We start from the raw sequence: 72089 nt of genomic DNA on the forward strand, positions 1-72089 counted from the left end.
CATCTGAAGTGTGAATGAGCTTGTACCATGTATTTGGAAAGGCAAGGACAATTAGAAATAATCAACATGGCTTTGTTCATGGGAAATCATGTCTCACAAATTTGATTGAGTTTTTTGAAGAAGTAACAAAGAGGATTGATGAGGGCAGAGTGGTAGATGTGATTTATGTGGACTTCAGTAAGGTGTTGGATAAAGTTCCCCATGGGAGACTGGTTAGCAAGGTTAGATCTCATGGAATACAGGACTGGATCAAAGGTAGAAGACAGAGGGTGGTGGTGGAGGGTTGTTTTTCAGACTGGAGGCCTGTGACCAGGGGAGTGCCACAAGGATCGGTGCTGGATCCTCTACTTTTTGTCATTTACATAAATGATTTGGATGTGAGCATAAGAGGTACAGTTAGTAAGTTTGCAGATGACACCAAAATTGGAGGTGTAGTGGGCAGCGAAGAGGATTACCTCAGATTACAACAGGATTTTGACCAGATGGGCCAATGGGCTGAGCAGTGGCAGATGGAGTTTAATTTAGATAAATGTGAGGTGCTGCATTTTGGGAAAGCAAATCTTAGCAGGACTTATACACTTAATTGTAATGTCCTTGGACATGTTGCTGAACAAAGAGACCTTGGAGTGCAGGTTCATAGCTCCTTGAAAGTGGAGTCTCAGTTAGACAGAATAGTGAAGAAGGCGTTTGGTATGCTTTCCTTTATTGGTCAGAGTATTGAGTATAGGAGTTGGGAGGTCATGTTGTAGCTATACAGGATGTTGGTTAGGCCACTTTAAGAATATCGTGTGCAAGATCAAAAAGATGTTGTGAAACTTGAAAGGGTTCAGAAAAGATTTCCAAGGATGTTGCCAGGGTTGGAGGATTTGAGCTTTAGGGAGTATTTGAATAAGTCGGCGCAGTTTCCCCTGGAGCATTGGAGGCTGAGGGGTGACCTTATAGAGGTTTATAAAGTTACGAGAGGCATGGATTTGATAAACAGACAAAGTCTTTTCCCTGGGGTGGGAGAGTCCAGAACTAGAGGGCATAGGTTTAGGGTGAGTGGGGAAAGATATAAAAGAGACCTAAGGGGCAACCTTTTCATACAGAGGGTGGTACAGGTATGGCATGAGCTGCCAGAGGAAGTGGTGGAGGCTGGTACAATTACAACATTTAAACAGCATCTGGATGGGTATATTAATAGGAAGGGTTTCGAAGGATATGGGCTGGGTGCTGGCAAAAAGCATGGATGAGTTGGACCAAAGGGTCTGTTTCCGTGCTTATACCTTTATGCTCAGACTTCAGTCAACATTTCAGGAATCTAAGGAGGAGCCCTGGTCAAACCTACAATGAGTTTGAAAGGATCAAACAAAGTAATTTTGAGAGGTGGATAAGGGCACATCTTAGAGAGACAATTACTTTGGGAGGAATTCAGAAAATCATTGGAATCCTAAAATCCCTACAGTGTGGAAACAGGCCCTTCAGCCCAACAAGTCCACACCGGCCCTTTGAATAGTAACCCACCCAGACCCAATCCCTGCTATTCTACATTTACCCCTTAATCATGCACCTAACTGAGACATCCCTGAACATTACGAACAATTTAGCATGGCCAAGTCACTGAACCTGCACATCTTCAGACTGTGGGAGGACACCAGAGTATCCAAAGGAAACCCACGCAGACACAGGGAGAACGTGCAAACTCCACACAGTCAGTCACTGGAGGCTGGAATGAACCAGGTCCCTGGCACTGTAAGGGAGCAGTGCTAACCACTGAGCCACCGTGCTGCCTGAAGTAGTGAGAACTCATGTGGAAGAACAGAGAGTTAAAACAGCAGGATTCGCAGCTGAAGGGGCCGATGATTATGAGCTGGTCCATGAAACACGGTTTGGCTTCCAGAATCAATTTCAATCTCTGAGGGATAGAAATTGGGGCAAAGAGAAATCCTCACGTGGAAAGGGAAAGGTAGATCTCAGTGAAGATCATAAGGGCAACTTACCACAGAGTAAAAAGGAACTACCTGAAGGGGAAAGAGAAGTTAAAAAACTCCAGTGTTTTCATTGCAATAAAGTGGCCACATAAAATCACAATGTTAGTGGCGAGGAGGAGCACTGGGAAGCCAGACGTGGGAAGGCAGGATAGGCCTGGGAGACCTGTTGGCATGGTAACAGAAAGCCCAGACAAGGCTAGAAAGCTGCACCAAAATGTCCAAGCTGGTTGGAGGTTGGTTAAGAAGGATATGCCAGATCTGCTTAAAACATACTCCCTGCAAAGGTAAAGTTTATTCACATGGGCTAGGAGTGGCAGGTAAAGAGGTTCCAATATTAAGGGACACATGATCCTCCCAATCTGTGATGCTGAAGGATGAGGAGATATGTCCTCCTGAAGGACTATTGCCAGAAGAGGTACTAGTGATGGGAATTCATGGTGAGAAAAAGTGTAAAGTGAGGTTAGAGTGTCCAGAGAAAAGTGGAGAATTTGTGGTAGGAGTATTGGACACACTCTCAGCTCCAGGATTACAATTTGTCCTTGCTCATGATATAACTGACTGACCTGAAGGAGTGCTGCCTACTGTGGTTGAAAAGCCAGTGGAAACTCAGGCAACGGAAATAACAGAGCACACATCCTGGAATTTGTCCTGACTGTGTAGTTACCAGTTGAAACAGGAGAGATCAAAAAGAACAGATAAGAAAGTTGAGGTGACATTAGCAGAGGCGGTGTTTGATCAGAATGTTGAGACAAACCAGGAGCAGGTCAGGTATGAAGCAGGCATCTTTAACCAAGATGAATTAATGGAGTTGCAGTAGAAAGATGAAAATTTAAAACAGTCATATCAAAAGGTATATAGAGTCAGAATCTAAACCTATCCCTGAGTATTATTAGCTTAAAAATGATGTCTTAATCAGGAACTGGAGGCCATCAAATATTCAGGCAGATGAGAAATGGACAGAAATTCATCAAATTGTTTTGCCAGTGGGTTATACAAAGGAAGTGTTGTGGGTGGCACAGAGGTACCACTTGGAGGTCATTTAGGAGTGAGAAAAACACAGGCTAAAATACAAAGGCATTTTCACTGGCCTGGACCGCACAATGATGTAGTTGAATTTTGCCAGGCGTGTCATACATGTCAGCTAATCGGACAACGACAGACAGTAATAAAACCTGCAGCTTTAATGCCTATTCCAGCATTTGAGGAACCTTTCACAACCTTTATACAGCAGAGAGTGGTGGGAGCTGGGCGGCAGTGAAGTCGGAGCGCAAAGCCGGTCGGGAAGGTAAGTGATTGTTATTTGAGTAGGTGTGGTCTAGGCCTCAGGTCCTACACAGTAGGGCCTCCTCTAACCTAAATTAAAAGTCCACAGACTTGCAACAAAACATGGGGGTCGAGGGAAGTGTCTGTTGAGAAAAGAGTGAGGATTTAGCTCAGGAGTCTTCGACAAGGAGGTTGAGAGAAGTGATTAGGCCACAGTTGAAGAGGGTGAAGACATGACTGCCATGCTGGTTCAGTGTGCTACGTGCTTGATGTGGGAGGTCAGGGACTCTGGTGTAGCTGGCTCGTATAACTGTGGAAAGTGTGTACACGTTCAGCTACTGACAGAGCATATTGCAGCACTGAAGAAAGAACTCTAGGCCTGGGAAATGAATGTTCAAGGCTATACGTGCTATCGTAAGGACAGACTGACGGGCAGAGGGGGTGGGGTGGCCATGTTGGTAAGGGATGATATTCAGTCCCTAACGTGGGGTGACCTAGAATCAGGGGATGTAGAGTCAGTGTGGATAGAGCTGAGGAATTCTAAGAGTAGAAAGACCCTCTTGGGAGTTATCTACAGGTCCCCAAACAGTAGTCTGGATGTCGGATGTAAGTTAAATCAGGAGCTGAAATTGGCCTGTCGCAAAGATGTTACTACAGTTGTTATGGGGGATTTCAACATGCAGGTAGACTGGGAGAACCAGGATGGTACTGGACCCCAAGAAAGGGAGTTTGTGGAGTGCCTCCGAGATGGATTCTTAGAACAGCTTGTGCTGGAGCTGACCAGGGAGAAGGGAATTCTGGATCTGGTGTTGCGTAACGAACTGGATTTGATCAGGGACGTCGAAGTAAAGGAGCCATTAGGAGGTAGTGACCATAATACAATAAGCTTTAATCTGGAGAGGGTAGAATCGGAAGTGACAATATTTCAGTTGAATAAAGGGAACTATGGAGCGATGAGGAAGGAGCTGGCCAAGTTCAACGGTGCAATAGCAGGGATGACAGTGGAGGAACAATGGCAGGTATTTCTGGATATAATGCAGAAGATGCAGGATCAGTTCATTCCAAAAAGAAAGAAAGATCCTAAGAGGAGGCAGGGGCAGCCGTGGCTGACGAGGGAAGTTAAGAAACATATAAAGTTAAAAGAGAAAAAGTATAAAATAGCAAAAGTAAGTGGGAAAATGGAGGACTGGGAAGCTTTTAAAGAACAACTGAGGATTACTAAGAAGGAAATACGCAGAGAAAAAATGAGGTACGAAGGTAAACTGGCCAAAAATATAAAGGAGGATAGTAAAAGCTTTTTTCGGTATGTGAAAGGGAAAAAAATGATTAAGACTAAAACTGGGCCCTTGAAGACAGAAACAGGGGACTATGTTACGGGGAACAAAGAAATGGCAGAAGAATTGAATTGGTACTTCAGATCTGTGTTCACTGGGGAAGACACAAGCAATCTCCCTGAGGTAACAATGGCTGAAGGACCTGAACTGAAGGGAATTTATATTTGCCAGGAATTGGTGTTGGAGAGACTGTTAGGTCTGAAGCTTGATAAGTCCCCGGGCCCTGATGGTCTACATCCCAGGGTACTGAAGGAGGTGGCTCGAGAAATCGTGGATGCATTGGTGATTATTTTCCAGGGTTTGATAGATTTGGGATCAGTTCCTGCGGATTGGAGGGTGGCTAATGTTGTACCACTTTTTAAGAAAGGTGGGAGAGAGAAAGCAGGAAATTATAGACCAGTTAGTCTGACCTCAGTGGTGGGAAAGATGCTGGAGTCTATTATAAAGGATGAAGTTAGGACACATCTGGATATAGTAACAGGATAGGTCAGAGTCAGCATGGATTTATGAAGGGGATATCATGCTTGACTAATCTTCTGGAATTTTTTGAGGATGTAACTCTGAAGATGGACGAGGGAGATCCAGTGGATGTAGTGTACTGGACTTTCAGAAAGCTTTTGATAAAGTCCCACATAGGAGGTTAGTGAGCAAAATTAGGGTGCATGGTATTGGGGGCAAAGTACTAACTTGGATTGAAAGTTGGTTGTCTGACAGGAAACAAAGAGTAGTGATAAACGGCTCCATTTCGGAATGGCAGGCAGGGACCAGTGGGGTACCGCAGAGATCAGTGCTGGGACCGCAGCTTTTTACAATATATGTTAATGATATAGAAGATGGTATTAGTAATAACATTAGCAAATTCGCTGATGATACTAAGCTGGGTGGCAGGGTGAAATGTGATGAGGATGTTAGGAGATTACAGGGTGACCTGGACAGATTAGGTGAGTGGACAGATGCATGGCAGATGCAGTTTAATGTGGATAAATGTATGGTTATCCACTTTGGTGGCAAGAACAGGAAGGCAGATTACTACCTAAATGGAATCAATTTAGGTAAAGGGGCAGTACAGAGAGATCTGGGTGTTCTTGTACACCAGTCAATGAAGGCAAGCATGCAGGTACAGCAGGTAGTGAAGAAGGCTAATAGCATGCTGGCCTTCATAACAAGAGGGATTGAGTATCGAAGCAAAGAGGTTCTTCTGCAGCTGTACAGGGCCCTGGTAAGACTGCACCTGGAGTATTGTGTGCAGTTCTGGTCTCCAAATTTGAGGAAAGACATTCTGGCTATTGAGAGAGTGCAGCGGAGGTTCACGAGGTCAATTCCTGGAATGGCGCCACTATCTTACGCTGAAAGATTGGAGCGATTGGGCTTGTATACCCTTGAGTTTAGAAGACTGAGAGGGGATCTGATTGAGACGTATAAGATTATGAAAGGATTGGACACTCTGGAGGCAGGAAACATGTTTCTGCTGATGGGTGAGTGCTGAACCAGAGGACACAGCTTAAAAATACGGGGTAGACCATTTAGGACAGAGATGAGGAGAAACTTCTTCACCCAGAGAGTGGTGGCTGTGTGGAATGCTCTGCCACAGAGGGCAGTGGAGGCCCAGTCTCTGGATTCATTTAAGAAACAGTTGGATAGAGTTCTCAAGGATAGTGGAATCAAGGGTTATGGAGATAAGGCAGGAACAGGATACTGATTAAGGATGATCAGCCATGATGATATTGAATGGTGGTGCTGGCTCGAAGGGCAGAATGGCCTACTCCTGCACATACAGTCTATTATCTACTATCTATTGAGTCTTAATTGATTGTGTAGGTCCCCTATCTCAACCAAAAGGTGAAGTACAGTATTTGTTCACAATCATGGCTGTGTCCAGTGTAATTCCAGAGGCCATTCCATTACACAGCATCACAGCTAAAAAGCTTGTTGAGGAATTATTCAGACTTTTCCCTCGATATGGACTACCAAGGGAGATACCGTTAGATCAAGGGTCAAACTATTTAAAGAAGTTATGGACAGCTAAGGAATAAAACAATTTAAATCAACTGCGTACCATCCAGAATCGGCGAGAGTATGAGAAAGGTGGCATCGAACATGATCCCCATGTTGAGGGCTTATAGTCAAGATTATCCAGCTGATCGGGAGAAGGGAATTCCGTTTGTACCTTTTGCGATCTGAGATGCACCAAATGAATTGACTAAATGCAGTCCATTTGAATCAGGTTTTGTTCATGAAATGAGAGGACTGTTAAAACTGATTCAGGAGAAATTAATAAGTCAGAACTCAGAGATTTGGACTGCATGTCAAATTTTAGAGAATGATTAAATAGAGCTGGAGAGTTGGATGGACAGCATTTAAAAGTATCACAGCATACAATGAAACAGGAAACAGACAAGAAATCAAAATTCACAACTTTGCAATTGGGGATAAGGTATTGGTGTTACTTCCAGTAACAGGTGAACCTTTACAAGCAAGGTTTAGTGGACCTTATCAAATCGAGAGGAATTGAGTGAGGGCAAACTACCTGATAAGGACTCCAGACAGGAAGAAATCTCAGAGTGTGTCATGTGAATATGCTCAAAAGGTATTTTGATAGGGAAGGAAAGCAAGAGGAGAAGGTGTTAATGATCACAGCACAGAAGGAAGAACCAAGCTCAGAGGATTCTAAATTGGACATTCCTCAAATCAGATTGGTTAATGAGGAAATCCATGATGTAGAGATAGGAGATGCTGTTCCAATTAAGCAACATCCTTATCAGCATAACCCTCTGAAGTTGGCACAGGTTCAGAAGGAGAGAGAGCGCATGCTCCAAGATGGTATAACCGAAGCGATGGAGCTCACCCATAGCCATGGTGCCAAAGCCAGATGGTACCCAATGGTTATGTGTGGACTATCAGAAAGTCAATGCCATTACAAAGACTGATGCATATTCGACTCGGTGTTTGGAAGACTGTGTTGAATAGGTGGGACAAGCAACTTCCACTTCTAAATTAACTTGCTCAGACAGTACCTCTGTCAGAGAGAGCAAAGGCAATTCCTGCTTTTATAACACCAAATGGACTATGTCAGTCCAAAGTCATGCCATTAGGGATGAAAAACACTCCAGCCACATTTCAGAGACAGACTAATAAGGTCATTGCTGGATTTCCCAACTGTGTGGTGTATATTGATGGCCTGGTGATTTTTAGTCACTCATGGGAGGAACATCTCTGTTTAGGCGTCCCAGTTCCCTGTTTAGGCATCCCAGTTCCTGCCTAATAGCATTGTAATTCCCCCTCCCCCAATTAAAAACTTTACCGTATCACCTGCTCCTACCCCTCTCCATGAGTATAGTAAAGGTCAGGGAGCTATTATCACTGTCACCAAAATGCTCTCCCACAGAGAGATCTGACACCTGACCTGGTTCGTTGCCAATCACCAAATCCAATATGGCCTCCCCTCTAGTTGGCCGATCTATATACTGAGTCAGGAACCCTTCCTGGACTCACCTGACAAAATCTACTCCATCCAAACTATTTGAACTAAGTAGGTTCCAATCAATATTTGGGAAGTTAAAGTCACCCATGACAACAACCCTGTTACCTCTTCACCCTTCCAAAACCTACCTCCCAATCTGCTCCTCTGTGTCTCTGTTGCTATTGGAGCATCTGTAGAAAACTCCCAATAAAGTAACTGCTCCTTTCCTGTTTCTGACTTCCACCCAACTGACTCTGTAGACAAACCCTCCTCAATAACCTTCCTTTCTGCAGCTGTGATACAATCCCTGATGAGAAATGCCACTCTTCCACCTCTTTTACCTTCTCCCCTATTCCTTTTGAGACATCTAAACCTTGGAATATCCAACAACCATTCCTGCTCCTGTGATATCCAAGTCTCCGTAATGGCCACAACATCATAGTTCCAAGTACTGATCCATGCTCTCAGTTCATCATCCTTATTCCTGACACTTCTTATCTTAAAGTAGACACACTTCAACCCATCACACTGACTGCACCTTTGCCCTATCAACTGTCTATCCCTCCTCACAGACTCACTGTATCTGGCTGTTCACTACCTACTACATCATCTGATCCATAGCTCAGATTCCCACCAACTCCGCCAAAGGGGCATTGAGTTAAAGGACAGGCAAATTATGCTGCAGCTTGAAAGAACTTTAGTTGGGCCACACTTGGAATATTGTGTACAGTTCTGGTCACCACACTCCCAGAAGGATGTGGATGCTGTGGGGAGGGTACAGAAAAGGTTTACCAAGCTATTGCCTGGTCCGGGGGATTTTAACTATGAAGGAAGTTTGGACAGACAGGGCTTGTTTTCATTGGAACACAGGAGGTTGAGGAGCAACCTGACAGAGGTTTATAAGATTGCGAATGGCATGGATACAGTGGGAAGTATGAGGTATTTTCCAAGGGTGGAGGGGTCAATTACGAGGGGACACAGGTTCAAGTTGCGAGGGGGAAAGTTTAAAAGAGATGTGTGAGGCATATCTTTCACACAAAGGCCAGTCAATGTTTGGAACACGGTGCTGGAGGAAGGGGAAGCAGACACAATAGCAGCATTCATGTGGACAAATACAGGAATAGGAAGGGAATAGAGGGATATGGATCCTGTAAGAGAAGTCCGTTTTAGTATGGAAGGGCAAAATTGGCTGTCACAGGTTTGGAGGGCCGAAGGGCCTGTTCCTGTGTTGTGTAGTTCTTTGTATTAGAAACTCATCTGGACTCACTATGTAAACACATTGGCTACAAGAGTAGGTCAAAGGCTAGGAATACTGCAGCGAGTAACTCACCTCCTGACTCCCGAAAGCCTGTCCATCATCGAAAAGACTCCTGATGAAATGCCTATGCCTGAAACATCCATTTTCCTGCTCTTCAGATGCTGCCTGACCTGCTGTGCTTTTCCAGCACCACATCTACAATCTCCACCATCATCTACAAGTCACAAGTCAGGAGGGTGATGGAATACTCCTCACTTGCCTGGATGGGTGCAGCTCCAACAACACTCAAGAAGCTTGACACCATCCAGGACTAAACAGCCCGATGATTGGCACTACCTCCACAATCACCCACTCCCTCCTCTGTTGATGCTCAGTAGCAGCATCAGTATCTTGTGCACTATCCACAAGATGCACTGCAGAAATTCAGCAAAGATCCTCCGAAAGCATCTTCCAAACCCATGACCACTTCCATGCAGAAGGACAGTGACAGCAGATACATGGGAACACCATCCCCTTTGTGTCTCCCTCCAAGCTGCTCACTGTCCTGACTTGGAATTACATCACTGTTGCTTCACTGTCACTGGGTCAAAATCCCGGAATTCCCTCCTGAAGGGCATTGTGGGTCAACCTACAGCAACTGACTGCAGCAGGCAGGTCACCACCAGCTTCTCAAGGGGCAACTAGGGATGGGTAATAAATACTGGCCCAGACCATATCCTCCAAGTGAGTAAAAAGAAATATGGGAGGTGTGGGTGATAGCACCATCAGAACAGACACAATAGGTACTGAGAAACTGGCAGAATTGACAACAGGAAGCAGGGTGTGAGGAGGTAGGTGAGGTGGTTCTGAATTGAATATTAATGCATACTATGGTGGAATGACCATGCTAAATTGCCACGTAGGTAATGTGGCAGGGATGTGTCAGTTAGTGCGATGAAATGTGGTAAATGCAGGGTTATGGGGATAGTGTGAGGGTCTGGGTCTGGGAGGGATGATCTTTGGAGGGTCGGTACAGGCTCAATGGGCCAAATGGTTTTTTTCCCACACCGTACAAATTCTATGATTCGATGACTCTGTCCCCACAACAAAGGCAGAGAAGTCTCGGGAAGAAGTGAAGAGAAATGGACCAGTGAGTTGGAGGAATGGGTGAAAATTAGGAACAAAGGTCCGTCCAATGTCCTCTGTGTTAATGAGAATAGGGCCAGTTTCTTCTTTAACTCCATTTGCTGGACAGGAACATCTGCTTTTGATAAATACCAATAGCATTGTGTTTGATAACATGTCATGCTGTAGTTGAGAAGGAGACTACCTCCTCACTGAAAATGTGGTGAAACCCCACAGCACTTCCCCACACGTTCCCAACTCATCACCAAAGAGCTGCCTCCAGGAACAGAGTTGAGGAAGAAACTTCATAACATCATGAGACCACATTGTGCAGCCAATGAATCCATCAGGACTGAAAAGTGAGAAGAGTTTCATACCCCTCTGAAGTTACATTTCCTTTCACACCGTTTTACACCAAACAGTATTGTCCTTACACATTTCCCATCCTTGCAGGCCTGGAAATGACAGAAAAGAAGGTTATTGTTGTCACCGTATCCATGGAAACCATTTGTCAATATCAGCAGTCAGGAGCAGAGGGGTTTGTGTCTAAATCTGTTAGGAATCGGTGGGTTTCAGAAGGAAGCAGAACCCTTCTAGATCTGATGCTCGTGTGAGAGCAGGAACACGGCAGAGGGCTGACAAATTGTTAATGGCACATCCTTTGGGTGGGCAGACATTCAAATGGGAGAATTAAAAAGGAATGTGGGACAAAGGGACAGGACAGTGCAGGCCTGGATACTCTTCCCTGCAGCTGGGAATGGGAATCCCCAAGGCTGGGCTGCTATAGCTCATAACTGCTTTTATTACCACACCATCCCTCATTCTTTACTTGCTGTCATTGAGAAATATGAAATCCCTCTGGATATACAATCCCTGTAGGTAATGAGGCATAACCAGGAAGAGAAGCTGGTCCTGGAGATTATTCAGCTCCAGTGAGAGAGATAAGAATGAGACAGGGTCCATGGGAGAAGAGCCATTCAGCATTTGTTGCTCCATTTCTGTTTGTCAGCAGCAGCAGTAATGCGAAGGGTAGGAGCTCAGACCAGGGGCCTGCGGGAGCGGTGAGACACTGATTTGAGCTTTTATATTTGAAGTCAGAGAGCAGAGGTTTCTGCGAAAGGAGGGACGTCTTATTTTAATTTCCATCCAGCTACATAAGTCAGTGTTTTCTCAACCTGAGACCCTCCCCTCCTCTAACCTTAAAGACCAGGGACATTTCAGGTAAGTGTCTCTTTTTTACTTTGTGACTAGGGGACTAGCAGGGATGGTAGTGCAGGCAGAGCAATGTTCCTCCTGCAGGATGTTTGAGGTGAGGGACACCATTAGTGTCCCATCCAAGTACATCTGCAGGAAGTGCACCCAACTCTCGCTCCTCCAAGACTGTGTTAGGGAGCTGGAGTGGGAGCTGGATGAACTTCGGATCATTCAGGAGGCAGAGGCTGTGATAGATAGGAGTTACAGGGAAGTAGTTACTCCGAGGCACGAAGAAAGCTGGGTGACTGTTCGAAAGGGGGAAAAAACATCAGTGGAGGGATCCCCTGTGGTCGCTCCCCTGAAAAACATGTATACCGTTTTGGATACTGTTGAGGGGGACGACTGACCAGGGGTATGCAGTGGGGCCCAGGTCTCTGGCACAGAATCAGGATTTCAGGGTCACAGGAGTGTGATGGTAGACAGCAAGCTGGTTTGAAGTGTGTCTACTTCAACGCCAGGTTTATCCGGAATAAGGTGGGTGAGCTTGCAGCATGGATAGGTACCTGGGACTTCGATGTTGTGGCCATTTCGGAGACATGGATAGAACAGGGTGAGGAATGGATGTTGCAGGTTCCAGGGTTTAGGTCTTTCACTAAGAATGAGGTAAGGCGACAAAAGAGGGGGAGGTGTGGTCTTGTTAGTCAAGGACAGTATAACGGTGGCTGACAGAACTTTTGACGAGGACTCGTCTACTGAGGTATTGTGGGCGGAGGTTAGAAACAGGAGGAGAGGTCACACTGCTTGGAGTTTTTATCAGCCTCCGCAGAGTTCCAGGGAGGTGGGAGCGAGGATTGGGATAGCGATTCTGGGTCGGAGTGAGAGGAACAGGGTGGTCATTATGGGGGACTTTATCTTCCCCAACACTGACTGGAAATGCTATAACTCCAGTATGTCAGATGGGTCAGTTTTTGTCCAATGTGTACAGGAGGGTTTCCTGACACAGGATGTCAAAGGGCCGACAAGGGGGGAGGCCACACTGGGTCTGGGGCTTGGGAATGACCCAGGCCAGGTGTTTGATTTAGTTGTAGGTGAGCACTTTGGAGAGAGTGACCATAATTCAGTTACATTTAGTTTAGCGATGGAAAGGGATAGGTACATGCCTCAGGTCAAGAGTTATCGATGGGACAAGGGCAATTATAATGCGATGAGGCAAGAATTAGGATGCATAGAATGGGGGAGCAAAATGCAGGGGATGGGGACAATGGAAATGTGGAGCTGGTTTCAGGAACAGATATTGCGTGTCCTTGATAGGTCTGTCCCTGTCAGGCAGGGAGGAGGTGATAAGGTAAGGGAACCGTGGGTTACTACAGAAATTGCATCTCTTGTTACGAAGAAGAAGGAGGCTTGTGTGTTGATGAGACAAGATGGTTCAGATGAGGCGATGGAGAGTTACAGATCAGCGAGGAAGGATTTAAAGAGAGAGTTAAGAAAAGCAAAGAGAGGACACGAGCAGCCTTTAGCAAATAGAATAAAGGAGAACCCTAAAGCTTTCTATAGGTATGTGAGGGATAAAAGGATGATTAGGGTAGGAATAGGGCCAGTCAAAGACAGGAGTGGGAAGCTGTGTGTGGACCCTGCAGTACTCTACCACGGGGATTAGTGTGGGCTTCCTGATTGTTTGTGATATTCATAAGTAAGGGAAATGAGAATGTGAAGGGAATGCTAAGTAAGTTTGTGGATGATGTGCAGATTGGCCAGGAAGTTGGCAGTGAGGAGGAAGGTGTAGGTTTCAGGAGGGTAGAAATGGATTGGTCAGACGGGCAGATCAGTGGCAGAAGGATTTAACCCTGATAACTCTGAGGTGATCCACTTTGGGAGAAGGAACAAGACAAGGGAAGACTCAATGAATGGCAGGATACCAGGAAACTCAGAGCGACAGAGTGACCTTGGGGAGCTTTTCCACACACCCCTGAAGGTGGTAGGACAGGTTAACAGGATCATTAAGAAGGCATGCGGAGTGCTTGCCTTTAAGGTATAGATGATAAGAGTAGGGAGGAGATGTTGGTGAGGCCACAGCTGGAGGACTGTCTGTGGTTCTGGTCCCCACACTATAGGAAGGATGGGATTGTACTGGAGGGGATGCAGAGGAGATTCACCAGGATGGGGCCTGGGATGGAGCATTTCAGTCATGAAGGGAGGCTGGCTAAGCTCGGGGTGATTCCTTTGAAACAGAGAAGGTTGGAGGGAGGGGCTCCTGATAGAGGTCGATAAGATTATGAGGGGCATGGACAGTGTGGATAGGAAGTAGCTGTTCCCTGTCAGGAACAAAGGGACATGATTTGAAAGTAAAAGGCAGGAGGTTTAGAGGGGATTTAAGGAAAGAGGTTTTCACCCAGAGGGTGGTAGAGATATGGAATGCAGTGTCTGCGAGGGTAATTGAGATGTGAAGTCTACCAGTCTGGAAGAAGAACTTGGTTGAACGCTTGAAATGACCAATTGCACGAAAGTGAGAATGATGTCAATTTAGAGTGGTTTCTGTCGATGGGCTGAAGAACCTCTTCAGTCCTGTTTCATTCTATTTGGGTGGCACGGTGGCTCAGTGGTTAGCACTAATGCCTCACAGCGCCATGGATCTGCCTTGGGCGACTGTCTGTGTGGAGGTTGCACATTCTTCCCGTGTCCATGTGAGTTTCCTCCGGGTGCTCCGGTTTCCTCCCACAATCCAAAGATGTGCAGGTCAGGTGAATTGGTCATGCTAAATTGCCCATAGTGTTCGGTGCATTAGATTAGATTCCCTACAGTGTGGAAACAGGCCCTTCAGCCCAACAAGTCCACACTGACCCTCCGAAGAGTGGCCCATTTCGCTCTGACTATTGCACCTGACACTATGGACAATTTAGCATGGCCAATTCACCCGCTCTACACATCTTTTGGATGTCAGGGTTAAGTGTAGGGTTGGGGAATGGGTCTGGGTGGGCTACTCTTCGGAGGTTCAGTGTGGACTTGTTGGGCTGAAGGGCCTGTTTCCATCCTGTAGGGAATCTAATCTACGTTTACCTTGCCTCTGGCACACTTGACTCCGACTCGAAGACGCTCCGAAATTCGGAAATCTGGCATGGAAACATGGGCTGCTTTGCAATGATAAGTTGTACCCATCACAGTAACTTCTACTGTTTTCACATGTGTATTATCCAGCAGAGGTGGAATATCTTCTCCACCCTTACACTGAATTTTCCCACATTTGACATCCCTGTAGGAGAGACACAAAGAATTATTTACTTCTTACATTCTGCCAGGTGTGGAAAGCTCAGTGCTGGTTATCTGGACACTGCCAGCTGAGGTGATTAAAACATACAAGATCCAGAAAGAAATTAGACAGCCAGAGGATACTGGAACTCGTTAAAGAGTCTGGAACATGAGGGCCTTATTCTCAGGAAAAGAGAATGATCCTTTCGAACAGGGATGAGGAGATACTTATAAACCTAAAGGGTTCGGAATCTCCTGTATTGTTGTTACTGCCCAGTACCAGCCTTTGGGATATCTGCAAAGGGCTGGAGAGGAACTTGCAATGGGAGGGGGAGGATCCAGCCATCATAGTCCCACATCCATCAAAGTTTCACCTCCACTTCCACACATGTCATTTATTGTATCCGTTGCTCCCGATACAGTCTCCTCGACGCTGGGGAGACCGGACACCTTCTCGGAACATCTCCGGGACAACCGCACCAACCAACCCCATCGCCCCGTGGCCCAACATTTCAACTCCCCCTCCCGCTCTGCCGAGGACATGGAGGTCCTGGGCCTCCTTCACCGCCGCTCCCTCACCACCCAACACCTGGAGGAAGAACGTCTCATCTTCAACCCCAGGGCATCAATGTGGACTTCACCAGTTTCCTCATTTCTCCTCCTCCCCATCTTACCCCAGTTCCAAACTTCCAGCTCAGCACTGTCCTCATGACCTGTGCTACCTGCCAATCTCCCTTCCCACCTATCCGCTCCATCCTCCTCTCCGACCTATCACCTTTACCCCCACCTATTGCACTCTTAGCTATGCTGTCACCATCCACAACCCTCCTCCTGCATTTATCTCTCCAGCCCCTGAGGTTCCCAGCCTCATTCCTGATGAAGGGCTCCAGCCTGAAACGTCGATTTTCCTGCTCTCTGGATGTGGCCTGACCTGCTGTGCTTTTCCAGCACCACTCTAATCTAGCCATCATAGCCCATCAGGGAGGTGATGGCTTCATGAGATTGTCACTGGACTGTTAAAGCAACATCAAGGTCATGTTCTGGGGACCTGGGTTTGAATCCCACCACAGCAGATGCTGGAATTTAAATTCAATTAAAAAGTAATCTGGCATTCAGAATTTAATGATGACCATTAATCCATTGTCATTTGTTGGAAAACTCCATCTGGTTCACTAACATCCTTCACAACAGGAAATCTGTCATCCTTACCTGGTTCAGACAACAAAACTGCAGATGCTGGATTCCAAAGTAGACAAGCAGGAGGCTGAACGAACACAGCAAGCCAGGCAGAAACCAGTGCTGAAGAAGGGTTCCACCTGAAACGTTAACTTCTCCACACCCTGATGCTACCTGGCCTGCTATGTTCTTCCCATCTCCTGCTTGTCGTCCTTACTTGGTCTGGCCAAATGTGATCCCAGACCCATAGCAATATGGTTGACTCTTGACTGCCCTCTGGGTAATTAGGGATGGGCAATATCTGCTGGCCTGGCCAGTGATGCCCATATCCTGTGAATAAATGAAAAAAAAAACTACTTCCTGCCTGTGGGTCAACCTACAGCACATGCACTGCAGTGGTTCAAAAAGAGACAGCTCACCTCCATCATCTTAAGGGGGATGAGGGATGGGCGATAAATGCTGGTATGGCCAGCGAGCCCATGTCCCATGGCTGAATAAGAAAATTGTGAGGACAAAGAAGGACATTTTGCACTGTCAGTTTTATGACTTAGTGTCAAATTAACCAGCAGAACTTCCAAGGTCATTATTGCTGTTTTATGATCGGGGCCATGTACAAACTAGTTGAAGGCAGGTCAGTTGAGAGAGATGCTGGTGTGCCTGTGGGAGCAGTGGGTTCTGGTTGTGTACTGGGGAAACAGTCCCAATAGGACAGTGTCAATGCTGAGCTCGAGTCTGAGTCATATCGAAACGTGGGAGCTTGGTGCAGCTCTGCAAACACGGGAACGTTACTGAAGAGCAAGCGCCCATTTCTGAAGTTTGGTCACTCAGAAGTTAGCTGAGTGGGGAAGAAGGGGCCTGTTTGTGTTTGATATTATCCTGCCACCAACTTGTTGTGTAAGAATGAGTGTTTGCTCCACCACAGGGAAAGGAGCAGTTCTCAAACAGAGAGTGACCAAACCCGTGTGCCATTACAGCCAAGAGACTGCGAGGGAGCTTCTGTCTATTTTCCATTCACACTCGTGATGTGTTGCTCCTGTACTATGTGACACACCATCGAAGCTCCAATTGTTCCTAGTGACAACATGTGCAGGAAGTGTGTACTGCTGCAGTGTTTGGGTAACTGCGTTTCAAAGCTGGACGTGCATCTGAATTCACAGTGGATGCTGAGCAAGTCACTGAGAGCACATTCAGACATTAGAAAGATCAACGTTAGCGAGATCGACATTAGCGAGACAGACATTAGCGAGATCGACATTAGAAAGATAGACATTAGCGAGATCGACATTAGCGAGATCGACGTTAGAGAGATTGACGTTAGCGAGATCGACATTAGCGAGATCGACATTAGTGAGATCGACATTAACGAGATCGACATTAGCGAGATCGACATTAGCGAGATCGACAATAGCAAGATCGACATTAACGAGATCGACATTGTCAAGATCGACATTAGCAAGATCGACATTAGCGAGATCGACATTAGTGAGATCGACATTAGCAAGATCGACATTAGCAAGATCGACATTAGCGAGATCGACATTGACAAGATCGACATTAGCGAGATCGACATTAGCGAGATCGACATTAGCGAGATCAACATTAACGAGATCGACATTAGCGAGATCGACATTAGCGAGATCGACAATAGCAAGATAGACATTAGCGAGATCGACATTAGCGAGATCGACATTGACAAGATCGACATTAGCGAGATCGACATTGACAAGATCGACATTAGCGAGATCGACATTAGCGAGATCGACATTGACAAGATCGACATTAGGGAGATCGACATTAGCAAGATAGACATTAGCGAGATCTACATTAACAAGATATACATTAACAAGATAGACATTAGCGAGATCGACATTAGCGAGATCGACATTAGCAAGATCGACATTAGCGAAATCGATGTTAGCGAGATCGACATTAGCGAGATCGACATTAGCAAGATCGACATTAGCGAGATCGGCATTGACAAGATCGAAATTAGCGAGATCGACATTAGTGAGATCGACATTAGCGAGATCGACATCAGCGAGATCGACATTAGCGAGATCGACATTAACAAGATAGACATTAGCGAGATCGACATTAGCGAGATCGACATTGACAAGATCGAAATTAGCGAGATCGTCATTAGTGAGATCGACATTAGCGAGATCGACATCAGCGAGATCGACATTAGCGAGATCGACATTAACAAGATAGACATTAGCGAGATCGACATTAGCGAGATCGACATTAACAAGATAGACATTAGCGAGATAGACATTAGCGAGATCGACATTAACAAGATCGACATTAGCAAGTTCAACATTAGCGAGATCGACATTAACAAGATAGACATTAGCGAGATAGACATTAACAAGATCGACATTAACGATATCGACATTAGCGAGATCGACATTAGCGAGATCGACATTAGCGAGATCGACATTAGCGAGATCGACATTAACAAGATCGACATTAGCGAGATCGACATTAACTAGATCGACATTAGCGAGATCGATGTTAGCGAGATCGACATTAACAAGTTCGACATTAGCGAGATCGACATCAGCGAGATCGACATTAGCAAGATCGACATTAACAAGATCGACATTAGCGAGATCGACATCAGCAAGATCAACATTAGCAAGATCGACATTAGGGAGATCGACATTACCGAGATCGACATTAGCGAGATCGACATTAACAAGATAGACATTAGCGAGATCGACATTAGTGAGATCGACATTAGCAAGATTGACATTAGCGAGATCGACATTAGCGAGATCGACATTAACAAGATTGACATTAACTAGATCGACATTAGCGAGATCGATGTTAGCGAGATCGACATTAACAAGTTCGACATTAGCGAGATCGACATTAGCGAGATCGACATTAGCAAGATCGACATTAACAAGATCGACATTAGCGAGATCGACATCAGCAAGATCGACATTAGCAAGATAGACATTAGCTAGATCGACATTACCGAGATCGACATTAGTGAGATCGACATTAACAAGATTGACATTAGCGAGATCGACATTAGCGAGATCCACATTAACAAGATCGACATTAGCGAGATCGACATTAGCGGGATCGACATTAGCGAGATCGACATTAACAAGATAGACATTAGCGGGATCGACATTAGCGAGATCGACATTCACAAGATCGACATTAGCGAGATCGACATTAGCGAGATCGACATTAACAAGATAGACATTAGCGAGATCGACATTAGCGAGATCGACATTAACGAGATCGACATTAGCGAGATCGACATTAACAAGATCGACATTAGCAAGATAGACATTAGTGAGATCGATATAAGCGAGTTCGACATTAGCGAGATCGACATTAACAAGATCGACATTAGCAAGATCGACATTAGCGAGATCGACATTAACAAGATCGACATTAGCGAGATCGACATTAGCGAGATCGACATTAACAAGATCGACATTAGCGAGTTCGACATTCGCGAGATCGACATTAGCGAGATCGACATTAGCGAGATCAACATTGACAAGATCGACATTAGCGAGATCGACATTAACAAGATCGACATTAGCAAGATCGACATTAGTGAGATCGACATTAACAAGATCGACATTAGCGAGAGCGACATGAGCGAGATCGACATTAACAAGATCGATGTTAGCGAGATCGATGTTAGCGAGATCGACATTAGCGAGATCGACATTAACAAGATAGACATTAGCGAGATCGACATTAGCGAGATCGACATTAGCGAGATCGACATTAGCGAGATTGACATTAGCGAGATCGACATTAGCGAGATCGACATTAGCGAGATCGACATTAACAAGATCGACATTAGCAAGTTCAACATTAGCGAGATCGACATTAGCGAGATCGACATTAGCGAGATCGACATTAGTGAGATCGACATTAGCGAGATCGATGTTAGCGAGATCGACATTAACAAGATAGACATTAGCGAGATCGACATTAGCGAGATCGACATTAGCGAGATCGACATTAACAAGATAGACATTAGCGAGATCGACATTAGCAAGTTCAACATTAGCGAGATTGAAATTAGCGAGATAGACATTAGCGAGGTCGACATTAACAAGATTGACATTAGCGAGATCGACATTAGCGAGATCGACATTAACAAGATAGACATTAGCGAGATCGACATTAACAAGATCGACATTAGCGAGATCGACATTAGCGAGATAGACATTAGCGAGATCGACATTAGCGAGATCGACATTAACAAGATCGACATTAACGAGATCGACATTAGCGAGATCGACATTAGCGAGATCGACATTAACAAGATAGACATTAGCGAGATCGACATTAACAAGATCGACATTAGCGAGATCGACATTAGCGAGATAGACATTAGCGAGATCGACATTAGCGAGATCGACATTAACAAGATCGACATTAACGATATCGACATTAGCGAGATCGACATTAACGAGATAGACATTAGCGAGATCGACATTAACAAGATCGACATTAGCGAGATCGACATTAGCGAGATCGACATTAGCGAGATCGACATTAACAAGATAGACATTAGCGAGATCGACATTAACAAGATCGACATTAGCGAGATCGACATTAGCGAGATAGACATTAGCGAGATCGACATTAGCGAGATCGACATTAACAAGATTGACATTAACTAGATCGACATTAGCGAGATCGATGTTTGCGAGATCGACATTAACAAGTTCGACATTAGCGAGATCGACATTAGCAAGATCGACATTAACAAGATCGACATTAGCGAGATCGACATCAGCAAGATCGACATTAGCAAGATAGACATTAGCGAGATCAACATTACCGAGATCGACATTAGCGAGATCGACATTAACAAGATAGACATTAGCGAGATCGACATTAGTGAGATCGACATGAGCAAGATTGACATTAGCGAGATCGACATTAGCGAGATCGACATTAACAAGATTGACATTAACTAGATCGACATTAGCGAGATCGATGTTAGCGAGATCGACATTAACAAGTTCGACATTAGCGAGATCGACATTAGCGAGATCGACATTAGCAAGATCGACATTAACAAGATCGACATTAGCGAGATCGACATCAGCAAGATCGACATTAGCAAGATAGACATTAGCGAGATCGACATTACCGAGATCGACATTAGTGAGATCGACATTAACAAGATAGACATTAGCGAGATCGACATTAGCGAGATCCACATTAACAAGATAGACATTAGCGAGATCGACATTAGCGAGATCGACATTAGCAGGATCGACATTAGCGAGATCGACATTAGCGAGATCGACATTAACAAGATAGACATTAGCGAGATCGACATTAGCGAGATCGACATTAGCGACATTGACATTAACAAGATCGACATTATCAAGTTCGACATTAGCGAGATCGAAGTTAGCGAGATCGACATTAGCGAGTTCGACATTAGCAAGATCGACATTAGCAAGATAGACATTAGTGAGATCGATATAAGCGAGTTCGACATTAGCGAGATCTACATTAACTAGATCGACATTAGCGAGATCGACATTAACAAGATCGACATTAGCGAGATCGACATCAGCAAGATCGACATTAGCAAGATAGACATTAGCGAGATCGACATTACCGAGATCGACATTAGTGAGATCGACATTAACAAGATTGACATTAGCGAGATCGACATTAGCGAGATCCACATTAACAAGATCGACATTAGCGAGATCGACATTAGCGAGATCGACATTAGCGGGATCGACATTTGCGAGATCGACATTAGCAAGATCGACATTGACAAGATCGACATTAGCGAGATCGACATTAGCGACATCGATGTTAGCGAGATCGACATTAACAAGATAGACATTAGCGAGATCGACATTAGCGAGATCGACATTAGCGACATTGACATTAACAAGATCGACATTATCAAGTTCGACATTAGCGAGATCGACATTAACAAGATCGACATTAACAAGATCGACATTAGCGAGATCGATGTTAGCGAGATCGACATGAGCGAGATTGACATTAACAAGATCGACATTAGCAAGATAGACATTAGCGAGATCGATATAAGCGAGTTCGACATTAGCGAGATCGACATTAGCGAGATCGACATTAGCGAGATAGACATTAGCGAGGTCGACATTAACAAGATAGACATTAGCGAGATCGACATTAGCGAGATCGACATTAACAAGATAGACATTAGCGAGATCGACATTAGCAAGTTCAACATTAGCGAGATTGAAATTAGCGAGATAGACATTAGCGAGGTCGACATGAACAAGATTGACATTAGCGAGATCGACATTAACAAGATAGACATTAGCGAGATCGACATTAACAAGATCGACATTAGCGAGATCGACATTAGCGAGATAGACATTAGCGAGATCGACATTAGCGAGATCGACATTAGCGAGATCGACATTAACGAGATAGACATTAGCGAGATCGACATTAACAAGATCGACATTAGCGAGATCGACATTAGCGAGATCGACATTAGCGAGATCGACATTAACAAGATAGACATTAGCGAGATCGACCATAACAAGATCGACATTAGCGAGATCGACATTAGCGAGATAGACATTAGCGAGATCGACATTAGCGAGATCGACATTAGCGAGATCGACATTAACAAGATTGACATTAACTAGATCGACATTAGCGAGATCGATGTTAGCGAGATCGACATTAACAAGTTCGACATTAGCGAGATCGACATTAGCGAGATCGACATTAGCAAGATCGACATTAACAAGATCGACATTAGCGAGATCGACATCAGCAAGATCGACATTAGCAAGATAGACATTAGCGAGATCGACATTACCGAGATCGACATTAGCGAGATCGACATTAACAAGATAAACATTAGCGAGATCGACATTAGTGAGATCGACATTCGCAAGATTGACATTAGCGTGATCGACATTAGCGAGATCGACATTAACAAGATTGACATTAACTAGATCGACATTAGCGAGATCGATGTTAGCAAGATCGACATTAACAAGTTCGACATTAGCGAGATCGACATTAGCGAGATCGACATTAGCAAGATCGACATTAACAAGATCGACAGTAGCGAGATCGACATCAGCAAGATCGACATTAGCAAGATAGACATTAGCGAGATCGACATTACCGAGAACGACATTAGTGAGATCGACATTAACAAGATTGACATTAGCGAGATCGACATTAGCGAGATCCACATTAACAAGATCGACATTAGCGAGATCGACATTAGCGAGATCGACATTAGCGGGATCGACATTAGCGAGATCGACATTAACAAGATAGACATTAGCGGGATCGACATTAGCGAGATCGACATTAACAAGATCGACATTAGCGAGATCGACATTAGCGAGATCGACATTAACAAGATAGACATTAGCGAGATCGACATTAGCGAGATCGACATTAGCGACATTGACATTAACAAGATCGACATTATCAAGTTCGACATTAGCGAGATCGATGTTAGCGAGATCGACATTAGCGAGTTCGACATTAGCAAGATCGACATTAGCAATATAGACATTAGTGAGATCGATATAAGCGAGTTCGACATTAGCGAGATCTACATTAACTAGATCGACATTAGCGAGATCGCTGTTAGCGAGATCGACATTAACAAGTTCGACATTAGCGAGATCGACATTAGCGAGATCGACATTAGCAAGATCGACATTAACAAGATCGACATTAGCGAGATCGACATCAGCAAGATCGACATTAGCAAGATAGACATTAGCGAGATCGACATTACCGAGATCGACATTAGTGAGATCGACATTAACAAGATTGACATTAGCGAGATCGACATTAGTGAGATCGACATTAACAAGATTGACATTAACAAGATTGACATTAGCGAGATCGACATTAGCGAGATCGACATTAGCGGGATCGACATTTGCGAGATCGACATTAACAAGATAGACATTAGCGAGATCGACATTAGCGAGATCGACATTAGCAACATTGACATTAACAAGATCGACATTATCAAGTTCGACATTAGCGAGATCGATGTTAGCGAGATCGACATGAGCGAGATCGACATTAACAAGATCGACATTAGCAAGATAGACATTAGTGAGATCGATATAAGCGAGTTCGACATTAGCGAGATCGACATTAGCGAGATCGACATTAGCGAGATCGACATTAGCGAGATCGACATTAACAAGATAGACATTAGCGAGATCGACATTAGCGAGATCGACATTAGCGAGATCGACATGAACAAGATAGACATTAGCGAGATCGACATTAGCGAGATCGACATTAGCGAGATCGACATTAACGAGATAGACATTAGCGAGATCGACAATAGCGAGATCGACATTAACAAGATCGACATTAGCGAGATCGACATTAGCGAGATCGACATTAGCGGGATCGACATTAGCGAGATCGACATGAACAAGATAGACATTGGCGAGATCGACATTAGCGAGATCGACATTAGCGAGATCGACATTACCGAGATCGACATTAGCGAGATCGACATTAGCAAGATCGACATTAACCAGATCGACATTAGCAAGATCGATATTTGCGAGACAGACATTAGCAAGATAGACATTAGTGAGATCGACATTAGCGAGATCGACATTAGCAAGATAGACATTAGCGAGATCGACATTAACAAGATCGACATTAGCGAGTTCGACATTAGCGAGATCGACATTAGCGAGATCGACATTAGCGAGATCGACATTGACAAGATCGACATTAGCGAGATCGACATTATCGAGTTCGATATAAGCGAGTTCGACATTAGCGAGATCGACATTAACAAGATCGACATTAGCGAGAGCGACATGAGCGAGATCGACATTAACAAGATCGATGTTAGCGAGATCGACATTAGCGAGATCGACATTAACAAGATAGACATTAGCGAGATCGACATTAGCGAGATCGACATTAGCGAGATCGACATTAGCGAGATCGACATTAACGAGATTGACATTAGCGAGATCGACATTAGCGAGATCGACATTAGCAAGATCGACATTAACCAGATCGACATTAACAAGACCGACATTAGCGAGATCGACATTAGCAAGATCGACATTAGCGAGATCGACATTACCGAGATCGACATTAACAAGATAGACATTAGCGAGATCGACATTAGCGAGATCGACATTAGCGAGATCGACATTAGCGAGATCGACATTAACAAGATAGACATTAGCGAGATCGACATTAGCGAGATCGACAATAGCGAGATCGACATGAACAAGATAGACATTAGCGAGATCGACATTCGCGATATCGACATTAACAAAATCGACATTAGCGAGATCGACATTAATAAGATAGACATTAGCGAGATCGACATTAACAAGATCGACATTAGCAAGATAGACATTAGCGAGATCGATATAAGCGAGTTTGACGTTAGCGAGATCGACATTAACAAATTCGACATTAGCGAGATCGACATTAGCGAGATCGACATTAGCGATATCGACATTAACAAAATCGACATTAGCGAGATCGACATTAGCGAGATCGACATTAACGAGATCAACATTAGCGAGATCGACATTAACAAGATCGACATTAGCAAGATAGACATTAGTGAGATCGATATAAGCGAGTTCGACATTAGCGAGATCGACATTAACAAGATCGACATTAGCAAGATCGACATTAGCGAGATCGACATTAACAAGATCGACATTAGCGAGATCGACATTAGCGAGATCGACATTAACAAGATCGACATTAGCGAGTTCGACATTAGCGAGATCGACATTAGCGAGATCGACATTAGCGAGATCGACATTGACAAGATCGACATTAGCGAGATCGACATTAACAAGATCGACATTCGCAAGATCAACATTAGCGAGATCGACATTAACAAGATCGACATTAGCGAGAGCGACATGAGCGAGATCGACATTAACAAGATCGATGTTAGCGAGATCGACATTAGCGAGATCGACATGAACAAGATAGACATTAGCGAGATCGACATTAGCGAGATCGACATCAGCGAGATTGACATTAGCGAGATCGACATTAGCGAGATCGACATTAACAAGATAGACATTAGCGAGATAGACATTAGCGAGATCGACATTAGCGAGATCGACATTAACAAGATCGACATTAGCAAGTTCAACATTAGCGAGATCGACATTAGCGAGATCGACATTAGTGAGATCGACATTAGCGAGATCGATGTTAGCGAGATCGACATTAACGAGATAGACATTAGCGAGATCGACATTAGCGAGATCGACATTAGCGAGATCGACATTAACAAGATAGACATTAGCGAGATCGACATGAGCAAGTTCAACATTAGCGAGATTGAAATTAGCGAGATAGACATTAGCGAGGTCGACATTAACAATATAGACATTAGCGGGATCGACATTAGCGAGATCGACATTAGCGAGATCGACATTAGCGAGATCGACATTAGCGAGATCGACATTAACGAGATAGACATTAACGAGATAGACATTAGCGAGATCGACATTAGCGAGATCGACATTAACAAGATAGACATTAGCGAGATCGACATTAACAAGATCGACATTAGCGAGATCGACATTAGCGAGATCGACATTAGCGAGATCGACATTAGCGATTTCGACATTAGCGAGATCGACATTAACAAGATAGACATTAGCGAGATCGACATTAACAAGATCGACATTAACAAGATCGACATTAGCGAGATCGACATTAGCGAGATAGACATTAGCGAGATCGACATTAGTGAGATCGACATTAGGAAAATTGACATTAGCGAGATCGACATTAGCGAGATCGACATTAACAAGATTGACATTAACTAGATCGACATTAGCGAGATCGATGTTAGCGAGATCGACATTAACAAGTTCGACATTAGCAAGATCGACATTAACAAGTTCGACATTAGCGAGATCGACATTAGCGAGATCGACATTAGCAAGATCGACATTAACAGGATCGACATTAGCGAGATCGACATCAGCAAGATCGACATTAGCAAGATAGACATTAGCGAGATCGACATTACCGAGATCGACATTAGTGAGATCGACATTAACAAGATTGACATTAGCGAGATCGACATTAGCGAGATCGACATTAGCAAGATCGATGTTAGCGAGATCGACATTAGCGAGATCGACATTAGCGAGATCGACATTAGCGAGATCGACATTGACAAGATCGACATTAGCAAGATCGACATTAGCGAGATCGACATTAACGAGATCGACATTAGCAAGTTCGACATTAGCAAGATCGATGTTAGCGAGATCGACATTAGCAAGATCGACATTAGCAAGATCGACATTAGCGAGATCGACATTAGCGAGATCGACATTAGCGAGATCGACATTAGCGAGATCGACATTAGCGAGATCGACATTAACAAGATAGACATTAGCGAGATCGACATTAGCAAAATCGACATTAACAAGATAGACATTAGCGAGATCGACATTAGCGACATCGACATTAACAAGATCGACATTAGTGAGATCGACATTAGCGAGATCGACATTAGCGAGATCGACATTAGCGAGATCGACATTACCGAGATCGACATGAGCGAGATCGACATTAGCGAGATCGACATTTGCGAGATCCACATTAGTGAGATCGACATTAGCGAGATTGACATTAGTGAGATCGACATTAGCGAGATCGGAATTAGCGAGATCGACATTAGCAAGATCGACATTCGCGAGATCGATGTTAGCGAGATCGACATTAGCGACATCGACATTAGCGAGATCGACATTAGCGAGATCGATGTTAGCGAGATCGACATTAACAAGATAGACATTAGCGAGATCGACATTAGCGAGATCGACATTGACAAGATCGACATTGACAAGATCGACATTAGCAAGATCGACATTAGCGAGATCGACATTAACGAGATCGACATTAGCAAGTTCGACATTAGCGAGATCGATGTTAGCGAGATCGACATTAGCGAGATCGACATTAGCAAGATCGACATTAGCGAGATCGACATTAGCGAGATCGACATTAGCGAGATCGACATTAACAAGATAGACATTAGCGAGATCGACATTAGCGAGATCGACATTACCGAGATCGACATGAGCGAGATCGACATTAGCGTGATCGACATTAACAAGATCGACATCAGCAACTTCAACATTAGCAAGATCGACGTTAACGAGATCGACATTAGCGAGATCGACATTAGCGAGATCGACATTAGCGAGATCGACATTAACAAGATCGACATTAGCAAGTTCAACTTTAGCGAGATCGACATTAACAAGATAGACATTAGCGAGATCGACATTAGCGAGATCGACATTAGCGAGATCGACATTATCGAGATCGCGTTAACAAGACCGACATTAACAATATAGACATTAGCGAGATCGACATTAGCGAGATCGACATTAGCGAGATCGACATTAGCGAGATCGGCATTAGCAAGATAGACATTAGCGAGATCGACATTAGCGAGATCGACATTAGCGAGATCGACATTAGCGAGATCGAAATTAGCAAGATAGACATTAGCGAGATCAACATTAGCGAGAACGACATTAGCGAGATCGACATTAGCGAGATCGACATTAACAAGATAGACATTAGCGAGATCGACATTAGCGAGATCGACATTAGCGAGATCGACATTACCGAGATCGACATGAGCGAGATCGACATTAGCAAGATCGACATTAACCAGATCGACATTAACAAGATAGACATTAGCGAGATCGACATTACCGAGATCGACATGAGCGAGATCGACATGAGCGAGATCGACATGAGCGAGATCGACATGAGCGAGATCGACATTAGCGAGATCGACATTAGCGAGATCGACATTAACAAGATAGACATTAGCGAGATCGACATTATCGAGATCGCGTTAACAAGATCGACATTAACGATATAGACATTAGCGAGATCGACATGAGCGAGATCGACATTAGCGAGATCGACATTAGCGAGATCGACATTAACAAGATAGACATTAGCGAGATCGACATTATCGAGATCGCGTTAACAAGATCGACATTACCGATATAGACATTAGCGAGATCGACATTATCGAGATCGCGTTAACAAGATCGACATTAACGATATAGACATTAGCGAGATCGACATTAGCGAGATCGACATTAGCGAGATCGAGATTAGCGAGATCGACATTAGCGAGATCGACATTAGCGAGATCGAAATTAGCAAGATAGACATTAGCGAGATCGACATTAGCGAGAACGACATTAGCGAGAACGACATTAGCGAGATCGACATTAGCGAGATCGTCATTAACAAGATAGACATTAGCGAGATCGACATTACCGAGATCGACATGAGCGAGATCGACATTAGCGAGATCGACATGAGCGAGATAGACATTAGCGAGATCGACATTAGCGAGATCGACATTAGCGTGATCGACATTAGCGAGATCGACATTTGCGAGATCGACATTAGCGAGATCGACATTAGCGAGATCGACACTAACAAGATCGACATTAGCGAGATCGACATTAGCGTGATCGACATTAACCAGATCGACATTAGCGAGATCGACATTAGCGTGATCGACATTAGCGAGATCGACATTTGCGAGATCGACATTAGCGAGATAGACATTAGCGAGATCGACATTAGCGAGATCGACACTAACAAGATCGACATTAGCGAGATCGACATTAGCGTGATCGACATTAGCGAGATCGACATCAGCAAGTTCAACATTAGCGAGATAGACATAAGCGAGATCGACATTATCGAGATCGACATTCGCGAGATAGACATTAGCGAGATCGACATTAACATGATAGACATTAGCGAGATCGACACTAACAAGATCGACATTAGCGAGATCGACATTAGCAAGATCGACATTAGCGAGATCGACATTAGCGAGATCAACATTAACAAGGTAGACATTAGCAAGATCGACATTAACGAGATCGACATTAGTGAGATCGACATTAGCGAGATTGACATTAGGGAGATCGACATTAGCGAGATCGGAATTAGCGAGATCGACATTAACAAGATAGACATTAGCGAGATCGACATTAGCGAGATCGACATTAGCGAGATCGACATTAGCGAGATCGACATTAACGAGATCGACATTAGCGAGATAGACATTAGCGAGATCGACATTAGCGAGATCGACATTAACAAGATAGACATTAGCGAGATCGACACTAACAAGATCGACATTAGCGAGATCGACATTAGCGTAATCGACATTAGCGAGATCGACATCAGCAAGTTCAACATTAGTGAGATAGACATAAGCGAGATCGACATTATCGAGATCGACATTAGCGAGATCGACATTAGCGAGATCGACATTAGCGAGATCGACATTATCGAGATCGCGTTAACAAGATCGACATTAACAATATAGACATTAGCGAGATCGACATTAGCGAGATCGACATTAGCGAGATCGGCATTAGCAAGATAGACATTAGCGAGATCGACATTAGCGAGATCGACATTAGCGAGATCGACATTAGCGAGATCGAAATTAGCAAGGTAGACATTAGCGAGATCAACATTAGCGAGAACGACATTAGCGAGAACGACATTAGCGAGATCGACATTAGCGAGATCGAGATTAACAAGATAGACATTAGCGAGATCGACATTAGACAGATCGACATTAGCGAGATCGACATTACCGAGATCGACATGAGTGAGATCAACATTAGCAAGATCGACATTAACCAGATCGACATTAACAAGATAGACATTAGCGAGATCGACATTAGCGAGATCGACATTAGCGAGATCGACATTACTGAGATCGACATTACCGAGATCGACATGAGCGAGATCGACATGAGCGAGATCGACATTAGCGTGATCGACATTAACAAGATCGACATTAGCGAGATCGACATTAGTGTGATCGACATTAACGAGATCGAGATTAGCGAGATCGACATTAGCGTGATCGACATTAACAAGATCGACATCAGCAAGTTCAACATTAGCGAGATCGACATTAGCGAGATCGACATTACCGAGATCGACATTAGCGAAATCGACATTAGCGAGATCGACATTGGCGAGATCGCCATTACCGAGATCGACATGAGCGAGATCGACATTAGCGTGATCGACATTAACAAGATCAACATTAGCGAGATCGACATTAGCGTGATCGACATTAACGAGATCGACATTAGCGAGATCGACATTAGCGAGATCGACATTAGCGTGATCGACATTAACGAGATCGACATTAGCGAGATCGACATTAGCAAGATCGACGTTAACGAGATCGACATTAGCGAGATCGACATTAGCGAGATCGACATTAACAAGATCGACATTAGCAAGTTCAACACTAGCGAGATCGACATTAACAAGATAGACATTAGCGAGATCGACATTAGCGAGATCGAAATTATCGAGATCGCGTTAACAAGATCGACATTAACGATATTGACATTAGCGAGATCAACATTAGCGAGATCGACATTAGCGAGATCGACATTAGCGAGATCGGCATTAGCAAGATAGACATTAGCGAGATCGACATTAGCGAGATCGAAATTAGCAAGATAGACATTAGCGAGATCAACATTAGCGAGAACGACATTAGCGAGATTGACATTAGCGAGATCGACATTAACAAGATAGACATTAGCGAGATCGACATTAGCGAGATCGACATTACCGAGATCGACATGAGCGAGATCGACATTAGCAAGATCGACATTAACCAGATCGACATTAACCAGATCGACATTAACAAGATAGACATTAGCGAGATCGACATTAGCGAGATCGACATTACCGAGATCGACATGAGCAAGATCGACATTAGCGAGATCGACATTAGCGAGATCGACATTAACGAGATCGACAATAGCGAGATCGACATTAGCGAGATCGACATTAGCGAGATCGACATGAACAAGATAGACATTAGCGAGATCGACATTAACAAGATCGACATTGACTAATCGACATTAGCGAGATCGACATTAGCGAGATCGACATTAGCGAGATTGACATTAACAAGATCGACATTATCAAGTTCGACATTAGCGAGATCGATGTTAGCGAGATCGACATTAGCGAGATCGACATTAGCAAGATCGACATTAGCGAACTCGACATTAGCGAGATCGACATTAACAAGATCGACATTAGCGAGATCGACATTAGCGAGATCGACATTAGCGAGATCGACATTAACAAGATCGACATTAGCGAGATCGACATTAGCGAGATCGACATTAATGAGATCGACATTAGCGAGATCGACATTAGCGAGATCGACATTAGCTAGATCGACATTAGCGAGATCGACATTGACAAGATCGACATTAGCGAGATCGACATTAGCGAGATCGACATTAGCGAGATCGACATTATCGAGATCAACATTAGCGAGAACGACATTAGCGAGATCGACATTAGCGAGATCGACATTAACAAGATAGACATTAGCGAGATCGAGCATAATCGACATTAGACATTAGCGAGATCGACATTAGCGAGATCGACATTACCGAGATCGACATGAGCGAGATCGACATTAGTGTGATCGACATTAACGAGATCGAGATTAGCGAGATCGACATTAGCGTGATCGACATCCGCAAGTTCAACATTAGCGACATCGACATTAGCAAGATCGATGTTAGCGAGATCGACATTAGCGAGATCGACATTAGCGAGATCGACATTAGCGAGATCGACATTGACAAGATCGACATTAGCGAGATCGACATTAACGAGATCGACATTAGCAAGTTCGACATTAGCAAGATCGATGTTAGCGAGATCGACATTAGCAAGATCGACATTAGCAAGATCGACATTAGCGAGATCGACATTAGCGAGATCGACATTAGCGAGATCGACATTAGCGAGATCGACATTAACAAGATAGACATTAGCGAGATCGACATTAGCAAAATCGACATTAACAAGATAGACATTAGCGAGATCGACATTAGCGACATCGACATTAACAAGATCGACATTAGTGAGATCGACATTAGCGAGATCGACATTAGCGAGATCGACATTAGCGAGATCGACATTAGCAAGATCAACATTAGCGAGATCGACATTAGCGAGATCGACATTTGCGAGATCCACATTAGTGAGATCGACATTAGCGAGATTGACATTAGTGAGATCGACATTAGCGAGATCGGAATTAGCGAGATCGACATTAGCAAGATCGACATTCGCGAGATCGATGTTAGCGAGATCGACATTAGCGACATCGACATTAGCGAGATCGACATTAGCGAGATCGATGTTAGCGAGATCGACATTAACAAGATAGACATTAGCGAGATCGACATTAGCGAGATCGACATTGACAAGATCGACATTGACAAGATCGACATTAGCAAGATCGACATTAGCGAGATCGACATTAACGAGATCGACATTAGCAAGTTCGACATTAGCGAGATCGATGTTAGCGAGATCGACATTAGCGAGATCGACATTAGCAAGATCGACATTAGCGAGATCGACATTAGCGAGATCGACATTAGCGAGATCGACATTAACAAGATAGACATTAGCGAGATCGACATTAGCGAGATCGACATTACCGAGATCGACATGAGCGAGATCGACATTAGCAAGGTCGACATTAACCAGATCGACATTAACAAGATAGACATTAGCGAGATCGACATTAGCGAGATCGACATTAGCGAAATCGACATTACCGAGATCGACATGAGCGAGATCGACATTAGCAAAATCAACATTAACCAGATCGACATGAACAAGATCGATATTTGCGAGATCGACATTAGCGAGATCGACATTAGCGAGATCGACATTAGCGAGATCGAAATTAGCAAGATAGACATTAGCGAGATCAACATTAGCGAGAACGACATTAGCGAGATCGACATTAGCGAGATCGACATTAGCGAGATCGACATTAGCGAGATCGACATTACCGAGATCGACATGAGCGAGATCGACATTAGCAAGATCGACATTAACCAGATCGACATTAACAAGATAGACATTAGCGAGATCGACATTACCGAGATCGACATGAGCGAGATCGACATGAGCGAGATCGACATGAGCGAGATCGACATTAGCGTGATCGACATTAACAAGATCGACATTAGCAAGATAGACATGAGCGAGATCGACATTAGCGAGATCGACATTAGCGAGATCGACATTAGCGAGATCGACATGAGCGAGATCGACATTAGCGTGATCGACATTAACAAGATAGACATTAGCGAGATCGACATTAGCGAGATCGACATTATCGAGATCGCGTTAACAAGATCGACATTAACGATATAGACATTAGCGAGATCGACATTAGCGAGATCGACATTAGCGAGATCGACATTAGCGAGATCGACATTAGCGAGATCGGCATTAGCAAGATAGACATTAGGTGGATCGACATTAGCGAGATCGACATCAGCGAGATCGACATTAGCGAGATCGAAATTAGCAAGATAGACATGAGCGAGATCAACATTAGCGAGAACGACATTAGCGAGATCGACATTAGCGAGATCGACATTAACAAGATAGACATTAGCGAGATCGACATTACCGAGATCGACATGAGCGAGATCGACATTAGCAAGATCGACATTAACCAGATCGACATTAACAAGATATACATTAGCGAGATCGACATTAGCGAGATCGACATTAGCGAGATCTCCATTACCGAGATGGACATGAGCGAGATCGACATTAGCGTGATCGACATTAACAAGATCAACATTAGCGAGATCGACATTAGCGTGATCGACATTAACGAGATCGACATTAGCGAGATCGACATTAGCAAGATCGACGTTAACGAGATCGACATTAGCGAGATCGACATTAGCGAGATCGACATTAACAAGATCGACATTAGCAAGTTCAACATTAGCGAGATCGACATTAACGAGATCGACATTAGCGAGATCGACATTAGCGTGATCGACATTAACAAGATCGACATCAGCAACTTCAACATTAGCAAGATCGACGTTAACGAGATCGACATTAGCGAGATCGACATTAGCGAGATCGACATTAGCGAGATCGACATTAACAAGATCGACATTAGCAAGTTCAACTTTAGCGAGATCGACATTAACAAGATAGACATTAGCGAGATCGACATTAGCGAGATCGACATTAGCGAGATCGACATTATCGAGATCGCGTTAACAAGATCGACATTAACAATATAGACATTAGCGAGATCGACATTAGCGAGATCGACATTAGCGAGATCGACATTAGCGAGATCGGCATTAGCAAGATAGACATTAGCGAGATCGACATTAGCGAGATCGACATTAGCGAGATCGACATTAGCGAGATCGAAATTAGCAAGATAGACATTAGCGAGATCAACATTAGCGAGAACGACATTAGCGAGATCGACATTAGCGAGATCGACATTAACAAGATAGACATTAGCGAGATCGACATTAGCGAGATCGACATTAGCGAGATCGACATTACCGAGATCGACATGAGCGAGATCGACATTAGCAAGATCGACATTAACCAGATCGACATTAACAAGATAGACATTAGCGAGATCGACATTACCGAGATCGACATGAGCGAGATCGACATGAGCGAGATCGACATGAGCGAGATCGACATGAGCGAGATCGACGTTAGCGAGATCGACATTAGCGAGATCGACATTAACAAGATAGACATTAGCGAGATCGACATTATCGAGATCGCGTTAACAAGATCGACATTAACGATATAGACATTAGCGAGATCGACATGAGCGAGATCGACATTAGCGAGATCGACATTAGCGAGATCGACATTAACAAGATAGACAATAGCGAGATCGACATTATCGAGATCGCGTTAACAAGATCGACATTAACGATATAGACATTAGCGAGATCGACATTATCGAGATCGCGTTAACAAGATCGACATTAACGATATAGACATTAGCGAGATCGACATTAGCGAGATCGACATTAGCGAGATCGACATTAACAAGATCGACATTAGCGAGATCGACATTAGCGAGATCGACATTAGCGAGATCGACATTAGCGATTTCGACATTAGCGAGATCGACATTAACAAGATAGACATTAGCGAGATCGACATTAACAAGATCGACATTAACAAGATCGACATTAGCGAGATCGACATTAGCGAGATAGACATTAGCGAGATCGACATTAGCGAGATAGACATTAGCGAGATCGACATTAGTGAGATCGACATTAGGAAAATTGACATTAGCGAGATCGACATTAGCGAGATCGACATTAACAAGATTGACATTAACTAGATCGACATTAGCGAGATCGATGTTAGCGAGATCGACATTAACAAGTTCGACATTAGCAAGATCGACATTAACAAGTTCGACATTAGCGAGATCGACATTAGCGAGATCGACATTAGCAAGATCGACATTAACAGGATCGACATTAGCGAGATCGACATCAGCAAGATCGACATTAGCAAGATAGACATTAGCGAGATCGACATTACCGAGATCGACATTAGTGAGATCGACATTAACAAGATTGACATTAGCGAGATCGACATTAGCGAGATCGACATTAGCAAGATCGATGTTAGCGAGATCGACATTAGCGAGATCGACATTAGCGAGATCGACATTAGCGAGATCGACATTGACAAGATCGACATTAGCAAGATCGACATTAGCGAGATCGACATTAACGAGATCGACATTAGCAAGTTCGACATTAGCAAGATCGATGTTAGCGAGATCGACATTAGCAAGATCGACATTAGCAAGATCGACATTAGCGAGATCGACATTAGCGAGATCGACATTAGCGAGATCGACATTAGCGAGATCGACATTAACAAGATAGACATTAGCGAGATCGACATTAGCAAAATCGACATTAACAAGATAGACATTAGCGAGATCGACATTAGCGACATCGACATTAACAAGATCGACATTAGTGAGATCGACATTAGCGAGATCGACATTAGCGAGATCGACATTAGCGAGATCGACATTAGCAAGATCGACATTAGCGAGATCGACATTAGCGAGATCGACATTTGCGAGATCCACATTAGTGAGATCGACATTAGCGAGATTGACATTAGTGAGATCGACATTAGCGAGATCGGAATTAGCGAGATCGACATTAGCAAGATCGACATTCGCGAGATCGATGTTAGCGAGATCGACATTAGCGACATCGACATTAGCGAGATCGACATTAGCGAGATCGATGTTAGCGAGATCGACATTAACAAGATAGACATTAGCGAGATCGACATTAGCGAGATCGACATTAGCGAGATCGACATTAGCGAGATCGAGATTAGCGAGATCGACATTACCGAGATCGACATGAGCGAGATCGACATTAGCAAGATCGACATTAACCAGATCGACATTAACAAGATAGACATTAGCGAGATCGACATTACCGAGATCGACATGAGCGAGATCGACATGAGCGAGATCGACATGAGCGAGATCGACATGAGCGAGATCGACGTTAGCGAGATCGACATTAGCGAGATCGACATTAACAAGATAGACATTAGCGAGATCGACATTATCGAGATCGCGTTAACAAGATCGACATTAACGATATAGACATTAGCGAGATCGACATGAGCGAGATCGACATTAGCGAGATCGACATTAGCGAGATCGACATTAACAAGATAGACAATAGCGAGATCGACATTATCGAGATCGCGTTAACAAGATCGACATTAACGATATAGACATTAGCGAGATCGACATTATCGAGATCGCGTTAACAAGATCGACATTAACGATATAGACATTAGCGAGATCGACATTAGCGAGATCGACATTAGCGAGATCGACATTAACAAGATCGACATTAGCGAGATCGACATTAGCGAGATCGACATTAGCGAGATCGACATTAGCGATTTCGACATTAGCGAGATCGACATTAACAAGATAGACATTAGCGAGATCGACATTAACAAGATCGACATTAACAAGATCGACATTAGCGAGATCGACATTAGCGAGATAGACATTAGCGAGATCGACATTAGCGAGATAGACATTAGCGAGATCGACATTAGTGAGATCGACATTAGGAAAATTGACATTAGCGAGATCGACATTAGCGAGATCGACATTAACAAGATTGACATTAACTAGATCGACATTAGCGAGATCGATGTTAGCGAGATCGACATTAACAAGTTCGACATTAGCAAGATCGACATTAACAAGTTCGACATTAGCGAGATCGACATTAGCGAGATCGACATTAGCAAGATCGACATTAACAGGATCGACATTAGCGAGATCGACATCAGCAAGATCGACATTAGCAAGATAGACATTAGCGAGATCGACATTACCGAGATCGACATTAGTGAGATCGACATTAACAAGATTGACATTAGCGAGATCGACATTAGCGAGATCGACATTAGCAAGATCGATGTTAGCGAGATCGACATTAGCGAGATCGACATTAGCGAGATCGACATTAGCGAGATCGACATTGACAAGATCGACATTAGCAAGATCGACATTAGCGAGATCGACATTAACGAGATCGACATTAGCAAGTTCGACATTAGCAAGATCGATGTTAGCGAGATCGACATTAGCAAGATCGACATTAGCAAGATCGACATTAGCGAGATCGACATTAGCGAGATCGACATTAGCGAGATCGACATTAGCGAGATCGACATTAACAAGATAGACATTAGCGAGATCGACATTAGCAAAATCGACATTAACAAGATAGACATTAGCGAGATCGACATTAGCGACATCGACATTAACAAGATCGACATTAGTGAGATCGACATTAGCGAGATCGACATTAGCGAGATCGACATTAGCGAGATCGACATTAGCAAGATCGACATTAGCGAGATCGACATTAGCGAGATCGACATTTGCGAGATCCACATTAGTGAGATCGACATTAGCGAGATTGACATTAGTGAGATCGACATTAGCGAGATCGGAATTAGCGAGATCGACATTAGCAAGATCGACATTCGCGAGATCGATGTTAGCGAGATCGACATTAGCGACATCGACATTAGCGAGATCGACATTAGCGAGATCGATGTTAGCGAGATCGACATTAACAAGATAGACATTAGCGAGATCGACATTAGCGAGATCGACATTAGCGAGATCGACATTAGCGAGATCGAGATTAGCGAGATCGACATTAGCGAGATCGACATTAGCGAGATCGAAATTAGCAAGATAGACATTAGCGAGATCGACATTAGCGAGAACGACATTAGCGAGAACGACATTAGCGAGATCGACATTAGCGAGATCGTCATTAACAAGATAGACATTAGCGAGATCGACATTACCGAGATCGACATGAGCGAGATCGACATTAGCGAGATCGACATGAGCGAGATAGACATTAGCGAGATCGACATTAGCGAGATCGACATTAGCGTGATCGACATTAGCGAGATCGACATTTGCGAGATCGACATTAGCGAGATCGACATTAGCGAGATCGACACTAACAAGATCGACATTAGCGAGATCGACATTAGAGTGATCGACATTAACCAGATCGACATTAGCGAGATCGACATTAGCGTGATCGACATTAGCGAGATCGACATTTGCGAGATCGACATTAGCGAGATAGACATTAGCGAGATCGACATTAGCGAGATCGACACTAACAAGATCGACATTAGCGAGATCGACATTGACAAGATCGACATTGACAAGATCGACATTAGCAAGATCGACATTAGCGAGATCGACATTAACGAGATCGACATTAGCAAGTTCGACATTAGCGAGATCGATGTTAGCGAGATCGACATTAGCGAGATCGACATTAGCAAGATCGACATTAGCGAGATCGACATTAGCGAGATCGACATTAGCGAGATCGACATTAACAAGATAGACATTAGCGAGATCGACATTAGCGAGATCGACATTACCGAGATCGACATGAGCGAGATCGACATTAGCGAGATCGACATTAGCGAGATCGACATTAACAAGATAGACATTAGCGAGATCGACATTAGCAAAATCGACATTAACAAGATAGACATTAGCGAGATCGACATTAGCGACATCGACATTAACAAGATCGACATTAGTGAGATCGACATTAGCGAGATCGACATTAGCGAGATCGACATTAGCGAGATCGACATTAGCAAGATCGACATTAGCGAGATCGACATTAGCGAGATCGACATTTGCGAGATCCACATTAGTGAGATCGACATTAGCGAGATTGACATTAGTGAGATCGACATTAGCGAGATCGGAATTAGCGAGATCGACATTAGCAAGATCGACATTCGCGAGATCGATGTTAGCGAGATCGACATTAGCGACATCGACATTAGCGAGATCGACATTAGCGAGATCGATGTTAGCGAGATCGACATTAACAAGATAGACATTAGCGAGATCGACATTAGCGAGATCGACATTGACAAGATCGACATTGACAAGATCGACATTAGCAAGATCGACATTAGCGAGATCGACATTAACGAGATCGACATTAGCAAGTTCGACATTAGCGAGATCGATGTTAGCGAGATCGACATTAGCGAGATCGACATTAGCAAGATCGACATTAGCGAGATCGACATTAGCGAGATCGACATTAGCGAGATCGACATTAACAAGATAGACATTAGCGAGATCGACATTAGCGAGATCGACATTACCGAGATCGACATGAGCGAGATCGACATTAGCGTGATCGACATTAACAAGATCGACATCAGCAACTTCAACATTAGCAAGATCGACGTTAACGAGATCGACATTAGCGAGATCGACATTAGCGAGATCGACATTAGCGAGATCGACATTAACAAGATCGACATTAGCAAGTTCAACTTTAGCGAGATCGACATTAACAAGATAGACATTAGCGAGATCGACATTAGCGAGATCGACATTAGCGAGATCGACATTATCGAGATCGCGTTAACAAGACCGACATTAACAATATAGACATTAGCGAGATCGACATTAGCGAGATCGACATTAGCGAGATCGACATTAGCGAGATCGGCATTAGCAAGATAGACATTAGCGAGATCGACATTAGCGAGATCGACATTAGCGAGATCGACATTAGCAAGATCGAAATTAGCAAGATAGACATTAGCGAGATCAACATTAGCGAGAACGACATTAGCGAGATCGACATTAGCGAGATCGACATTAACAAGATAGACATTAGCGAGATCGACATTAGCGAGATCGACATTAGCGAGATCGACATTACCGAGATCGACATGAGCGAGATCGACATTAGCAAGATCGACATTAACCAGATCGACATTAACAAGATAGACATTAGCGAGATCGACATTACCGAGATCGACATGAGCGAGATCGACATGAGCGAGATCGACATGAGCGAGATCGACATGAGCGAGATCGACATTAGCGAGATCGACATTAGCGAGATCGACATTAACAAGATAGACATTAGCGAGATCGACATTATCGAGATCGCGTTAACAAGATCGACATTAACGATATAGACATTAGCGAGATCGACATGAGCGAGATCGACATTAGCGAGATCGACATTAGCGAGATCGACATTAACAAGATAGACATTAGCGAGATCGACATTATCGAGATCGCGTTAACAAGATCGACATTACCGATATAGACATTAGCGAGATCGACATTATCGAGATCGCGTTAACAAGATCGACATTAACGATATAGACATTAGCGAGATCGACATTAGCGAGATCGACATTAGCGAGATCGACATTAGCGAGATCGAGATTAGCGAGATCGACATTAGCGAGATCGACATTAGCGAGATCGAAATTAGCAAGATAGACATTAGCGAGATCGACATTAGCGAGAACGACATTAGCGAGAACGACATTAGCGAGATCGACATTAGCGAGATCGTCATTAACAAGATAGACATTAGCGAGATCGACATTACCGAGATCGACATGAGCGAGATCGACATTAGCGAGATCGACATGAGCGAGATAGACATTAGCGAGATCGACATTAGCGAGATCGACATTAGCGTGATCGACATTAGCGAGATCGACATTTGCGAGATCGACATTAGCGAGATCGACATTAGCGAGATCGACACTAACAAGATCGACATTAGCGAGATCGACATTAGAGTGATCGACATTAACCAGATCGACATTAGCGAGATCGACATTAGCGTGATCGACATTAGCGAGATCGACATTTGCGAGATCGACATTAGCGAGATAGACATTAGCGAGATCGACATTAGCGAGATCGACACTAACAAGATCGACATTAGCGAGATCGACATTAGCGTGATCGACATTAGCGAGATCGACATCAGCAAGTTCAACATTAGCGAGATAGACATAAGCGAGATCGACATTATCGAGATCGACATTCGCGAGATAGACATTAGCGAGATCGACATTAACAAGATAGACATTAGCGAGATCGACATTATCGAGATCGCGTTAACAAGATCGACATTAACGATATAGACATTAGCGAGATCGACATGAGCGAGATCGACATTAGCGAGATCGACATTAGCGAGATCGACATTAACAAGATAGACATTAGCGAGATCGACATTATCGAGATCGCGTTAACAAGATCGACATTACCGATATAGACATTAGCGAGATCGACATTATCGAGATCGCGTTAACAAGATCGACATTAACGATATAGACATTAGCGAGATCGACATTAGCGAGATCGACATTAGCGAGATCGACATTAGCGAGATCGAGATTAGCGAGATCGACATTAGCGAGATCGACATTAGCGAGATCGAAATTAGCAAGATAGACATTAGCGAGATCGACATTAGCGAGAACGACATTAGCGAGAACGACATTAGCGAGATCGACATTAGCGAGATCGTCATTAACAAGATAGACATTAGCGAGATCGACATTACCGAGATCGACATGAGCGAGATCGACATTAGCGAGATCGACATGAGCGAGATAGACATTAGCGAGATCGACATTAGCGAGATCGACATTAGCGTGATCGACATTAGCGAGATCGACATTTGCGAGATCGACATTAGCGAGATCGACATTAGCGAGATCGACACTAACAAGATCGACATTAGCGAGATCGACATTAGCGTGATCGACATTAACCAGATCGACATTAGCGAGATCGACATTAGCGTGATCGACATTAGCGAGATCGACATTTGCGAGATCGACATTAGCGAGATAGACATTAGCGAGATCGACATTAGCGAGATCGACACTAACAAGATCGACATTAGCGAGATCGACATTAGCGTGATCGACATTAGCGAGATCGACATCAGCAAGTTCAACATTAGCGAGATAGACATAAGCGAGATCGACATTATCGAGATCGACATTCGCGAGATAGACATTAGCGAGATCGACATTAACATGATAGACATTAGCGAGATCGACATTAGCGAGATCGACATTAACAAGATAGACATTAGCGAGATCGACATTATCGAGATCGCGTTAACAAGATCGACATTAACGATATAGACATTAGCGAGATCGACATGAGCGAGATCGACATTAGCGAGATCGACATTAGCGAGATCGACATTAACAAGATAGACATTAGCGAGATCGACATTATCGAGATCGCGTTAACAAGATCGACATTACCGATATAGACATTAGCGAGATCGACATTATCGAGATCGCGTTAACAAGATCGACATTAACGATATAGACATTAGCGAGATCGACATTAGCGAGATCGACATTAGCGAGATCGACATTAGCGAGATCGAGATTAGCGAGATCGACATTAGCGAGATCGACATTAGCGAGATCGAAATTAGCAAGATAGACATTAGCGAGATCGACATTAGCGAGAACGACATTAGCGAGAACGACATTAGCGAGATCGACATTAGCGAGATCGTCATTAACAAGATAGACATTAGCGAGATCGACATTACCGAGATCGACATGAGCGAGATCGACATTAGCGAGATCGACATGAGCGAGATAGACATTAGCGAGATCGACATTAGCGAGATCGACATTAGCGTGATCGACATTAGCGAGATCGACATTTGCGAGATCGACATTAGCGAGATCGACATTAGCGAGATCGACACTAACAAGATCGACATTAGCGAGATCGACATTAGCGTGATCGACATTAACCAGATCGACATTAGCGAGATCGACATTAGCGTGATCGACATTAGCGAGATCGACATTTGCGAGATCGACATTAGCGAGATAGACATTAGCGAGATCGACATTAGCGAGATCGACACTAACAAGATCGACATTAGCGAGATCGACATTAGCGTGATCGACATTAGCGAGATCGACATCAGCAAGTTCAACATTAGCGAGATAGACATAAGCGAGATCGACATTATCGAGATCGACATTCGCGAGATAGACATTAGCGAGATCGACATTAACATGATAGACATTAGCGAGATCGACACTAACACGATCGACATTAGCGAGATCGACATTAGCAAGATCGACATTAGCGAGATCGACATTAGCGAGATCAACATTAACAAGGTAGACATTAGCAAGATCGACATTAACGAGATCGACATTAGTGAGATCGACATTAGCGAGATTGACATTAGGGAGATCGACATTAGCGAGATCGGAATTAGCGAGATCGACATTAACAAGATAGACATTAGCGAGATCGACATTAGCGAGATCGACATTAGCGAGATCGACATTAGCGAGATCGACATTAGCGAGATCGACATTAACGAGATCGACATTAGCGAGATAGACATTAGCGAGATCGACATTAGCGAGATCGACATTAACAAGATAGACATTAGCGAGATCGACACTAACAAGATCGACATTAGCGAGAACGACATAAGCGAGATCGACATTATCGAGATCGACATTAGCGAGATCGACATTAGCGAGATCGACATTAGCGAGATCGACATTATCGAGATCGCGTTAACAAGATCGACATTAACAATATAGACATTAGCGAGATCGACATTAGCGAGATCGACATTAGCGAGATCGGCATTAGCAAGATAGACATTAGCGAGATCGACATTAGCGAGATCGACATTAGCGAGATCGACATTAGCGAGATCGAAATTAGCAAGGTAGACATTAGCGAGATCAACATTAGCGAGAACGACATTAGCGAGAACGACATTAGCGAGATCGACATTAGCGAGATCGAGATTAACAAGATAGACATTAGCGAGATCGACATTAGACAGATCGACATTAGCGAGATCGACATTACCGAGATCGACATGAGTGAGATCAACATTAGCAAGATCGACATTAACCAGATCGACATTAACAAGATAGACATTAGCGAGATCGACATTAGCGAGATCGACATTAGCGAGATCGACATTACTGAGATCGACATTACCGAGATCGACATGAGCGAGATCGACATGAGCGAGATCGACATTAGCGTGATCGACATTAACAAGATCGACATTAGCGAGATCGACATTAGTGTGATCGACATTAACGAGATCGAGATTAGCGAGATCGACATTAGCGTGATCGACATTAACAAGATCGACATCAGCAAGTTCAACATTAGCGAGATCGACATTAGCGAGATCGACATTACCGAGATCGACATTAGCGAAATCGACATTAGCGAGATCGACATTAGCGAGATCGACATTACCGAGATCGACATGAGCGAGATCGACATTAGCGTGATCGACATTAACAAGATCGACATTAGCGAGATCGACATTAGCGTGATCGACATTAACGAGATCGACATTAGCGAGATCGACATTAGCGTGATCGACATTAACGAGATCGACATTAGCGAGATCGACATTAGCAAGATCGACGTTAACGAGATCGACATTAGCGAGATCGACATTAGCGAGATCGACATTAACAAGATCGACATTAGCAAGTTCAACATTAGCGAGATCGACATTAACAAGATAGACATTAGCGAGATCGACATTAGCGAGATCGAAATTATCGAGATCGCGTTAACAAGATCGACATTAACGATATTGACATTAGCGAGATCAACATTAGCGAGATCGACATTAGCGAGATCGACATTAGCGAGATCGGCATTAGCAAGATAGACATTAGCGAGATCGACATTAGCGAGATCGAAATTAGCAAGATAGACATTAGCGAGATCAACATTAGCGAGAACGACATTAGCGAGATTGACATTAGCGAGATCGACATTAACAAGATAGACATTAGCGAGATCGACATTAGCGAGATCGACATTACCGAGATCGACATGAGCGAGATCGACATTAGCAAGATCGACATTAACCAGATCGACATTAACCAGATCGACATTAACAAGATAGACATTAGCGAGATCGACATTAGCGAGATCGACATTACCGAGATCGACATGAGCAAGATCGACATTAGCGAGATCGACATTAGCAGGATCGACATTAACGAGATCGACAATAGCGAGATCGACATTAGCGAGATCGACATTAGCGAGATCGACATGAACAAGATAGACATTAGCGAGATCGACATTAACAAGATCGACATTGACAAATCGACATTAGCGAGATCGACATTAGCGAGATCGACATTAGCGAGATTGACATTAACAAGATCGACATTATCAAGTTCGACATTAGCGAGATCGATGTTAGCGAGATCGACATTAGCGAGATCGACATTAGCAAGATCGACATTAGCGAACTCGACATTAGCGAGATCGACATTAACAAGATCGACATTAGCGAGATCGACATTAGCGAGATCGACATTAGCGAGATCGACATTAACAAGATCGACATTAGCGAGATCGACATTAGCGAGATCGACATTAATGAGATCGACATTAGCGAGATCGACATTAGCGAGATCGACATTAGCTAGATCGACATTAGCGAGATCGACATTGACAAGATCGACATTAGCGAGATCGACATTAGCGAGATCGACATTAGCGAGATCGACATTATCGAGATCAACATTAGCGAGAACGACATTAGCGAGATCGACATTAGCGAGATCGACATTAACAAGATAGACATTAGCGAGATCGAGCATAATCGACATTAGACATTAGCGAGATCGACATTAGCGAGATCGACATTACCGAGATCGACATGAGCGAGATCGACATTAGTGTGATCGACATTAACGAGATCGAGATTAGCGAGATCGACATTAGCGTGATCGACATCCGCAAGTTCAACATTAGCGACATCGACATTAGCAAGATCGATGTTAGCGAGATCGACATTAGCGAGATCGACATTAGCGAGATCGACATTAGCGAGATCGACATTAACACAATAGACATTAGCGAGATCGACACTAACAAGATCGACATTAGCGAGATCGACATTAGCAAGATCGACATTAGCGAGATCGACATTAGCGAGATCAACATTAACAAGGTAGACATTAGCAAGATCGACATTAACGAGATCGACATTAGTGAGATCGACATTAGCGAGATTGACATTAGGGAGATCGACATTAGCGAGATCGGAATTAGCGAGATCGACATTAACAAGATAGACATTAGCGAGATCGACATTAGCGAGATCGACATTAGCGAGATCGACATTAGCGAGATCGACATTAACGAGATCGACATTAGCGAGATAGACATTGGCGAGATCGACATTAGCGAGATCGACATTAACAAGATAGACATTAGCGAGATCGACACTAACAAGATCGACATTAGCGAGATCGACATTAGCGTAATCGACATTAGCGAGATCGACATCAGCAAGTTCAACATTAGTGAGATAGACATAAGCGAGATCGACATTATCGAGATCGACATTAGCGAGATCGACATTACCGAGATCGACATGAGCGAGATCGACATTAGCAAGATCGACATTAACCAGATCGACATTAACCAGATCGACATTAACAAGATAGACATTAGCGAGATCGACATTAGCGAGATCGACATTACCGAGATCGACATGAGCAAGATCGACATTAGCGAGATCGACATTAGCGAGATCGACATTAACGAGATCGACAATAGCGAGATCGACATTAGCGAGATCGACATTAGCGAGATCGACATGAACAAGATAGACATTAGCGAGATCGACATTAACAAGATCGACATTGACAAATCGACATTAGCGAGATCGACATTAGCGAGATCGACATTAGCGAGATTGACATTAACAAGATCGACATTATCAAGTTCGACATTAGCGAGATCGATGTTAGCGAGATCGACATTAGCGAGATCGACATTAGCAAGATCGACATTAGCGAACTCGACATTAGCGAGATCGACATTAACAAGATCGACATTAGCGAGATCGACATTAGCGAGATCGACATTAGCGAGATCGACATTAACAAGATCGACATTAGCGAGATCGACATTAGCGAGATCGACATTAATGAGATCGACATTAGCGAGATCGACATTAGCGAGATCGACATTAGCTAGATCGACATTAGCGAGATCGACATTGACAAGATCGACATTAGCGAGATCGACATTAGCGAGATCGACATTAGCGAGATCGACATTATCGAGATCAACATTAGCGAGAACGACATTAGCGAGATCGACATTAGCGAGATCGACATTAACAAGATAGACATTAGCGAGATCGAGCATAATCGACATTAGACATTAGCGAGATCGACATTAGCGAGATCGACATTACCGAGATCGACATGAGCGAGATCGACATTAGTGTGATCGACATTAACGAGATCGAGATTAGCGAGATCGACATTAGCGTGATCGACATCCGCAAGTTCAACATTAGCGACATCGACATTAGCAAGATCGATGTTAGCGAGATCGACATTAGCGAGATCGACATTAGCGAGATCGACATTAGCGAGATCGACATTAACATGATAGACATTAGCGAGATCGACACTAACAAGATCGACATTAGCGAGATCGACATTAGCAAGATCGACATTAGCGAGATCGACATTAGCGAGATCAACATTAACAAGGTAGACATTAGCAAGATCGACATTAACGAGATCGACATTAGTGAGATCGACATTAGCGAGATTGACATTAGGGAGATCGACATTAGCGAGATCGGAATTAGCGAGATCGACATTAACAAGATAGACATTAGCGAGATCGACATTAGCGAGGTCGACATTAGCGAGATCGACATTAGCGAGATCGACATTAACGAGATCGACATTAGCGAGATAGACATTAGCGAGATCGACATTAGCGAGATCGACATTAACAAGATAGACATTAGCGAGATCGACACTAACAAGATCGACATTAGCGAGATCGACATTAGCGTAATCGACATTAGCGAGATCGACATCAGCAAGTTCAACATTAGTGAGATAGACATAAGCGAGATCGACATTATCGAGATCGACATTAGCGAGATCGACATTAGCGAGATCGACATTAGCGAGATCGACATTATCGAGATCGCGTTAACAAGATCGACATTAACAATATAGACATTAGCGAGATCGACATTAGCGAGATCGACATTAGCGAGATCGGCATTAGCAAGATAGACATTAGCGAGATCGACATTAGCGAGATCGACATTAGCGAGATCGACATTAGCGAGATCGAAATTAGCAAGGTAGACATTAGCGAGATCAACATTAGCGAGAACGACATTAGCGAGAACGACATTAGCGAGATCGACATTAGCGAGATCGAGATTAACAAGATAGACATTAGCGAGATCGACATTAGACAGATCGACATTAGCGAGATCGACATTACCGAGATCGACATGAGTGAGATCAACATTAGCAAGATCGACATTAACCAGATCGACATTAACAAGATAGACATTAGCGAGATCGACATTAGTGTGATCGACATTAACGAGATCGAGATTAGCGAGATCGACATTAGCGTGATCGACATTAACAAGATCGACATCAGCAAGTTCAACATTAGCGAGATCGACATTAGCGAGATCGACATTACCGAGATCGACATTAGCGAAATCGACATTAGCGAGATCGACATTAGCGAGATCGACATTACCGAGATCGACATGAGCGAGATCGACATTAGCGTGATCGACATTAACAAGATCGACATTAGCGAGATCGACATTAGCGTGATCGACATTAACGAGATCGACATTAGCGAGATCGACATTAGCGAGATCGACATTAGCGTGATCGACATTAACGAGATCGACATTAGCGAGATCGACATTAGCAAGATCGACGTTAACGAGATCGACATTAGCGAGATCGACATTAGCGAGATCGACATTAACAAGATCGACATTAGCAAGTTCAACATTAGCGAGATCGACATTAACAAGATAGACATTAGCGAGATCGACATTAGCGAGATCGAAATTATCGAGATCGCGTTAACAAGATCGACATTAACGATATTGACATTAGCGAGATCAACATTAGCGAGATCGACATTAGCGAGATCGACATTAGCGAGATCGGCATTAGCAAGATAGACATTAGCGAGATCGACATTAGCGAGATCGAAATTAGCAAGATAGACATTAGCGAGATCAACATTAGCGAGAACGACATTAGCGAGATTGACATTAGCGAGATCGACATTAACAAGATAGACATTAGCGAGATCGACATTAGCGAGATCGACATTACCGAGATCGACATGAGCGAGATCGACATTAGCAAGATCGACATTAACCAGATCGACATTAACCAGATCGACATTAACAAGATAGACATTAGCGAGATCGACATTAGCGAGATCGACATTAGCGAGATCGACATTAGCAAGATCGACATTAGCGAGATCGACATTAGCGAGATCGACATTTGCGAGATCCACATTAGTGAGATCGACATTAGCGAGATTGACATTAGTGAGATCGACATTAGCGAGATCGGAATTAGCGAGATCGACATTAGCAAGATCGACATTCGCGAGATCGATGTTAGCGAGATCGACATTAGCGACATCGACATTAGCGAGATCGACATTAGCGAGATCGATGTTAGCGAGATCGACATTAACAAGATAGACATTAGCGAGATCGACATTAGCGAGATCGACATTAGCGAGATCGACATTAGCGAGATCGAGATTAGCGAGATCGACATTAGCGAGATCGACATTAGCGAGATCGAAATTAGCAAGATAGACATTAGCGAGATCGACATTAGCGAGAACGACATTAGCGAGAACGACATTAGCGAGATCGACATTAGCGAGATCGTCATTAACAAGATAGACATTAGCGAGATCGACATTACCGAGATCGACATGAGCGAGATCGACATTAGCGAGATCGACATGAGCGAGATAGACATTAGCGAGATCGACATTAGCGAGATCGACATTAGCGTGATCGACATTAGCGAGATCGACATTTGCGAGATCGACATTAGCGAGATCGACATTAGCGAGATCGACACTAACAAGATCGACATTAGCGAGATCGACATTAGAGTGATCGACATTAACCAGATCGACATTAGCGAGATCGACATTAGCGTGATCGACATTAGCGAGATCGACATTTGCGAGATCGACATTAGCGAGATAGACATTAGCGAGATCGACATTAGCGAGATCGACACTAACAAGATCGACATTAGCGAGATCGACATTGACAAGATCGACATTGACAAGATCGACATTAGCAAGATCGACATTAGCGAGATCGACATTAACGAGATCGACATTAGCAAGTTCGACATTAGCGAGATCGATGTTAGCGAGATCGACATTAGCGAGATCGACATTAGCAAGATCGACATTAGCGAGATCGACATTAGCGAGATCGACATTAGCGAGATCGACATTAACAAGATAGACATTAGCGAGATCGACATTAGCGAGATCGACATTACCGAGATCGACATGAGCGAGATCGACATTAGCGAGATCGACATTAGCGAGATCGACATTAACAAGATAGACATTAGCGAGATCGACATTAGCAAAATCGACATTAACAAGATAGACATTAGCGAGATCGACATTAGCGACATCGACATTAACAAGATCGACATTAGTGAGATCGACATTAGCGAGATCGACATTAGCGAGATCGACATTAGCGAGATCGACATTAGCAAGATCGACATTAGCGAGATCGACATTAGCGAGATCGACATTTGCGAGATCCACATTAGTGAGATCGACATTAGCGAGATTGACATTAGTGAGATCGACATTAGCGAGATCGGAATTAGCGAGATCGACATTAGCAAGATCGACATTCGCGAGATCGATGTTAGCGAGATCGACATTAGCGACATCGACATTAGCGAGATCGACATTAGCGAGATCGATGTTAGCGAGATCGACATTAACAAGATAGACATTAGCGAGATCGACATTAGCGAGATCGACATTGACAAGATCGACATTGACAAGATCGACATTAGCAAGATCGACATTAGCGAGATCGACATTAACGAGATCGACATTAGCAAGTTCGACATTAGCGAGATCGATGTTAGCGAGATCGACATTAGCGAGATCGACATTAGCAAGATCGACATTAGCGAGATCGACATTAGCGAGATCGACATTAGCGAGATCGACATTAACAAGATAGACATTAGCGAGATCGACATTAGCGAGATCGACATTACCGAGATCGACATGAGCGAGATCGACATTAGCGTGATCGACATTAACAAGATCGACATCAGCAACTTCAACATTAGCAAGATCGACGTTAACGAGATCGACATTAGCGAGATCGACATTAGCGAGATCGACATTAGCGAGATCGACATTAACAAGATCGACATTAGCAAGTTCAACTTTAGCGAGATCGACATTAACAAGATAGACATTAGCGAGATCGACATTAGCGAGATCGACATTAGCGAGATCGACATTATCGAGATCGCGTTAACAAGACCGACATTAACAATATAGACATTAGCGAGATCGACATTAGCGAGATCGACATTAGCGAGATCGACATTAGCGAGATCGGCATTAGCAAGATAGACATTAGCGAGATCGACATTAGCGAGATCGACATTAGCGAGATCGACATTAGCAAGATCGAAATTAGCAAGATAGACATTAGCGAGATCAACATTAGCGAGAACGACATTAGCGAGATCGACATTAGCGAGATCGACATTAACAAGATAGACATTAGCGAGATCGACATTAGCGAGATCGACATTAGCGAGATCGACATTACCGAGATCGACATGAGCGAGATCGACATTAGCAAGATCGACATTAACCAGATCGACATTAACAAGATAGACATTAGCGAGATCGACATTACCGAGATCGACATGAGCGAGATCGACATGAGCGAGATCGACATGAGCGAGATCGACATGAGCGAGATCGACATTAGCGAGATCGACATTAGCGAGATCGACATTAACAAGATAGACATTAGCGAGATCGACATTATCGAGATCGCGTTAACAAGATCGACATTAACGATATAGACATTAGCGAGATCGACATGAGCGAGATCGACATTAGCGAGATCGACATTAGCGAGATCGACATTAACAAGATAGACATTAGCGAGATCGACATTATCGAGATCGCGTTAACAAGATCGACATTACCGATATAGACATTAGCGAGATCGACATTATCGAGATCGCGTTAACAAGATCGACATTAACGATATAGACATTAGCGAGATCGACATTAGCGAGATCGACATTAGCGAGATCGACATTAGCGAGATCGAGATTAGCGAGATCGACATTAGCGAGATCGACATTAGCGAGATCGAAATTAGCAAGATAGACATTAGCGAGATCGACATTAGCGAGAACGACATTAGCGAGAACGACATTAGCGAGATCGACATTAGCGAGATCGTCATTAACAAGATAGACATTAGCGAGATCGACATTACCGAGATCGACATGAGCGAGATCGACATTAGCGAGATCGACATGAGCGAGATAGACATTAGCGAGATCGACATTAGCGAGATCGACATTAGCGTGATCGACATTAGCGAGATCGACATTTGCGAGATCGACATTAGCGAGATCGACATTAGCGAGATCGACACTAACAAGATCGACATTAGCGAGATCGACATTAGAGTGATCGACATTAACCAGATCGACATTAGCGAGATCGACATTAGCGTGATCGACATTAGCGAGATCGACATTTGCGAGATCGACATTAGCGAGATAGACATTAGCGAGATCGACATTAGCGAGATCGACACTAACAAGATCGACATTAGCGAGATCGACATTAGCGTGATCGACATTAGCGAGATCGACATCAGCAAGTTCAACATTAGCGAGATAGACATAAGCGAGATCGACATTATCGAGATCGACATTCGCGAGATAGACATTAGCGAGATCGACATTAACAAGATAGACATTAGCGAGATCGACATTATCGAGATCGCGTTAACAAGATCGACATTAACGATATAGACATTAGCGAGATCGACATGAGCGAGATCGACATTAGCGAGATCGACATTAGCGAGATCGACATTAACAAGATAGACATTAGCGAGATCGACATTATCGAGATCGCGTTAACAAGATCGACATTACCGATATAGACATTAGCGAGATCGACATTATCGAGATCGCGTTAACAAGATCGACATTAACGATATAGACATTAGCGAGATCGACATTAGCGAGATCGACATTAGCGAGATCGACATTAGCGAGATCGAGATTAGCGAGATCGACATTAGCGAGATCGACATTAGCGAGATCGAAATTAGCAAGATAGACATTAGCGAGATCGACATTAGCGAGAACGACATTAGCGAGAACGACATTAGCGAGATCGACATTAGCGAGATCGTCATTAACAAGATAGACATTAGCGAGATCGACATTACCGAGATCGACATGAGCGAGATCGACATTAGCGAGATCGACATGAGCGAGATAGACATTAGCGAGATCGACATTAGCGAGATCGACATTAGCGTGATCGACATTAGCGAGATCGACATTTGCGAGATCGACATTAGCGAGATCGACATTAGCGAGATCGACACTAACAAGATCGACATTAGCGAGATCGACATTAGCGTGATCGACATTAACCAGATCGACATTAGCGAGATCGACATTAGCGTGATCGACATTAGCGAGATCGACATTTGCAAGATCGACATTAGCGAGATAGACATTAGCGAGATCGACATTAGCGAGATCGACACTAACAAGATCGACATTAGCGAGATCGACATTAGCGTGATCGACATTAGCGAGATCGACATCAGCAAGTTCAACATTAGCGAGATAGACATAAGCGAGATCGACATTATCGAGATCGACATTCGCGAGATAGACATTAGCGAGATCGACATTAACATGATAGACATTAGCGAGATCGACACTAACACGATCGACATTAGCGAGATCGACATTAGCAAGATCGACATTAGCGAGATCGACATTAGCGAGATCAACATTAACAAGGTAGACATTAGCAAGATCGACATTAACGAGATCGACATTAGTGAGATCGACATTAGCGAGATTGACATTAGGGAGATCGACATTAGCGAGATCGGAATTAGCGAGATCGACATTAACAAGATAGACATTAGCGAGATCGACATTAGCGAGATCGACATTAGCGAGATCGACATTAGCGAGATCGACATTAGCGAGATCGACATTAACGAGATCGACATTAGCGAGATAGACATTAGCGAGATCGACATTAGCGAGATCGACATTAACAAGATAGACATTAGCGAGATCGACACTAACAAGATCGACATTAGCGAGATCGACATAAGCGAGATCGACATTATCGAGATCGACATTAGCGAGATCGACATTAGCGAGATCGACATTAGCGAGATCGACATTATCGAGATCGCGTTAACAAGATCGACATTAACAATATAGACATTAGCGAGATCGACATTAGCGAGATCGACATTAGCGAGATCGGCATTAGCAAGATAGACATTAGCGAGATCGACATTAGCGAGATCGACATTAGTGAGATCGACATTAGCGAGATCGAAATTAGCAAGGTAGACATTAGCGAGATCAACATTAGCGAGAACGACATTAGCGAGAACGACATTAGCGAGATCGACATTAGCGAGATCGAGATTAACAAGATAGACATTAGCGAGATCGACATTAGACAGATCGACATTAGCGAGATCGACATTACCGAGATCGACATGAGTGAGATCAACATTAGCAAGATCGACATTAACCAGATCGACATTAACAAGATAGACATTAGCGAGATCGACATTAGCGAGATCGACATTAGCGAGATCGACATTACTGAGATCGACATTACCGAGATCGACATGAGCGAGATCGACATGAGCGAGATCGACATTAGCGTGATCGACATTAACAAGATCGACATTAGCGAGATCGACATTAGTGTGATCGACATTAACGAGATCGAGATTAGCGAGATCGACATTAGCGTGATCGACATTAACAAGATCGACATCAGCAAGTTCAACATTAGCGAGATCGACATTAGCGAGATCGACATTACCGAGATCGACATTAGCGAAATCGACATTAGCGAGATCGACATTAGCGAGATCGACATTACCGAGATCGACATGAGCGAGATCGACATTAGCGTGATCGACATTAACAAGATCGACATTAGCGAGATCGACATTAGCGTGATCGACATTAACGAGATCGACATTAGCGAGATCGACATTAGCGAGATCGACATTAGCGTGATCGACATTAACGAGATCGACATTAGCGAGATCGACATTAGCAAGATCGACGTTAACGAGATCGACATTAGCGAGATCGACATTAGCGAGATCGACATTAACAAGATCGACATTAGTAAGTTCAACATTAGCGAGATCGACATTAACAAGATAGACATTAGCGAGATCGACATTAGCGAGATCGAAATTATCGAGATCGCGTTAACAAGATCGACATTAACGATATTGACATTAGCGAGATCAACATTAGCGAGATCGACATTAGCGAGATCGACATTAGCGAGATCGGCATTAGCAAGATAGACATTAGCGAGATCGACATTAGCGAGATCGAAATTAGCAAGATAGACATTAGCGAGATCAACATTAGCGAGAACGACATTAGCGAGATTGACATTAGCGAGATCGACATTAACAAGATAGACATTAGCGAGATCGACATTAGCGAGATCGACATTACCGAGATCGACATGAGCGAGATCGACATTAGCAAGATCGACATTAACCAGATCGACATTAACCAGATCGACATTAACAAGATAGACATTAGCGAGATCGACATTAGCGAGATCGACATTACCGAGATCGACATGAGCAAGATCGACATTAGCGAGATCGACATTAGCAGGATCGACATTAACGAGATCGACAATAGCGAGATCGACATTAGCGAGATCGACATTAGCGAGATCGACATGAACAAGATAGACATTAGCGAGATCGACATTAACAAGATCGACATTGACAAATCGACATTAGCGAGATCGACATTAGCGAGATCGACATTAGCGAGATTGACATTAACAAGATCGACATTATCAAGTTCGACATTAGCGAGATCGATGTTAGCGAGATCGACATTAGCGAGATCGACATTAGCAAGATCGACATTAGCGAACTCGACATTAGCGAGATCGACATTAACAAGATCGACATTAGCGAGATCGACATTAGCGAGATCGACATTAGCGAGATCGACATTAACAAGATCGACATTAGCGAGATCGACATTAGCGAGATCGACATTAATGAGATCGACATTAGCGAGATCGACATTAGCGAGATCGACATTAGCTAGATCGACATTAGCGAGATCGACATTGACAAGATCGACATTAGCGAGATCGACATTAGCGAGATCGACATTAGCGAGATCGACATTATCGAGATCAACATTAGCGAGAACGACATTAGCGAGATCGACATTAGCGAGATCGACATTAACAAGATAGACATTAGCGAGATCGAGCATAATCGACATTAGACATTAGCGAGATCGACATTAGCGAGATCGACATTACCGAGATCGACATGAGCGAGATCGACATTAGTGTGATCGACATTAACGAGATCGAGATTAGCGAGATCGACATTAGCGTGATCGACATCCGCAAGTTCAACATTAGCGACATCGACATTAGCAAGATCGATGTTAGCGAGATCGACATTAGCGAGATCGACATTAGCGAGATCGACATTAGCGAGATCGACATTAACACAATAGACATTAGCGAGATCGACACTAACAAGATCGACATTAGCGAGATCGACATTAGCAAGATCGACATTAGCGAGATCGACATTAGCGAGATCAACATTAACAAGGTAGACATTAGCAAGATCGACATTAACGAGATCGACATTAGTGAGATCGACATTAGCGAGATTGACATTAGGGAGATCGACATTAGCGAGATCGGAATTAGCGAGATCGACATTAACAAGATAGACATTAGCGAGATCGACATTAGCGAGATCGACATTAGCGAGATCGACATTAGCGAGATCGACATTAACGAGATCGACATTAGCGAGATAGACATTGGCGAGATCGACATTAGCGAGATCGACATTAACAAGATAGACATTAGCGAGATCGACACTAACAAGATCGACATTAGCGAGATCGACATTAGCGTAATCGACATTAGCGAGATCGACATCAGCAAGTTCAACATTAGTGAGATAGACATAAGCGAGATCGACATTATCGAGATCGACATTAGCGAGATCGACATTACCGAGATCGACATGAGCGAGATCGACATTAGCAAGATCGACATTAACCAGATCGACATTAACCAGATCGACATTAACAAGATAGACATTAGCGAGATCGACATTAGCGAGATCGACATTACCGAGATCGACATGAGCAAGATCGACATTAGCGAGATCGACATTAGCGAGATCGACATTAACGAGATCGACAATAGCGAGATCGACATTAGCGAGATCGACATTAGCGAGATCGACATGAACAAGATAGACATTAGCGAGATCGACATTAACAAGATCGACATTGACAAATCGACATTAGCGAGATCGACATTAGCGAGATCGACATTAGCGAGATTGACATTAACAAGATCGACATTATCAAGTTCGACATTAGCGAGATCGATGTTAGCGAGATCGACATTAGCGAGATCGACATTAGCAAGATCGACATTAGCGAACTCGACATTAGCGAGATCGACATTAACAAGATCGACATTAGCGAGATCGACATTAGCGAGATCGACATTAGCGAGATCGACATTAACAAGATCGACATTAGCGAGATCGACATTAGCGAGATCGACATTAATGAGATCGACATTAGCGAGATCGACATTAGCGAGATCGACATTAGCGAGATCGACATTAGCGAGATCGACATTGACAAGATCGACATTAGCGAGATCGACATTAGCGAGATCGACATTAGCGAGATCGACATTATCGAGATCAACATTAGCGAGAACGACATTAGCGAGATCGACATTAGCGAGATCGACATTAACAAGATAGACATTAGCGAGATCGAGCATAATCGACATTAGACATTAGCGAGATCGACATTAGCGAGATCGACATTACCGAGATCGACATGAGCGAGATCGACATTAGTGTGATCGACATTAACGAGATCGAGATTAGCGAGATCGACATTAGCGTGATCGACATCCGCAAGTTCAACATTAGCGACATCGACATTAGCAAGATCGATGTTAGCGAGATCGACATTAGCGAGATCGACATTAGCGAGATCGACATTAGCGAGATCGACATTAACATGATAGACATTAGCGAGATCGACACTAACAAGATCGACATTAGCGAGATCGACATTAGCAAGATCGACATTAGCGAGATCGACATTAGCGAGATCAACATTAACAAGGTAGACATTAGCAAGATCGACATTAACGAGATCGACATTAGTGAGATCGACATTAGCGAGATTGACATTAGGGAGATCGACATTAGCGAGATCGGAATTAGCGAGATCGACATTAACAAGATAGACATTAGCGAGATCGACATTAGCGAGATCGACATTAGCGAGATCGACATTAGCGAGATCGACATTAACGAGATCGACATTAGCGAGATAGACATTAGCGAGATCGACATTAGCGAGATCGACATTAACAAGATAGACATTAGCGAGATCGACACTAACAAGATCGACATTAGCGAGATCGACATTAGCGTAATCGACATTAGCGAGATCGACATCAGCAAGTTCAACATTAGTGAGATAGACATAAGCGAGATCGACATTATCGAGATCGACATTAGCGAGATCGACATTAGCGAGATCGACATTAGCGAGATCGACATTATCGAGATCGCGTTAACAAGATCGACATTAACAATATAGACATTAGCGAGATCGACATTAGCGAGATCGACATTAGCGAGATCGGCATTAGCAAGATAGACATTAGCGAGATCGACATTAGCGAGATCGACATTAGCGAGATCGACATTAGCGAGATCGAAATTAGCAAGGTAGACATTAGCGAGATCAACATTAGCGAGAACGACATTAGCGAGAACGACATTAGCGAGATCGACATTAGCGAGATCGAGATTAACAAGATAGACATTAGCGAGATCGACATTAGACAGATCGACATTAGCGAGATCGACATTACCGAGATCGACATGAGTGAGATCAACATTAGCAAGATCGACATTAACCAGATCGACATTAACAAGATAGACATTAGCGAGATCGACATTAGTGTGATCGACATTAACGAGATCGAGATTAGCGAGATCGACATTAGCGTGATCGACATTAACAAGATCGACATCAGCAAGTTCAACATTAGCGAGATCGACATTAGCGAGATCGACATTACCGAGATCGACATTAGCGAAATCGACATTAGCGAGATCGACATTAGCGAGATCGACATTACCGAGATCGACATGAGCGAGATCGACATTAGCGTGATCGACATTAACAAGATCGACATTAGCGAGATCGACATTAGCGTGATCGACATTAACGAGATCGACATTAGCGAGATCGACATTAGCGAGATCGACATTAGCGTGATCGACATTAACGAGATCGACATTAGCGAGATCGACATTAGCAAGATCGACGTTAACGAGATCGACATTAGCGAGATCGACATTAGCGAGATCGACATTAACAAGATCGACATTAGCAAGTTCAACATTAGCGAGATCGACATTAACAAGATAGACATTAGCGAGATCGACATTAGCGAGATCGAAATTATCGAGATCGCGTTAACAAGATCGACATTAACGATATTGACATTAGCGAGATCAACATTAGCGAGATCGACATTAGCGAGATCGACATTAGCGAGATCGGCATTAGCAAGATAGACATTAGCGAGATCGACATTAGCGAGATCGAAATTAGCAAGATAGACATTAGCGAGATCAACATTAGCGAGAACGACATTAGCGAGATTGACATTAGCGAGATCGACATTAACAAGATAGACATTAGCGAGATCGACATTAGCGAGATCGACATTACCGAGATCGACATGAGCGAGATCGACATTAGCAAGATCGACATTAACCAGATCGACATTAACCAGATCGACATTAACAAGATAGACATTAGCGAGATCGACATTAGCGAGATCGACATTACCGAGATCGACATGAGCAAGATCGACATTAGCGAGATCGACATTAGCGAGATCGACATTAACGAGATCGACAATAGCGAGATCGACATTAGCGAGATCGACATTAGCGAGATCGACATTAGCGAACTCGACATTAGCGAGATCGACATTAACAAGATCGACATTAGCGAGATCGACATTAGCGAGATCGACATTAGCGAGATCGACATTAACAAGATCGACATTAGCGAGATCGACATTAGCGAGATCGACATTAATGAGATCGACATTAGCGAGATCGACATTAGCGAGATCGACATTAGCTAGATCGACATTAGCGAGATCGACATTGACAAGATCGACATTAGCGAGATCGACATTAGCGAGATCGACATTAGCGAGATCGACATTATCGAGATCAACATTAGCGAGAACGACATTAGCGAGATCGACATTAGCGAGATCGACATTAACAAGATAGACATTAGCGAGATCGAGCATAATCGACATTAGACATTAGCGAGATCGACATTAGCGAGATCGACATTACCGAGATCGACATGAGCGAGATCGACATTAGTGTGATCGACATTAACGAGATCGAGATTAGCGAGATCGACATTAGCGTGATCGACATCCGCAAGTTCAACATTAGCGACATCGACATTAGCAAGATCGATGTTAGCGAGATCGACATTAGCGAGATCGACATTAGCGAGATCGACATTAGCGAGATCGACATTGACAAGATCGACATTAGCAAGATCGACATTAGCGAGATCGACATTAACGAGATCGACATTAGCAAGTTCGACATTAGCAAGATCGATGTTAGCGAGATCGACATTAGCAAGATCGACATTAGCAAGATCGACATTAGCGAGATCGACATTAGCGAGATCGACATTAGCGAGATCGACATTAGCGAGATCTACATTAGCGAGATCGACATTAACAAGATAGACATTAGCGAGATCGACATTAGCAAAATCGACATTAACAAGATAGACATTAGCGAGATCGACATTAGCGACATCGACATTAACAAGATCGACATTAGTGAGATCGACATTAGCGAGATCGACATTAGCGAGATCGACATTAGCGAGATCGACATTAGCAAGATCGACATTAGCGAGATCGACATTAGCGAGATCGACATTTGCGAGATCCACATTAGTGAGATCGACATTAGCGAGATTGACATTAGTGAGATCGACATTAGCGAGATCGGAATTAGCGAGATCGACATTAGCAAGATCGACATTCGCGAGATCGATGTTAGCGAGATCGACATTAGCGACATCGACATTAGCGAGATCGACATTAGCGAGATCGATGTTAGCGAGATCGACATTAACAAGATAGACATTAGCGAGATCGACATTAGCGAGATCGACATTAACGAGATCGACATTAGCAAGTTCGACATTAGCGAGATCGATGTTAGCGAGATCGACATTAGCGAGATCGACATTAGCAAGATCGACATTAGCGAGATCGACATTAACGAGATCGACATTAGCAAGTTCGACATTAGCGAGATCGATGTTAGCGAGATCGACATTAGCGAGATCGACATTAGCAAGATCGACATTAGCGAGATCGACATTAGCGAGATCGACATTAGCGAGATCGATATTAACAAGATAGACATTAGCGAGATCGACATTAGCGAGATCGACATTACCGAGATCGACATGAGCGAGATCGACATTAGCAAGATCGACATTAACCAGATCGACATTAACAAGATAGACATTAGCGAGATCGACATTAGCGAGATCGACATTAGCGAGATCGACATTACCGAGATCGACATGAGCGAGATCGACATTAGCAAAATCAACATTAACCAGATCGACATGAACAAGATCGATATTTGCGAGATCGACATTAGCGAGATCGACATTAGCGAGATCGACATTAGCGAGATCGAAATTAGCAAGATAGACATTAGCGAGATCAACATTAGCGAGAACGACATTAGCGAGATCGACATTAGCGAGATCGACATTAGCGAGATCGACATTAGCGAGATCGACATTACCGAGATCGACATGAGCGAGATCGACATTAGCAAGATCGACATTAACCAGATCGACATTAACAAGATAGACATTAGCGAGATCGACATTACCGAGATCGACATGAGCGAGATCGACATGAGCGAGATCGACATGAGCGAGATCGACATTAGCGTGATCGACATTAACAAGATCGACATTAGCAAGATAGACATGAGCGAGATCGACATTAGCGAGATCGACATTAGCGAGATCGACATTAGCGAGATCGACATTACCGAGATCGACATGAGCGAGATCGACATTAGCGTGATCGACATTAACAAGATAGACATTAGCGAGATCGACATTAGCGAGATCGACATTATCGAGATCGCGTTAACAAGATCGACATTAACGATATAGACATTAGCGAGATCGACATTAGCGAGATCGACATTACCGAGATCGACATGAGCAAGATCGACATTAGCGAGATCGACATTAGCAGGATCGACATTAACGAGATCGACAATAGCGAGATCGACATTAGCGAGATCGACATTAGCGAGATCGACATGAACAAGATAGACATTAGCGAGATCGACATTAACAAGATCGACATTGACAAATCGACATTAGCGAGATCGACATTAGCGAGATCGACATTAGCGAGATTGACATTAACAAGATCGACATTATCAAGTTCGACATTAGCGAGATCGATGTTAGCGAGATCGACATTAGCGAGATCGACATTAGCAAGATCGACATTAGCGAACTCGACATTAGCGAGATCGACATTAACAAGATCGACATTAGCGAGATCGACATTAGCGAGATCGACATTAGCGAGATCGACATTAACAAGATCGACATTAGCGAGATCGACATTAGCGAGATCGACATTAATGAGATCGACATTAGCGAGATCGACATTAGCGAGATCGACATTAGCTAGATCGACATTAGCGAGATCGACATTGACAAGATCGACATTAGCGAGATCGACATTAGCGAGATCGACATTAGCGAGATCGACATTATCGAGATCAACATTAGCGAGAACGACATTAGCGAGATCGACATTAGCGAGATCGACATTAACAAGATAGACATTAGCGAGATCGAGCATAATCGACATTAGACATTAGCGAGATCGACATTAGCGAGATCGACATTACCGAGATCGACATGAGCGAGATCGACATTAGTGTGATCGACATTAACGAGATCGAGATTAGCGAGATCGACATTAGCGTGATCGACATCCGCAAGTTCAACATTAGCGACATCGACATTAGCAAGATCGATGTTAGCGAGATCGACATTAGCGAGATCGACATTAGCGAGATCGACATTAGCGAGATCGACATTAACACAATAGACATTAGCGAGATCGACACTAACAAGATCGACATTAGCGAGATCGACATTAGCAAGATCGACATTAGCGAGATCGACATTAGCGAGATCAACATTAACAAGGTAGACATTAGCAAGATCGACATTAACGAGATCGACATTAGTGAGATCGACATTAGCGAGATTGACATTAGGGAGATCGACATTAGCGAGATCGGAATTAGCGAGATCGACATTAACAAGATAGACATTAGCGAGATCGACATTAGCGAGATCGACATTAGCGAGATCGACATTAGCGAGATCGACATTAACGAGATCGACATTAGCGAGATAGACATTGGCGAGATCGACATTAGCGAGATCGACATTAACAAGATAGACATTAGCGAGATCGACACTAACAAGATCGACATTAGCGAGATCGACATTAGCGTAATCGACATTAGCGAGATCGACATCAGCAAGTTCAACATTAGTGAGATAGACATAAGCGAGATCGACATTATCGAGATCGACATTAGCGAGATCGACATTACCGAGATCGACATGAGCGAGATCGACATTAGCAAGATCGACATTAACCAGATCGACATTAACCAGATCGACATTAACAAGATAGACATTAGCGAGATCGACATTAGCGAGATCGACATTACCGAGATCGACATGAGCAAGATCGACATTAGCGAGATCGACATTAGCGAGATCGACATTAACGAGATCGACAATAGCGAGATCGACATTAGCGAGATCGACATTAGCGAGATCGACATGAACAAGATAGACATTAGCGAGATCGACATTAACAAGATCGACATTGACAAATCGACATTAGCGAGATCGACATTAGCGAGATCGACATTAGCGAGATTGACATTAACAAGATCGACATTATCAAGTTCGACATTAGCGAGATCGATGTTAGCGAGATCGACATTAGCGAGATCGACATTAGCAAGATCGACATTAGCGAACTCGACATTAGCGAGATCGACATTAACAAGATCGACATTAGCGAGATCGACATTAGCGAGATCGACATTAGCGAGATCGACATTAACAAGATCGACATTAGCGAGATCGACATTAGCGAGATCGACATTAATGAGATCGACATTAGCGAGATCGACATTAGCGAGATCGACATTAGCTAGATCGACATTAGCGAGATCGACATTGACAAGATCGACATTAGCGAGATCGACATTAGCGAGATCGACATTAGCGAGATCGACATTATCGAGATCAACATTAGCGAGAACGACATTAGCGAGATCGACATTAGCGAGATCGACATTAACAAGATAGACATTAGCGAGATCGAGCATAATCGACATTAGACATTAGCGAGATCGACATTAGCGAGATCGACATTACCGAGATCGACATGAGCGAGATCGACATTAGTGTGATCGACATTAACGAGATCGAGATTAGCGAGATCGACATTAGCGTGATCGACATCCGCAAGTTCAACATTAGCGACATCGACATTAGCAAGATCGATGTTAGCGAGATCGACATTAGCGAGATCGACATTAGCGAGATCGACATTAGCGAGATCGACATTAACATGATAGACATTAGCGAGATCGACACTAACAAGATCGACATTAGCGAGATCGACATTAGCAAGATCGACATTAGCGAGATCGACATTAGCGAGATCAACATTAACAAGGTAGACATTAGCAAGATCGACATTAACGAGATCGACATTAGTGAGATCGACATTAGCGAGATTGACATTAGGGAGATCGACATTAGCGAGATCGGAATTAGCGAGATCGACATTAACAAGATAGACATTAGCGAGATCGACATTAGCGAGATCGACATTAGCGAGATCGACATTAGCGAGATCGACATTAACGAGATCGACATTAGCGAGATAGACATTAGCGAGATCGACATTAGCGAGATCGACATTAACAAGATAGACATTAGCGAGATCGACACTAACAAGATCGACATTAGCGAGATCGACATTAGCGTAATCGACATTAGCGAGATCGACATCAGCAAGTTCAACATTAGTGAGATAGACATAAGCGAGATCGACATTATCGAGATCGACATTAGCGAGATCGACATTAGCGAGATCGACATTAGCGAGATCGACATTATCGAGATCGCGTTAACAAGATCGACATTAACAATATAGACATTAGCGAGATCGACATTAGCGAGATCGACATTAGCGAGATCGGCATTAGCAAGATAGACATTAGCGAGATCGACATTAGCGAGATCGACATTAGCGAGATCGACATTAGCGAGATCGAAATTAGCAAGGTAGACATTAGCGAGATCAACATTAGCGAGAACGACATTAGCGAGAACGACATTAGCGAGATCGACATTAGCGAGATCGAGATTAACAAGATAGACATTAGCGAGATCGACATTAGACAGATCGACATTAGCGAGATCGACATTACCGAGATCGACATGAGTGAGATCAACATTAGCAAGATCGACATTAACCAGATCGACATTAACAAGATAGACATTAGCGAGATCGACATTAGTGTGATCGACATTAACGAGATCGAGATTAGCGAGATCGACATTAGCGTGATCGACATTAACAAGATCGACATCAGCAAGTTCAACATTAGCGAGATCGACATTAGCGAGATCGACATTACCGAGATCGACATTAGCGAAATCGACATTAGCGAGATCGACATTAGCGAGATCGACATTACCGAGATCGACATGAGCGAGATCGACATTAGCGTGATCGACATTAACAAGATCGACATTAGCGAGATCGACATTAGCGTGATCGACATTAACGAGATCGACATTAGCGAGATCGACATTAGCGAGATCGACATTAGCGTGATCGACATTAACGAGATCGACATTAGCGAGATCGACATTAGCAAGATCGACGTTAACGAGATCGACATTAGCGAGATCGACATTAGCGAGATCGACATTAACAAGATCGACATTAGCAAGTTCAACATTAGCGAGATCGACATTAACAAGATAGACATTAGCGAGATCGACATTAGCGAGATCGAAATTATCGAGATCGCGTTAACAAGATCGACATTAACGATATTGACATTAGCGAGATCAACATTAGCGAGATCGACATTAGCGAGATCGACATTAGCGAGATCGGCATTAGCAAGATAGACATTAGCGAGATCGACATTAGCGAGATCGAAATTAGCAAGATAGACATTAGCGAGATCAACATTAGCGAGAACGACATTAGCGAGATTGACATTAGCGAGATCGACATTAACAAGATAGACATTAGCGAGATCGACATTAGCGAGATCGACATTACCGAGATCGACATGAGCGAGATCGACATTAGCAAGATCGACATTAACCAGATCGACATTAACCAGATCGACATTAACAAGATAGACATTAGCGAGATCGACATTAGCGAGATCGACATTAGCGAGATCGACATTAGCAAGATCGACATTAGCGAGATCGACATTAGCGAGATCGACATTTGCGAGATCCACATTAGTGAGATCGACATTAGCGAGATTGACATTAGTGAGATCGACATTAGCGAGATCGGAATTAGCGAGATCGACATTAGCAAGATCGACATTCGCGAGATCGATGTTAGCGAGATCGACATTAGCGACATCGACATTAGCGAGATCGACATTAGCGAGATCGATGTTAGCGAGATCGACATTAACAAGATAGACATTAGCGAGATCGACATTAGCGAGATCGACATTAGCGAGATCGACATTAGCGAGATCGAGATTAGCGAGATCGACATTAGCGAGATCGACATTAGCGAGATCGAAATTAGCAAGATAGACATTAGCGAGATCGACATTAGCGAGAACGACATTAGCGAGAACGACATTAGCGAGATCGACATTAGCGAGATCGTCATTAACAAGATAGACATTAGCGAGATCGACATTACCGAGATCGACATGAGCGAGATCGACATTAGCGAGATCGACATGAGCGAGATAGACATTAGCGAGATCGACATTAGCGAGATCGACATTAGCGTGATCGACATTAGCGAGATCGACATTTGCGAGATCGACATTAGCGAGATCGACATTAGCGAGATCGACACTAACAAGATCGACATTAGCGAGATCGACATTAGAGTGATCGACATTAACCAGATCGACATTAGCGAGATCGACATTAGCGTGATCGACATTAGCGAGATCGACATTTGCGAGATCGACATTAGCGAGATAGACATTAGCGAGATCGACATTAGCGAGATCGACACTAACAAGATCGACATTAGCGAGATCGACATTGACAAGATCGACATTGACAAGATCGACATTAGCAAGATCGACATTAGCGAGATCGACATTAACGAGATCGACATTAGCAAGTTCGACATTAGCGAGATCGATGTTAGCGAGATCGACATTAGCGAGATCGACATTAGCAAGATCGACATTAGCGAGATCGACATTAGCGAGATCGACATTAGCGAGATCGACATTAACAAGATAGACATTAGCGAGATCGACATTAGCGAGATCGACATTACCGAGATCGACATGAGCGAGATCGACATTAGCGAGATCGACATTAGCGAGATCGACATTAACAAGATAGACATTAGCGAGATCGACATTAGCAAAATCGACATTAACAAGATAGACATTAGCGAGATCGACATTAGCGACATCGACATTAACAAGATCGACATTAGTGAGATCGACATTAGCGAGATCGACATTAGCGAGATCGACATTAGCGAGATCGACATTAGCGAGATCGACATTTGCGAGATCCACATTAGTGAGATCGACATTAGCGAGATTGACATTAGTGAGATCGACATTAGCGAGATCGGAATTAGCGAGATCGACATTAGCAAGATCGACATTCGCGAGATCGATGTTAGCGAGATCGACATTAGCGACATCGACATTAGCGAGATCGACATTAGCGAGATCGATGTTAGCGAGATCGACATTAACAAGATAGACATTAGCGAGATCGACATTAGCGAGATCGACATTGACAAGATCGACATTGACAAGATCGACATTAGCAAGATCGACATTAGCGAGATCGACATTAACGAGATCGACATTAGCAAGTTCGACATTAGCGAGATCGATGTTAGCGAGATCGACATTAGCGAGATCGACATTAGCAAGATCGACATTAGCGAGATCGACATTAGCGAGATCGACATTAGCGAGATCGACATTAACAAGATAGACATTAGCGAGATCGACATTAGCGAGATCGACATTACCGAGATCGACATGAGCGAGATCGACATTAGCGTGATCGACATTAACAAGATCGACATCAGCAACTTCAACATTAGCAAGATCGACGTTAACGAGATCGACATTAGCGAGATCGACATTAGCGAGATCGACATTAGCGAGATCGACATTAACAAGATCGACATTAGCAAGTTCAACTTTAGCGAGATCGACATTAACAAGATAGACATTAGCGAGATCGACATTAGCGAGATCGACATTAGCGAGATCGACATTATCGAGATCGCGTTAACAAGACCGACATTAACAATATAGACATTAGCGAGATCGACATTAGCGAGATCGACATTAGCGAGATCGACATTAGCGAGATCGGCATTAGCAAGATAGACATTAGCGAGATCGACATTAGCGAGATCGACATTAGCGAGATCGACATTAGCAAGATCGAAATTAGCAAGATAGACATTAGCGAGATCAACATTAGCGAGAACGACATTAGCGAGATCGACATTAGCGAGATCGACATTAACAAGATAGACATTAGCGAGATCGACATTAGCGAGATCGACATTAGCGAGATCGACATTACCGAGATCGACATGAGCGAGATCGACATTAGCAAGATCGACATTAACCAGATCGACATTAACAAGATAGACATTAGCGAGATCGACATTACCGAGATCGACATGAGCGAGATCGACATGAGCGAGATCGACATGAGCGAGATCGACATGAGCGAGATCGACATTAGCGAGATCGACATTAGCGAGATCGACATTAACAAGATAGACATTAGCGAGATCGACATTATCGAGATCGCGTTAACAAGATCGACATTAACGATATAGACATTAGCGAGATCGACATGAGCGAGATCGACATTAGCGAGATCGACATTAGCGAGATCGACATTAACAAGATAGACATTAGCGAGATCGACATTATCGAGATCGCGTTAACAAGATCGACATTACCGATATAGACATTAGCGAGATCGACATTATCGAGATCGCGTTAACAAGATCGACATTAACGATATAGACATTAGCGAGATCGACATTAGCGAGATCGACATTAGCGAGATCGACATTAGCGAGATCGAGATTAGCGAGATCGACATTAGCGAGATCGACATTAGCGAGATCGAAATTAGCAAGATAGACATTAGCGAGATCGACATTAGCGAGAACGACATTAGCGAGAACGACATTAGCGAGATCGACATTAGCGAGATCGTCATTAACAAGATAGACATTAGCGAGATCGACATTACCGAGATCGACATGAGCGAGATCGACATTAGCGAGATCGACATGAGCGAGATAGACATTAGCGAGATCGACATTAGCGAGATCGACATTAGCGTGATCGACATTAGCGAGATCGACATTTGCGAGATCGACATTAGCGAGATCGACATTAGCGAGATCGACACTAACAAGATCGACATTAGCGAGATCGACATTAGAGTGATCGACATTAACCAGATCGACATTAGCGAGATCGACATTAGCGTGATCGACATTAGCGAGATCGACATTTGCGAGATCGACATTAGCGAGATAGACATTAGCGAGATCGACATTAGCGAGATCGACACTAACAAGATCGACATTAGCGAGATCGACATTAGCGTGATCGACATTAGCGAGATCGACATCAGCAAGTTCAACATTAGCGAGATAGACATAAGCGAGATCGACATTATCGAGATCGACATTCGCGAGATAGACATTAGCGAGATCGACATTAACAAGATAGACATTAGCGAGATCGACATTATCGAGATCGCGTTAACAAGATCGACATTAACGATATAGACATTAGCGAGATCGACATGAGCGAGATCGACATTAGCGAGATCGACATTAGCGAGATCGACATTAACAAGATAGACATTAGCGAGATCGACATTATCGAGATCGCGTTAACAAGATCGACATTACCGATATAGAC

Source organism: Chiloscyllium plagiosum, unplaced genomic scaffold (genome assembly GCF_037043375.1).
Source record: "Chiloscyllium plagiosum isolate Xiang-an unplaced genomic scaffold, Cpla_swu_hap1 HiC_scaffold_1, whole genome shotgun sequence".
In the NCBI taxonomy this organism is placed as follows: domain Eukaryota; kingdom Metazoa; phylum Chordata; class Chondrichthyes; order Orectolobiformes; family Hemiscylliidae; genus Chiloscyllium; species Chiloscyllium plagiosum.